A 71856-nucleotide genomic window follows, 5' to 3' on the forward strand; every position below is an offset into this window, starting at 1 on the left:
TGATTAATCAACAGAAGAATTGATAGAGTACTCGACTGCAAAAAGTATCGATTACTGCAGCCCTACATGTTAAACTTGAAAGGTAAAAAACCCTAAAACACTTGCAACTTAATGTACAGTCATAAAGCAGGCCAACTCAAAACAAATTTTTAAAAAACAGAATATTTATTGTAAATGTTAATTATAAAATATTTACTATATGTAATGTAACATATGAAAAGACTGCATAGTTTAATAGCTTCAATGAAAACAAACATATAATCCTAATATCTCACTAAGTTTGCCTCTGCATTTTGCTGACTTTATTGCCCAAAGGCAACGAAATATCTTTATTACTTAAATAATAAACAATCATCTTTGTTGCAGGCATAATGCCTTAGAAATATGAAACTTTCATTTTATATTTTTTAAATAGAAAAAAAACAGTCTAAAGCTTTTGCAAAACCTCTCTGAAATTCTATACTTAACATTCAAGTGCACATTACATAAGGAAAATTATTACCATTAAGTTCAATTTTGTCTTCTCCTAACATGATAAACTTAAACTACCATCTCTCAAGATTTTGAGAACATAGAATTTAATTTACAGCATTCTAAAAAATATATACTCCCCTTTGTGTTTTGGAAACAAAAGGTGCAAAACTTTGAAGTTCTAGCTTAGCTCCCTTAAAATGCTAATTTTGCAGGATAAAGCACATGAAATATTGCACACCATTAACATTTAGTGGTTCGGACTTGTTTCTTCATCATCAATATTTTGATGAGCGTCACCAGTCCGATACAGAAGCTTGGTTTGGGTGGACTTTGTGTAAATCTTGCCCTATTGTTCACACCCATTAAACTGGCCTGCCTGAAAGTATGAAAAGTCCTGAAACTTTGAGCCTGGTTTTCTCAGAACAAACAGAAACTAGAAGTTAACATTCAAATGAGAATGTCTTTGTAAAACATGCTCAGATTAAGTTATATATTAAGTTAATTATTTGAAAGCTTGGAATCTACACTTTTATAATGTGTAAAAAACTCAAAAATGACCTCGGACGACTTGCAGGACTTTTTACCAGCTTTGGTCACAAATACTGACATGTCTGATGGACATTCAGCATCTGCAGGACATGGACAGTTCCGTTTCATGTCTGTTTCCTCGAAGTGCAGAAGGGGGAATTATTCTTTTTAGTCAAACATCTGGTCTGCTAAAACTATGCTTTCTATCAGATGACTGTTCATGTTAACATACAGGTTTAGAGTCTGATCACAGATGACTCTCAGTCTCACTCGTCTTCATGTCTTTTCATTGATAAAGCCGTTCAGAAAGTGCGCTGACTAGTTTTTTTGTTCCATTGTGACTTCATATCCATGGCCCGTCCTATTTGCTGGAGTACTGAGTGACGTTTAAATTCCCTAAGAATGTTATGGGATTGGAATGGCTATTCCAGTTATTAGTCAAGCCTTCAGGCATTGCTAGGGGAAAGGAATTGTTGTTTTAGTAAAACTTTCTATGTTGATCTCAAAACGTATGAAATTATAAATTAGTAGTTTTGTTAATTATTTTTGTTGGCAAGTGACCATGGTATAAGCGGGTTAATGCCCTTCAAGGTGTCCAGTTATCAGGGATTAATGGAAGACGTGGAGGCCTGAACCGTCTGTTCATGTTTATTCCCATGGGACACATTCATATTCGATCATATTATACCGAGGCTTTATTCCTACAAATGGGAACATAAGATATCTGTTAAAACCAGGTAAACGTAGCTCTCTGTCATTCTCCTGCCTTGTTTGGTTGGGAGATGTGCATTACTCAGGATGAAAACAGGCAAAACAGACTTCTATTTTCTGGACTCTAGAGATGTGGGACGTAGGCAGTGTGAAAAAGACTTTGTGGTCATTTCATTTTATCCCAGAACTCTCTACATGTCAATCAGATATGTCATCCTGAATACCTCCTAAAGGTGGAATTCTGACATGGAAACTCTGAGATACTTAAGTACCCTGAGTTACCTACTTGTAACTAGAATGCCAACAGCTTGGGTGTGATGCCAATTCTCTGGAGTTAGCCTTTTTTCAGTCTCCTCAGAAAGTTCCCAGCATTATTTTTTTAAAAGAGTAACACATTCTCAGGATTATACACTCACTCTGGTGCTTCAAAGTGTGAACTTGCATGACAAAAACATGAAGTTGCCATAAGATGAATACACTGTATTATAATTCCAAACTCTTGAACATCCTCATACCTGTCTGTTGTATTGAACTGTCTGTGGTTTGTTTTTAATTATTTATCCTTTTTAGCACCATTTACAGAACTGGTTCAAAACAAGGCAGTTACTTCTCTGTTAAGACTTCCAGTCCATTTAAATGTCATGAAAGTGTTGTGTAGGGACAAAGTCATTGTTTAATGGCATCAGAGGAAGTAACAGAGGCATAATGAGCAAAACAGCATCACTATTAATTATTCTGGTTTACAGGACAGAGCAGCACTGGCATCTAGAAGCAGCATAGATCAGCTGGTATATTCTATAACTGTGATATATTGTTATGTTCAGGTTCAGGTCTGGATGTTTGGTCCTTGTGTCCTGTTTGGTTTTGATTGTCAGCTTTCACACCAGTTAATACAGATTTTACCAAATCAGGAAACTGACTTGAGCTCACCTAACCTGTTTGTGCTGCTATTAAAGCTCTCAGTCAAAGCCTGGTATGGACCAAACAAACATAGAGACTACCTGAAAAAGAGGGTCTCAGTCTGCTTTTATTTGGACTCTGAAACTTTTTTACAGCAGAAATATTGTCCAGTTCTGGTAAAACTGCCGCTATAGCTACATTCATGCTAATCCCTACACCACAGCGAGTTAAAGTACGACCCCCCCACCTGTAGCTACCGCCTCATTCTCTTCAAACGACGCTGATTGGTCTGGCCCTTGCTCAGACAGGACCCAGTAATTTCAGACTGAAGTTTTGCAAAATGCATCTGTTTGTTGACAGACATGGAATCTGGACTGTCCAGTTGCTTTGCAAGGCTATTTATGTGATAGAAAACACAAGTTTTATTACCCACTTCTCTTTATGGGCCACATATCAAACCCAAGTCATGTTTTGTTCAAACTTCATCTTTTAATAACTCACATATTTTGTTTTTCTCTCATTTGAAACAGCTCACAATGGATGGGTGTATTTCAACACTAGTTTGTACTTCGTGTCTTCTCTGATGGGGTCCTGGTATGAAGGCAGAACAGACTGTCGGAACAGAGGTGCTGACCTGATGATCTTCAACAGCAGAGAAGAAGAGGTGTGTGGAGATGTTCAGACATTACATTACCAAGGATACCAAGATACCAAGTAAATACACTTTAATATATGCATCCATTCTCTGAATTTTTAATCCCTCTTCAGTATATCAGAACTCTGTCTCTCCTCTTATAATAACAACAGCCCATACATCATTTCTGTGGCTCTTTTACTATGGCTTGATATGCTTGGCTGCTGCTAATAAGAATGAATGGGGGCCAATTAGCCCCAAGCTAATAGGCTAGCTGTGCCTCTTTAACAGCTTTTCTCCCTACACTACAGTGGAGTCGGAATGTGTCGTTCACAGATGAACTGGTTCATAGAGCTGGTTCCTTTTGTGAACCATATGAGCTAGATCCCTTTCAAGAGATGTTTTCCTCTTCTTTGTTGTTTAAATGTATAAAAAAGGCAACATAGTACCAACTGAAGAGCTATTTGGGAACTGAAAGAGTGGCTACTGTTGCTGAGCTGAGAAAAATAATTCTGAGCTGAGAAAAAAAAATATATATAACCAATCTAATCCAGATGAAGGCATCCCAGACCTGGAATTCCAGATAGACTATTGTATGGATATATTTCACACTCATCTGGGAAACCTCCCATACAAAGTTTTTGGGAAGGGCAGGACTTTTCAAAGAATTCTCAGAAGGTGACTGGATGAAGATTCTGTCACATTTATTTAGGGCCAGTCAAGGTGACAAGACAAAATGACATTAGTAACCTGAGCTCGACAGTAAAACACTGTCACTGTTGCCACTTTTAATGGTGGAGCCTGAGGGTGCATAAAACTCATGCCTAGGTGGATCAGGATAAGTGCAGCAATAAAACGCTATAGTAGTCAAGCAAATGGCAGGAATAGGACCCCCCCCCCCCCCCCATGGAGTCTAGACACTGGTGGTGGTGTTGAGAGATCAGATGAGGAGTAGACTTCTGAGAAGCTGACCAATGAGGTGGCATGGAGGAGGAGACTGAGCTATGCAGGATGAGCAGGAGACCTGTAAGGATCTGGACTAGACACTGATTAACTGAATGGAGGTGGCTGGGGTGGAGGAGGGTTGCAGCATCTGCACAGAATGACTGGCTGACTGTGAAAGAGAGAGTGGCAGATTTAAATTCTTACAGGTGCAGAGCTCTGTGTGCAGTCTGAGAAATCAGATATCAGACTGTTTTCAGTATGCACTGAAGTGTGTCCAAACAAAGCAGTAATGGTTACCGCTTGGTATCTGAAAGGTCAGATAAGATATAAGTCCCTGTTAAAATCAGGTTATAGGGGCGAGGAGTTTTTACATCAGAGGTGAGTTCAAGCAATAAAAATGAAGTACCCTGAAATGGAATTTTCTGATATTTAAAAATGGATGAATGCATCCCCAGCTGCAACTTCCATGTGCTTATTGTTTTTTAATATAGTGTTTTATTTCTGCTGAGTTGTGTTTTTTTATTTCTATGCACAGTCACCATGCAGAACTTTGCTCTAATTTCGGAGCACAATGTAGCTCGATATTTCTTTGATGCAATTTTAACTGTTTGCTCAGTCATAAACAGCACAAAACTGACATTTTGATCAAGCTTCTCTATGCAGATTCACTTCCTGCCATCTGCCTGTAGTTCTCCGCTGTGATGTGACATCATCTGCTAAAAGGTGATAAACACTAAAGTGTACACACAGCTGCAGACACCTGCAGGAGATCAGCGAAGTTTCAATCCTGATCTAACGATCACATATATCCAATGAAAATTGGACAGCAGTGATTGATTTTCAATAAATCAGGATATCTCTGGCATCAACAATACATGGACAACAGTATTTGGCCATCTAGCCTATTGCACCAACAGGGACTGTAATGAGGTAATTGAATCCATGTACTTCAACACAGAGGCAGCCTCATTTTGCTGTTATAATAGCCTCCACAAGATTTTATACCCATTCATGCTATAGAGAAGTGATACTCAACACGTGGCTCTGGAGCCACATGTGGCTCTCTTTTGTTGATTTGTGGCTCTTTAATGTCTTAATTTTGAAACATTATTCCCCAGAAAACCTTTTAAAGGAAAATTTGACCTCAGAAATTATCTGAGAAATTATCTCAGAAATTACCAAAAACAAGCTACTTGTAGCTCATTTTTTGACACTTTTATCCTGCTTTTTGCAAATTTTTGCCCCTTTTTGCCTCTTTTAGCCGCTTTTCACCCTTTTAAGCTTCCTTTGCAATTAAATGCAACTTATTCCCATTTTGCCACTCTTTGATGTTTTTTGCCCATTTTAGTCACTATTCACACACTTTTTGCAATGTTTTTGCCACTTTGGGACCATTTTTGCCACCTGTAACTCATTTTTTGGTCACTCTCCACCTACTTTGGTCACTTCCAACCCATTTTTCTACTTTTCTTCCCATTTTTGCCGCTGTTTGTCCCAGTGTTTGCAGCTATTTGACCATTTTGCTACTTTTATCTTATTTTAATTGCCACTTTTCACCACTTAGATATTGGCTCTTGCAAATGCATTTTTTTTAACACTTTGGCTCTTTGGTTGAGGAATGTTGAGTCACACTGCTATCATTTATGAGATAAGGCACTGATAATGCACCAGGAGGTCTGGCTTCTAGTCTCCATACTAATTCATCCCAAAGGTTCTTCATACAGTTGAGGTCAGAGCTCTGTGTGATCATTTTTTAAATCTTTAAAGAAATTAATTGAAGTGATTCAGTAGTTTCCTCCATGGGTGCAGAGCAGTTTAGCAAGGGTTCTGTTTTTGATGATGTGTGTCATATGGTGTGTGCATTGCAAAGGGATGAGGGACTTGCGGAAGATGATCTGATGGTGATGAACAGTGGTGTTGAAATATATTGTGGTTGTTCATCAGCTGTCATGTTGGTGTTGATAAAGTACTGTTGCACAGGGCCACCCCTGGCCAAAGTGGGACTATGAGCAGACTCTGATATGAGCCCCCCTCCCCCATCTCAGTATTACAATAACAACTAGATCAAAATTGCAATTTCAGCTGAAATTGTGTGGGGATGCTGAGAGCTGAATTGTGGAAGAACAGGTGAAAATAGGCAAAAAGCAAAAAATAGCTGAAAAAAGCATTTAAAAAATAGCATAAAATGCCATAAAAGTAGAAGAAAATGGCATCCAGTTGCTAAAAAAAGGATAAAAGTAGCTGAAAGTAGCCTGAAAAAAAGCTGAAAATAGCCTGAAAATAGCTGAAAATAGCTGACAGTAGCCATAAAATAGCTGAAAACAGCATAAGAATAGCCTAAAGTAGCTAGAAATTGTATTCAGTAGCTCAAAAAGGATAAAAATAGCTGAAAGTAGCGTAAAAAAGCTGAAAATAGCCTGAAAATAGCTGAAAGTAGCCTAAAAATAGCTGAAAGAAGCCTAAAAATAGCTGCCAATAGCATAGATATAGCTGAAATAGCCTTAAAGTAGCTGCAAGTGGCATTCAATGGCTGAAAAAACATAGAAATAGCTTAAAATAGCATGAAAATAGCTCAAAATCGTGTAAAAATAGCTGAAAATAGTACCAGAAGCTGAAGAGTTTGATAGTAGAATAGTGAAAATAGCCCACGAAATGCCAAAGCTATGAGGAGTTGAAGAAAGTGCAATTTTTTTTTAGAAAAGCCCAAATTCATTCGAGTGGGAAACATTTTGTAGAAAACGTTATATATTATTATTATATATTTTTAAAAGTATAAAAGTTAGAAATGAGAGAAGTCATAGCTATCATGTCCTGAAGGGGCTGAATAGAATGATATTAGAATGATGAGTAGAGCTGAAAGAGTGCAAGAGGAGCTAGGGTCCAAAAAACATATGGGAAAAAAGAAAATGGCTGACGCGAATATCAATAGTGTAGATGCTTACTCAGAAACCCCACTAATAAATAGAAAATCCATGCAATGTGCAATTTAGTCTGAGTTAGTTGCATATGAAAGATGCAGTTTTAGTTGTAATTAACTTAGGTGTAACTTTTTTATTTGAAAAAAAAAACCCCACAAAAAATACCATTGCCTTAAATATTCGTATACCTTGTTAAAATAAAAAAGATAATATTTTTAATGCTATCTGTCTCTTTCTACAAGAAAAAAAAATCACTGCTGGTTAATTATTTTCATCATAACATTAATCCCACTTTATTAGCTATCTATTTTACTGGGGTTCTTCTACTCAAAATAAAACTTAGATAAACCAGCAGTCTTGCACTTTACAAATAAAATGTATTACTATGATGTAATGTTTATGTATGAATGTATGTGAGAAATAGAAATGAATCCTGTCAGCATCACAGGAGAGGATTACATCTAGAGTGTTTAAAATGTAATTTTCTTGATGATTGTCCGTCTGTGTTTACAAGTACTTTGCTGGAAGCTTCAACAAAAGACTGTGGGTCGGACTGACGGACAGAGAGACACCGGGGACGTGGAAATGGGTGGATGACACTCTGCTAACCACAAGGTTCATACTCTACTCTGATGGCTTAAGTACACTACAGAAAGTCAACTTTAAACTGCTTTTCTCCCACATTCATCAGTGGCACCAAAATACTGGTTTACTGTTCAGTAAAAACACCTGTAGTGTTTTTTTTTTTTTAATTAACAGAGTCCTTAAATAAGAAAGAAGTAAATAGCAGAGGAGGTTATTGTTTTCAATGAGAGCCCTCTGGTGGCAGCATTTCAGTACTGTGAGTTTAAGGCTGAATCAGATGTGGTAATCATTTTTACTTTTATGTTTTTTGTGTTTCAGCTACTGGGCCCCTGGAGAGCCAAATGGAGGAAATGAACACTGTGCAGGAACGTTGACACCTTATTCGGAAAACAGTTTGTTTGATGTACAGTGCAACAGGCAATTGTACTGGATCTGTGAAAAGAGATTTGATCTGTGAACTCACCAAGTACTGATAACTTCCTCTACTGGTGTTCACCACTGCTACTCTGTACACAGAGCGCCATCTGCTGACCTCTCTCAGCAGAACTATACAGTGTCTATAAAAAAGTGTTGACCCCCCTGTTTTACCCTTTTTTATTGATTTTATAAACCAGTCATAGTCAATATAATTTGGCTTATACGACCAAAAATATCAAAAACACCCTCTTTAATGCCAAAGTGAAAACAGATTTCTACAAGGTAATGCCAATCAGATCCCCCCCCCCCCCCAGTCAGTATTCAGTAGAGTCACCTTTGCCTGCAATCACAGCTCTGAGTCTGAGTGTTTAGGTCTCATTTAGGCTCACACATCTGGACTCTGCAATTTTACTCCATTCTTCTTTACTAAACTGCTCAAGCTCTGTCAGGTTGCACAGGGATCAGGTGTGAACAGCCCTTTTCAAGTCCTGCCACAGATTCTCTATTTGACTGAGGTCTGGGCTTGGGTCGGCCACTCCAGAACATTCCCCTTGTTGTCTTCAAACCTTTTCTGTGTAGCTTTCTCTGTATGCTTAGGCTCATTGTCTTACTGGAAAGTAAATTTAAGATGTAGTTCTCTTGTCCTCCAGGATTTTCCTCTACCTTTACAAGCCTTCCAGGACCAGCTTTGAGAGGCATCCCACAGCATGATGCTGCCACCACTGTGCCTCAAAGTGGGGAGGGTGTTTTTGTGATGTCAGTGTTTGGTGTCCTGTCTGATGGCGACAAAGCTCCATTTGGTAACCTTGCAAAGCAGATGGATACACCCGTTTACCTTCTTTCTCACTGGCGAATCCATCCTGTCCTCTCGTCTGAACCGTTTGGGACTGGTTAGAAAGTGACAGGACCAATCAGCATCGAGGGGCAGTACTTTCAGGAGCTGTGGAGTCGTGATGTAAGAGAGCAGCAACAAGAGGCCGGTGCAATTATGGCGGAAGGGATTAGCGTGGATGCTGCTGAAGCATCAGTTTTATTAGAACTTGACGACATTTCTTTATTATATTATTTAGTCTCCTTCCTGCATGTTCACTCAGTTTGTGAGGACGGCCTGATCTAGGCAGATTTACACATGTGACATATTCTTCCCAAATTTCTGATGACTCCAGGGATGTTAAGTGACTTGGAAATATTTTTTGTACCCATCATCTGAATGATACTTTTTAATAACCTTTTCTCTGAGTTGCTTGGCGGGTTCTTTTGTCTTCAGGGTGTAATGGTAGCTAAGAATTCTGATTAACCAGTGACTGGACCTTTCAGACACAGGTGTCTTAATACTATAGTCACATACACTTGAGATGCCCTGCAGTCAGGTTATCCCAGTTTCACTAACTGTGAGAATATTAGCACCAATTTTCTGGACCTCTGTTGAATTCTGCTGGTTGATTTAAAGGGGTGAATATTTATGGATTTTGCATGGTCATTTATTTTATATCAAAGACTTTTATTGATTTTAAATTTATTTTCTTTAATCTCTTTACACTTTGACATTATGTGTCAGGGATTTTTATGTTTATTTTTTTAGTCAATAAAGTCAATTTATATTTGCTTTGACTGATTTATAAAGTGAATAAATTGTGTTAGTGTGCCAGTGCCACAGATGTACATCTAACGTCTTTATTTTAAGGCTTCTTGGAGCATGAGGCCCCTGTCTTTTGTCCTCCTGTGCCTCCTGGTGAAACTGCCTATGTTCTTGGATCTGATCTAAAGTTTCTGTATTATCTTTGTCCATAAAATAGGATGTACTGTTGTTAGCTCTGCTGTCTCTTTATTTCTGCGCTTAAACCTCAAATAAATATGGTTATGTGTTTATTTTTCTTGCATCCTTTTAGAGACATCAGAATGATGAAAACTACATTTTGAAGCAATTTTTTTAGTAAATATATTTTTTTAAATATTGATTGGACAAGGGGCGGCACGGCGGCGCAGTGGTTAGGGCTGTTGCCTTACAGCAAGAAGGTTCGCTTCCCGGTCAGGGCCTTTCTGTGCGGAGTTTGCATGTTCTCCCCATGCACGGGTTCTCTCCAGGTACTCCGGCTTCCTCCCACCACCAAAAACATGCTCATTAGGTTAATTGATCACTCTAAATGGCCCGTAGGTGTGAATGTGAGTGTGCCTGGTTGTCTGTCCCTATATGTCAGCCCTGCGATTGACTGGTGACCAGTCCAAGGTGTACCCCGCCTCTTGCCCAATGACAGCTGGGATTGGCTGATTTATTAGTTTGATTATTTATTTCAAAATAAAATTCACTTAGCTTTTTAAAAATTCACATGTAATGTAAGTTACCGTACATTTTTACCTCCGCCAAGGAGGTTATGTGATCGGGTCTGTTTGTTAGTTAGTTTGTTAGCAACATAACTCAAAAAGTCATGGATGGATTTTCATAAAATTTCCAGGAAATGTCAGAAATACTATAAGGAAGAACTGATTAGATTTTGGGACTGATCTAGATCACCGTCTGGATCCAGGAATTTTTTAAATGATTCTGTACTATTGGGAGATAGGTCTGCGCTGTTACCACTTTACACCAGGAGATGGCGGACATGAGTAACTTATTTAAAGTTTTAGAGTGTATAGACTTTGTAAGACACACGCCCGGTCCAGGAGACGAGTCGGAGCGTAACAGAGAGAAAGACAGCGAATTGTAGCGAGAATACTCACAATGCTGGAAGGAATAGAGGAATATTCACCATCTGCCATGACTTTCAGTCGTCTGGTGAGACCATGGATGCTTCCACCGTGACAGTCCACACGTAGCAAAGCCAATGCTTTGCCTCACCGTGTCTCCACCCCACCGGGGAGGGAGTAATCAACTAATTGGATTTTGGGAGTAATCCGGATCACCATCTGAATCCAGGAATGTTTTCAAAGGATTCTTCACTATTGGGAGATAGGACTAATGGCGGTAATGGTTTATTAATTCATATATTTTTGCACTTACTTACTTACTTTTAATACAGACATTTTGCCAATGCATATTTATTTCATTGTTTTTATTTCAAAATAAAATTAACTAAGCTTTTTCGATTCACATTTAATTTAATTTAGCTAACATTTCCATTATTTTATATATATATTAATGTTAATCACAGAAGACTGCTTGCACTGTACAGTATGATTAATGTTAACTGTTAAGTTCCTGTTTTCTTTATAAAAAGTTATACTGGGATTGAATGTCTAAAAATTATAGTTTTACATGAAGCATGATGTAAATGATATTATTCTGAGAATTAAAGTATAGTATATATATAAGTTTATATAAGTTATATATAAGTTTATATTATAATTTTTTAATAAATACGTGCAGTCATATAAACCATGGGTCATAAAATGCTGATTTTTTTTCTGATTTATTAAAGCTAAAGTTGTACAGAAAGGAGCTTAAAGAGCCGTCTCTTACTGAACTGAGCCGAATAATCTGGATCTCTGCACAGAGCCAGAATGCAGTTTGGGGGGGGGGTCCTCCTTTATTTTGTTTGGATCAGCATAATCTTTTATGATTCTTTGTTTCATTAAACGTTTGAGTTTAGAGTTATTATCATCATTGCCTTTGGTCAGGTTTATTTGGAGCATGTTGGTACTGACTCATCAGTTCTTGTGCTCCATCTAGTGGTGGTTATGCATCATAACATCAGATAGAAGTCTACAATGTAGCCTGGTCTGAACTGGTCCAACACCATGAGGTCTGTGTGATCTCCAGAAATATTCAGAGTTCAATTAAATGAAGTTTGATGTTTGTGTTATTACAAGACAGAAAATGTGAGTCCATGGACCAGTGCTTGTGTTTTAAATTGTTATTGTGACCCCTATTCCTGCACTTTAAAATGTGATGTAGCTCTAATTCTTAATTATTGTTCATTTTAACTTATTGTTTATCATTATTGTCTCTTGAATATGTATTATTTATTATGACGTGCTGCTGACCTCTTAGCCAGGTCATCCTTGTAAAAGAGATCTTGATATAAATGGGTTTTATCTGGTTAAATAAAGGTTAAATAAAAAAACGAGATGAAAAACAATCCCATCAAAGTGATCAAAGTTCCTCAGAGAGACATTTAAATGTCGGAGATTGTCAGAGTTTTCTTTCTGACATTAGATGGACATCACTGCAGTGATTAACAGTGATTCAACATCTGTTAGGTTAATCGTGGCATTTCAGTCACATGTATTTTATTGGGTGTTGTGAATACTTTAAACCAGAGGTCCAGACTCTAGTCAGACTTCAGTCCACTTTAACCAATGAAGGATGATTCACTTTACCCAGAATGCCTGAGGAAAACCCAACTTGGCTCCACTTATGTTTGAGAAAGAGTCATCCATCCTGTGGTTAACATTTCTCTCTTCTCCTTCTGTATATTACACAAGAGCTCTTTTACAGTTGTATCCAAGGAGAGAGTTTGACATTTTAATCATAATTTACCCGTAGGCAGGGGTAAATCTTCTAAAGGTGTCCCATCATGCCCATATTTACTTTTAGACATTATTATTTTTCATAGAAACTGAACTCACGGCAGATATATTAACATGTTTAGGTCAATCTTTAATCTCTTATAGATTACATTTAGAATGCTATTTAAAAAAATAATGGAAAAAAATGAACTCACTATATTACTGAACTGGTTATACTCTTGATTAAAAAGATTATTTGTAGAGATTTTTGCTTAAAAACTTGTAAATAAAGCACTGACAACAATGAATACATACAACTAGACTCCATATTATTATTATTATTATTATTATTATTATTATTATTACCACATTAGGGTCAAAATAGCACTAGAGTGTAGGCCACAGAACTATTCCCTTTATTATGCGCCTAACTTAAAATCAAGGACAAAAATATTGATTTAACCCTTGTATGGTGTTCGGGTCTATGGACCCATTTTCATTTTTTATAAAAATAAAAATAAAATGAGTAATTATTTTTTCAAACTCAGACTCATTGGCCTTGGCTCATTTTCTGTGAGGAACAAATATCAGAACACATTTTCAGTGACTACACACTTTATACCCCCTCTACACATTTGTATTACATACAGGATGTATGGATCCAGTGGACCCAGGGATAAAAAGTGCGGAAATTGTAGGTCCTGTGTACCTTCTCTGTGTCGACCTCCTTTCTGGGCCTACTGTGTGTGTGGGGTGTGTGTGTGTTTGTGTGTGTGAGGTGGGGATGGGGGGTTTGAGTGTAAGTGTGAATTTTGCTAACCTTGCAAAGTAGATGGATACACCCGTTTCCATGTTTCTCACTGGTGAATCCATCTTGCAAAGCTCCCGTCTGAACCGTTTGGGCCCCGTTAGAAAGTGACAGGACAAATCAGTGACAAGGGGCAGTACTTTTAGACGCAGCAGAGTCATGATGTAAGCAAGCAGCAGCAAGAGGCCGCTGTATTATGGGGGAAGAGCTTAGCGTGGATGCTGCTAGTTTTATCAGAACTTGATGGCATTTCTTCATTTAAAGAAGAACAAAGAACGGCAGTGAGTTGCTTTCTTTTGAAAAACCACAAAAGTCGTGTACTGACATGTCTACAGACGCCATGGTTCATGTTATTCCTCTGTAGCTGCACATGCACACCTTGGTCACAGCTACGTCTCCTGTTTTGTTGCTCTGATTGGCCCGTAAGATCAGAGGTGTCAAGTAACTAAGTACAAATACTTTGTTACCTTACTTAAGTAGAAATTTTGGGTATCTATACTTTACTGGAGTAATTATTTTTCAGTCGACTTCATTACATTTTCGCGCAATTATCTGTACTTTCTACTCCTTACATTTTAAAAATAGCCTAGTTACTCCTATTTCATTTCAGCTGATTTTCATTCCGGCTTGGCATCATTCAAAAAAAAAAAAAAAACCCACAAATAAAAACCCGAAAAAACTATCCAGATAAATTGTGCCATCTGGATAGAGTGAATTTGAATGTGGTTGGATGAGAAGTACAAACATAATACCATTCTGACACCCTATTGGTTTGTATGCGATCCATTGCACCTTCGGACATGAAACAAATCACGTCACACTCCAGCAAGGGAACAGCAGACGTATGTAGACTATGAAGATGTCCATGGAGGAGACTCAAGAGACCTTGAGCAAAATGTCCCAACCAAGCACCAGTGAGGAGGTTGGTAGTACACATATATGGTTCTTGAATGTATTTGCATTGTACTAAAATGAGTTCATTTTCAATGGGCAAGAATGCGGCTGAAACAGGTGCATCCCAAATTTTTCAACAGTAATCGTTTTAATATAACATTATAGTCACTATGGCCTTTAGAAAAATGTTTTATTGGGGAGGAGGGGTAGTGCACTATGGTAGAATGAAATGCAATGGAATGGAATGGAATGGTAGAATAGAATGGAAAGAATAGGGGAATGGATTGATAGAATGGAATGAAAAGTATAATTCAATAGAATGGAATGGTATAATAGAACAGAATGGTAGAATAGAATGGAATCATAGAATGGTAGAATGGAATGGAATTTTAGAATGGAATGGACTGGTAGATTTGACTGGAATGGTAGAATAAAACTGACAGTATAATGGAATTGAATGGTAGAATGGAATTGAATGGTAGAATAGAATGGAATATTACAATGGAATGGGATGGTAGAATGGAACTGACTCCTGTGGAGCAGCCTAAGCTTTTGTCCTAATGGAATTGTTTTGCCTTTACATTACTTTTACTTTTATACTTTAAGTAGTTTTGAAACCAGTACTTTTATACTTTTTACTAGAGTAAAAAGCTTCAGTTGATACTTCAACTTCTGCAGAAGTCTTTTTAAACCCTAGAATCTATACTTCTAACTGAGTAATGAATGTGAATACTTTTGACACCTCTGGTAAAGATGTGATAGACAGAACGTTCCTCCAATCACATTCCAAGTTTTTTTTTCAAAGGCTCTGCCCTTGAAAAAAAAACTTTGCCCCACATGCGTTGTATAGGCTGATATGATAAGGCAATCTGTCCAGTGGGGCCGTGTTGTCTAGACTGGCATGGTCACTGTATATGTTCAGTTTCTGAACTTTTACCCATTCAGTCCTGAATGGGTAAAATTTCTGTTTCTCAAATAAATAAAAATCGATTGCTTTGTAAAATTTGCCTTCATTTGTATATTTGTTGAATTTTTCTTCTCATATCTTGATTATACATTTTATTAAAAAACAAACTAAAAACGAGTAGCACTTTAATTCATAAATGTGATATAACAAAGGCAAAAGGTGAACATTAAACATAAATGCTTTTTTATATTGCTTGTAATTGGGATGAAGCAAACATCTGTTGAGTATTTTAACATAAAATTGTTTGATTATATTAAATTAAAAACCAACAAATGCAGCGGGTCCACCAGACCCATAAACACTGGCTTATAAACAAAAATATCAACACCACACAAGGGTAAAGCTTGATTGACCCTGTGGTGGCTATTATTATTATAAGACTAGATCACTAACTGGATAATCAGTCGACTTTAACGGTGTTTTGGTGTGACTGTCCATGCTGCTGATGTAGAATCAGAGCAGAGAGGACCACAGTAGATGGCGCTACAGCACCGAGAGTGTTACAGTAAGGTCAAACTAAAGAAGAAGAATGTGGCTGTCCTCATCTTCCACCACGTCCTCAGAGTCCCTTTAAATACCTGTGAAAACAAAATGAATTATTATTTCGTTTCATCAACTGAACTGCAACGATGTCTGGAAGAGGCAAGGGTGGAAAAGGACTCGGTAAAGGAGGCGCCAAGCGTCACAGGAAAGTCCTCCGTGATAACATCCAGGGAATCACTAAGCCCGCTATCCGCCGTCTGGCTCGCCGCGGTGGAGTCAAGCGGATCTCCGGTCTCATCTACGAGGAGACCCGCGGGGTGTTGAAGGTTTTCCTGGAGAACGTCATCCGTGATGCCGTCACCTACACCGAGCACGCCAAGAGGAAGACTGTGACCGCCATGGATGTGGTCTACGCTCTCAAGAGACAGGGACGCACTCTCTACGGCTTCGGAGGTTAAACTCATCCATCACACCAACAGAACAACGGTCCTTTTAAGGGCCACCTACTTACTAAAAGAGTAATGTTCTTATAATTTTTCTTCCTATCTTAAAATGCGCTTTATCGAATGCTAGTGAATGGGGTATGTGGCATGTATGAAGTCTACTTTAGCGCTCAGGTTTTTCGTCTTCTATTTAAACTTTCTGGGTATCAGCCTACAGCCTCCATGTCATGGATAAGAAGTGTATGTATTTATTTGACCGCATTACTTTGAAAGTGAAGGAAAATCTAGTGGATGATCCAGTATATGATCAACATCACCTATTTTGAATTTCCATGGAGAGCAGTGACGAGTAACTCCCCAGAAAGGAGGGATTATTCTGGAGAATAGTCCAGTGACCTTAGATTAATGAGGATCTGATTAGTTTTGTTTGAGTGAAAAGTAAGTAATAGTGATGATGTGTTATTTTGTAACAGACTAACAAAGAAACTCATACAGAGGAATACACAGGAGAAAGGGGAACAAAACTTCATGATCTGGTGTTTGTGTCTGGAAAGAAGTAGAAAAAAAAGATTTAAACCTAAACTCATGTAATTCCAGCTCTCCATAAATGAGTCTGAATTAATTATTAGTGCCTTTAATCAAACGCATCAGTAGTTGTTTCTCTTAGACTTATTCTAATATTTTACCTTAAATATCAAAAATCTTTGTCAAACACCAGGATAAATCTATGAGACACATGCTGTCACCAGAAACTCTTAAATAGAGAAAGAATCCAAACTTCATCAGTGAAAAACGTATTTAAACAAAAACTGTTTTTATCCTCATCAGACCCGAGATAAATGTTTTCCTTTGTATAAATATCTCAGCATGTATGATTGTGTACATTTTACAATTTGATGTACAGCACATGTACTGTATATAATAAATCAAATATTTCACAAAAAGAAGCATAAAATATATTTTTATGCATTTATTATTATTCAATCCCCCCAAAAATTCTACTACAATCGAACAACCCTAAAAGAGGAAAAAAGTTAAATCAATACTAACCCGTAAAGACTGTGTAGTCCTTCATTCTTGTGTCTTTAGACCTTTTTTGAGCTGGGTTATGTTTGGGTGTTCCCTTAGCTTCACATTCACTCCACAAAATGAAATAGTGAACATTTTTCTTGTTGTGTGAACACCAAGAGAACACCCTAGACATTATTCCAGTTAGGTGCCCCATCCCCAGCACTACTCATCAACTTATAAAAACAAGCTTAAAAAGTTTACTCACTTACATTAGGCATAGGATTTTTATTTTTTGGTAGAAAACAAACAAAGTATTCCCCTTTGGAGTGATAAACAAACCTGCAATGTGGAAATATATGATGATCTCAGTGGGCCTATTAAAGACACTTTATCTGCCTCTATTTTTATTATTATTATTATTATTATTATTATTATTATTATTATTATTATAAAACTGTGTTCTATATCTCCAGGTACAATCGTAACTTTTTTGTAGTATCACCCCTTTACAATAAAACTAAAACTAATGTCTACTTCATTGTGTTCAGTAATCTTGCGGTAATTTCCTGCTAATTTCATTATCTTGTTTGTTTTGAAGCCATACAATTTATTTTCATCACTCACAGAGTGTCTGTAGGCCTGCTGATTGGTTAAAAGAAACACATTTTATTAATTTAAACAAATGTTTAGATAGCCTGTAGGCCAGGGGTCATCAACTACATCTGCACAAGGGCCACATTAAGTCTCCACAGAAACTCTGGGGGGCCGGACTTTCAAAAATTTAACACAAAAATTTAATATTTTGCTCTGATTGAAATATTTTTGCAGTACTTTTTGGATTTTCTTTCAAAGAGCAGGACATTTTTAGGCATTAGTAGTGAGATCTATCTCTATTATCTACCATGCAGCAGACCAAAAGGAGACAGGCCTGATGACAGAATTAGCAGGGCCCCTGAAAATCCCAGAGCAGGGGTCCTCCACAATTGTGATTTAACACCAGTATTAACTCATTTTAACCCTTTTTGCTTTTCAACCCAATTTTAACCACTCTTTAACCCCATTTAAACCACTTTTCCTGCATGTTTTATCCCCTTTGTGCCACTCTTATCCATTTTTTTGTCACCTTTCACCCATTTTTGCTACTCTTTAACCATCTTTCTAAATTTATTAGACCATCCTAACCCTAACTAAAGTAAGGTTTTTTGTCACAGCTGCCCTAAATGAACAGCATTGGTAATTACCAAATCTTTTTTTTTTGTTTCTGCAATGGTTAATACACCAATATGTAGAAGCTCTTTAACCCAAATGATATTTTTAATGCTAAAATATAATTATTTCGTTATCCATGAATTTTCCCATTTGCTGATTTACAAAAAAAACTGAAAAAATAGTAAAGCACATGATTATTTCTTGATTAATAAGTCAAATCATAGTTATTTACCTGCATTCCTGAACAGAAAAATTAGTTTTAGTGCTTGAATGTTATGCTTGATTAATTTCTGACTTCTCGGAGAAGCCTAGTTAGCTGGCTCAAATTTGGGTGTATTCAGTTTGAAATTCCTCATTCCTGTTCAAAATGGTAAAACGTGGAGAGCTCACTGAAAATGAAAGAGTCTGCATTAAAGCACTTCGTGATGCTGGATGGTCTCTAAGACAAATATGACAGGTGGTCAAATACATTTGTTAAGCGCTGTACTTCTTTTTAATTACTTTTTTGAACTATTTCTGTCATTTTTAACCAATTTATGATACTTTTTGCCCCTTTTTCTCTCTTTAACCCTTTTTTTTTGCCACATTTTAACTGCTTTTCACCACGTTTTCTGGTCACATTTGCAGCACTTCTGCCAACCTTAACCCTATTTTCAAATATCTTCTAATTATGACAGTAAATTATAGTAAAACAGATCAAATGGGAATCATTCTAAAACTATTTCAATATTCATTGTTTGTGGGATGGATTTAACAGCTGCAGACATTTAAAGCCAAAGGATACTCTTAAAACCACAGCATCTTTTTTTCCTCCTTTTCTGAATGTAGTGATCTTTTGGGGGCCGGACAGGAAGCTTTGGGGGGCCTGATTTGGCCCCCGGGCCACCAGTTGATGATCAGTGATCTAAGATATTAAATACTATTAGAACATTTCAAATGTAATTTGTCAGTAAAGGGACAGAGTTCAAAAACATTTACAATTTCTAAAAATGTTAATTTCATTATTTTCATAGTGTTTTATTATTAAGTAATGATTCTTTTGTTTTTAATCTGAAATGTCCTCTTGTGTTCAGCTCTGAGCAAAAAAGTCTTTAAGATAGATTAAAAGAAAAATAACAGATAAAATGTTCAGATATCTTAAACATACTGTGCTTTTAATTTGATACTTCAAGACTTTATGTTTCCTTTTCAACATTTATTAAATTTCTTGTAGAAAAACTAGGGTGCAGTTTCTGATCTGTGAATTTAATGAAAAGCTAAAAGATAACACTGATAATTATATTTTCATGTTTTCTTTCTTCTTTCTGTTTAGAAACTTACAGATAATTTCTCTTTTTCAAATATGCAGATTTTAAATTTAGCTTTATATGAAAACAGAAAGAGGAAACCATCATTTCCATCACAAATATAAGTAAAAATAATTAACAAATGTAGTATTTCCAAAATACCCTCTGACCAGATAAAGTGGTGAAAATCGGTTAAAGGTTAAAGAGGGAAAAAGGGACAAAAAGTGTCATCGATTGGTTAAAAATGACAAAAACAATTCAAAAAAGTAATGAAAAAGAAGTAAATATAATAGAAGTGTCAAAAATTGATAAAACATGTGGGAGAAGTGGTTTAAATGGGTTAAAGAATGGCAAAAATTAGGATAAGGAAGCAAGAATGGGCAAAAAGTATCAAAAATGGGTTGAAAGTGGCAAAAATAGCCTGGTAAATCAGTGAAAAGAGTGGCACAAGGGAATTAATTGGAAAGTTGCAAAAGATGGTTAAAGAGTAGCAAAAATGGGTGAAAGATGGCAAAAACCTGTTAAAAGTTGGAACTATTGTAAAAAAAAAGTAATAAAAAAGGTTATAAAGTGGCAAAAATAGAAGAAGAGTGTCAAAAATGCATAAGAGTGGCACAAAGGGGATAAAACATGCAGGAAAAGTGGTTTGAAGGGTTTAAAGAGTGGTTAAAATTGGGTTGAAAAGCAAAAAGGGTTAAAATGAGTTAATACTGGTGTTAAATCACAATTGTGGAGGACCCCTGCTCTGGGATTTTCAGGAGCCCTGCTAATTCTGTTGTCAGGCCTGTCTCCTTTTGGTCTGCTGCATAAAAGATAATATAGATAGATCTCACTACTAATGCCTAAAAATGTCCTTTGCTTTGAAAGAAAAATACTACTTCAATAATATTACGATCAGAGCAAAATATTAAATTTTTGTGTGTTTGAAAGTCCCCCAGAGTTTCTGTGGAGACTTAATGTGGCCCTTGTGCAGATGTAGAGTCCTGTCTTAGATCATTTATTTTATAGAATCAAACAGACCACGGCAAATTCTGTATTTTGAGTTTTAGACAAGTTTGAAGTTGTTAAAATAAAAAAGTAAAAACCTTATCAAATAATGCATCTTCAGTGATGGTTGTTTACTTATAAACATAATGAAAAAAAGACTCTCAGGATTAAACAACACATTTAAAGTGTTAACTTTTATTTTAAAAGTTTTTTTTTTTTAAATGCCTTTGACTTTCCCCCAGTTCATATAAAACAGATACTAAAACTAATGTGTGAAATATGGGCTGAAAAACTGATGAGATTAAAGCATCAGAATCACTAACAATCACATGAACAGCTCTGCTCTGAAGCCTGGCCTCGGCCATCCTCCCTGTGTTTGCTGCTCTCTAAAAAAGCGGATTTCATCTCAAACTGAACACAAACTCAAGACTGATTCCGTTTGTTTTCCTTCAATAAACGTGTGGCTGAGCAGGAGGGGTCATTTTCACCCACGTTTGAGGCTTTTTGCATCATTTTAGGAGCGAAATGAGGAGGGAAAGCCGCGACGTGAGCATGAAAGTGTGACTTTAGGAGTCATTGTGGAGGAAATGAAGAGAAGCTGAGAGCTCCAAAAGAGTTCATTGTGAAGAGAAAGAAGTCCGATATGTGCTCCATTCACTGACATCACTGAGGGATTCTCCTACAGTTAGTTGGATCAGTTTTAGAAGAGTCCAGAAAACACAAGATGAGCTGATTTCAGAGGCCACGGAGGAGCCGGGAGCATGGTTGAGTCTCTACGGTTCTCATGGTGCTTATAGAAAAGCCTCCTCCTCCGTCAGACTCCAAACTCTCCGAGTCTCGGTGATTTGACGTGTTGTGAACACACTTTAGAGAAACAATGGCAGAAGAAGCTCCAGCAGCTCCAGCTCCGGCCAAAGCGGCCAAGAAGAAGGCAACCAAGCCCAAGAGCGGACCCAGCGTGGGCGAGCTCATCGTCAAAGCCGTGGCCGCGTCTAAGGAGCGGGGCGGAGTGTCCCTGGCCGCCCTCAAGAAGGCTCTGGTCGCCGGAGGATACGATGTGGAGAAGAACAAGGGTCGAGTTAAGGTAGCCATCAAGGCATTGTTGGCTAAGGGGACCCTGGTCCACACCAAGGGGACCGGGGCCTCAGGTTCTTTCAAGATGAGTAAGAAGGCTGCAGAGCCCAAGAAGGCGAAGAAACCAGTGAAGAAAGCCGCTGTTAAAGCCAAGAAGCCCGCAGCAAAGAAACCCGCAGCGGCCAAGAAACCCAAGAAAGCAGCAGCTAAGAAGCCAGCAGCCGCTAAGAAGTCACCGAAGAAGGCCAAAAAACCCAAAGCAGCGCCTAAGAAAGCGGCTAAGAGCCCCAAGAAGGCCGCAAAGAGCCCCAAGAAGGCAGCGCCCAAAAAGGCCCCAGCTGCCAAGAAAGCCCCGGCAAAGAAGGTCGCCAAGCCCAAAGCCAAGAAGGCAGCACCAAAGAAGAAGTGAGCTGCACGACTCCTCAAACAAAGGCTCTTCTAAGAGCCACCCACATCCAACAAGAGCACATTTCCTCTGTAAATATGACATTTAATGATGTGTTTTTATAGCATCTTAATAGATGTCAAGTATGATCTATGTTGTTGTGGAATAAAGCCAAAAATAAAAGAACACATTAGATGGTTCAGGGCTAAATAAAGCTCCCGGGTGAGTTGTAGGATTTGGTTCAAGATTACCGAAAAGAAAAATTATGGTATTATTATCAATAATGCTTTTATTTAAACTCATTTTATTCACATACCTGTAGTGTAGAAATTCCTCACTAATCCTGCTGCCCTCTTTGAGCTATGAATAGAGAAATATTATAGCTCTATCACTTTCAGAATTTACCTGACTATACGGTATAAACCTACTGAAATAGTAAACCTATCATGTATCTTCGCTTGAACATGTTTATTTGTGTTTATTCATTATTAGGGTCCGAGGACCCCTTCTAGTAGGAGCTGGATTAACATTTTAGTTCTAAAATCACGGCTCTGATGTTTAAATTATGTTTTCCGTAATTATTTTATTTTAATTCATCCAGATGAAAGGAGCACTGTTACACATTAATAATAAACTCATGTTTATTAGTGAGAAACTATTGTTAAAGTGGAATATTTATTGGATGTTCTTTATAAATAATCGAAGAACAGATGGGAAATAAATTAGAGTAACGGACACTCCACTTTTGGTTTTGGCGGAAACTTTAAACACAGTTGTGTCCAATGGTCAGCGGAGCTTTGAGCCGGTGGCTTTCCTCCAGGCGGGGCTGAGCTCCAGGCGCAGGCCGCCACCAATCAGAGAGCGGTGGTCCGAAACTGCGTCACCGGGTCACAGCCTCCTCTCTCCGCTTTAAGACCAGCTCGTCTCTGCTCTATTTAAACATATTTTCTCCTGATACAGAGAGAAGGTAAGAGACCATGGCAAGAACCAAGCAGACCGCTCGCAAATCCACCGGAGGCAAAGCCCCCAGGAAGCAGCTGGCCACCAAGGCTGCCCGCAAGAGCGCCCCGGCCACCGGCGGCGTTAAGAAGCCTCACCGTTACAGGCCCGGGACCGTGGCTCTGCGTGAGGTCCGTCGCTACCAGAAATCCACTGAGCTGCTCATCCGCAAGCTGCCCTTCCAGCGCCTGGTCCGTGAGATCGCTCAGGACTTCAAGACCGATCTGCGCTTCCAGAGCTCGGCCGTCATGGCTCTGCAGGAGGCCAGCGAGGCCTACCTGGTGGGACTCTTTGAGGACACCAACCTGTGCGCCATCCACGCCAAGAGAGTCACCATCATGCCCAAAGACATCCAGCTGGCCCGCCGCATCCGTGGAGAGAGAGCTTAAACTAGACCATCAGTACTCCCAAACCACAACGGCTCTTTTAAGAGCCACCACACTGATACTCAAAGAGATGTTTCCTAATATATTCAAAGTCTTGTAGTTAAAAAAAAAAATAAGAATCCTGATTGTTTATTCATTTGTTTCATCTTTGCAGAAAGGCTTTTTTCTACACTGCTTCATTTTACACCTTTTAATTTATGATATCTTGACTAACACACCCTGATCCTCTGACTATAGAACCACTCCACACCAGGCTAACTTTCTGTTATAACTAGCGTTTACCACACTAACGTCATCAGGGACTAATTGTCCTATAAAAATTAACAAAACATCCTTTAGCCTTTGCTTAGTTTGTTTCACAGCGTGCCTTAATATTCTAATCAGCCTCAGGCCTTGTCAAACAACTACAAATTCACATTTTCACAACAACTTTACAGGATTTTAATACTTAACTTTAATCACTTCTGGTTTTGACCAGAGTACAAATAATGGCGAAATGACAAATACATTGCCTTCAGTGTTGTACATTTAGAATCAGACACTGCACTAAAACTATTAATGAATGAAGATACATTTTATTGCTCATCTAGAACACTACAGTCTTGTGTTTTAAAGAAAATCACAGTTCCCCATCACTTACATAAAACACAAAGATGGATCAACCCTGAAAATAATGGCGGTGGAGAAGGATTGTGAGGAAGAGTCACACAATCAACTAAATCTAAATATCACATTTATGTGTGGGATACTCCAGATAGTTCCATCATGATGAGTGTTTTGTTCCTGTGGATGGTTATGAGCACATTTATTAATACCTACAAGCTCCTGGTTAGAGTAGACTTCAAATTAGGTCAAGTATTTCTTTAAACCGTCACATTGGTACACAGACTGTTGATAAATGAGTGAAAACAGCCAGCAAAGAACAGAACCATGTCTAACTGACTTTTATTATCAGGCTGTGTTTTTAGTCTCAGTCTGACAGACATGTAGGGGGGTAAGATGATGATGATGAAGATCCAAGGATATCATAGTGAACTAGAGCTTTAATGGAAAAACTATAAATAATACAAGCCAAACTGTATTTCTTTAAATGACAACTAACTAAAACTTCATTTAATGCTCACAAAACTAAACAAAACACAGTGAGATAAAAGTAGGGATAAAATCTCTTTAGTTTAACTCTTTCAAATGACTAACTAGCATGAACAGATTAAAATGGCCTGATCTGATTGCAGAAAACGTCACACACTGCTAATTTTAGGTCTTCACTTGAATACAAATATCACATTGTATAAACAAAATCAAAAGTGAAGAGCCCTTCTAGCTTCGATACTTTTTGGTCTCTCATGCTGCTGAAAAATTAACACAAGATAAAAGGTCTAAGCGCTTAAAGGTATAAAAACCTAAAGCTATTATGACTTGAAAAGAACCTCGGCTCACTGGTTGAAATATGTGAATATTTTGATTTTCTATGACTTTATTGATCTTTTCCAGGAAAAATAATATAAATGATGAGCCTGATGGTATAGTTGAACATCTGAATTATTAATGTTTATTACCTAACAGTGCACTGATGGATCAATAATCTATCTTTGATCGATTTTCCTTTTTATGTGATTTCTATGTGATTTCATGAGCCTTTTTTCTTCGATGACGTCATTGTAATCAATGCTGGAGCCGCGCTGAGCGTGCTCTTCTCTGATTGGTGTATCACCGTTACAGTTTGAGCGCGAGGACCAGAGCCCTATATATACGGGGGCAGCGCTTAAGCAGCGTTATTTCTGTTTTCACTTGAACTCAGAGCTATCATCAACATGTCTGGAAGAGGAAAGACCGGCGGAAAGGCCAGAGCTAAGGCCAAGACCCGCTCCTCCCGTGCTGGGCTGCAGTTTCCCGTGGGTCGTGTCCACAGGCTGCTCCGTAAAGGAAACTATGCTGAGCGTGTTGGAGCCGGAGCCCCTGTCTACCTGGCGGCTGTGCTCGAGTATCTGACCGCTGAGATTTTGGAGCTGGCTGGAAACGCTGCCCGCGACAACAAGAAGACCAGGATCATCCCCCGTCACCTGCAGCTGGCTGTCCGCAACGATGAGGAGCTCAACAAGCTGCTGGGAGGAGTCACCATCGCTCAGGGAGGTGTGCTGCCAAACATCCAGGCTGTCCTGCTGCCCAAGAAGACCGAGAAAGCCGCAAAGAAGTAAAGTAGTACCCGGTAGTACTCAACACAACGGCCCTTTTAAGGGCCACCCACCTATATAAAGAGAGTTGTTCTGTCTGGTCAAACTGTATATGCCAGCTCAAATTATCACCTACTAATGGTTCTCTCAGGCTGATTGCTGTATTCTCAAAATAAATTGATCAGCCATGTTTAGTTGGGGCAGTGGAAAACATTTACTGATCTTCCAAATTGCTTGTGGTACAACTCAACACCTGGGTCTGTCTCCATCTGTACATGGAAATAACGCTGCCCTCAGGTAAGTCTTGCTCCATTGTTCAGTTAAACTGGAAAAACAATGGCTTGGATTATACATCCTCATATTGAAGCAACTGTATCCTTGCTCTTGTACAGTATAGCCTTAAAATCTAAACCCCTTTCGTACAGCAAAATGACCTTGTTATGCAAATCCTGACAACACGCATGGCCAAACTAACTCAGATATTTGAATATCCTTTACACAAACCAGTGTAAAGGACAGTTCCTGTCAGACTTTTGATTTAATACTGAATTTATCTGAAACTGACAGAGATTAAGGTCAAATAAAAGCCCACTGTAATAAATGATTGTTATGATGAACTGATTGATAGTTAGGGCTAGATTGAGCCCCGTTAATCTGGCTTTAAAATTAGTGCACTATTTTTTTTAGAATTTTGGTTCATCTCCTGTTATTGATCCTTTGTTTAGTTAATCTATGTCAGCATCTCCCTGCAGCCACAGGGATGTAGAAAATCCACTACTGCACCTTAATAATAATAATAATAATAAAAATAATGATAATAATAACAATTTAGTCAGTCCACCACTGCTTCTTAATTATGTCAATATAAATTAATAAAAAGAATAAGACAAAATCATAATAATAAACTCTGCTTAAGGACATATAGTAATAATAATAATAATAATATAAAAATGACAAAAATAAAATTGTTATTTATTAGTTTCTGTCAGTTGACCAATTCAGTTAGAGGCTTTGATTTGACGATAATAATTACTAAGAAAAATACAAAAACAAATGAAAAAAGAACTTTTGATTCCAGGATTCTCAAAAGCCCTCCATTCTTGTGGGTCCAGGTAATCAGTACCCTTTATTCCCTCCTGTGCCATGCTGAACTTTTGTCAGCAGAGAGGATGAAGGAGATAACATGGACTACAGCAGTGGTTCTCAACCTTGGGGTCCGGACCACATGGGGGGTCGTGAGACACCGAGAAGGGGTCACAAAATGCCCTAAAAAAACTAAGAATGTTTCATAGATTATACTGTTGCCACTTTACACCAATTTTATCAAATTTTAACCCTTTTACATCACTTTTTAACATCAGTTTCGCCCATTTTAGCATATTTTTGCCACTTAAAACCCACCTGTGTCCATTTTATACGCTTAACATCACTTTTTTCTGCCTGTTTTTGTCACTTCTAAACCAATTCTTGCCACTTTTTGCCTCATTATTGCTACTAAACCACTTTTTACACCCCTTTTTGCCCATTTTACATTTTATCCCATTTTTGCAAGTTTATATCAATTTTTCATACCAGTCCACCTAATTTCCACCAATTTTTGCACTTTAAAGCCATTTAAGCCACTTTTAATCCACTTTTACCACTTTTTGTGCCCACTTTAGCCAATTTAATCAATTTTTGGTTAGTTTTTGGCCACTTTTATCCAATTTTTGCCACTTTTAACACATTTATGGCCATATAAAATCCATCTTCAGCATCTTTTCCACCATTTTTTTAACCATTATGCACTAATTTAAGCATTTTTCTATTTTTAATATGTATTTAACAAAAGTTATATTCATTTTAAGAACACTATTTACAACACAAATGAATAGAACAAGATATTTGTTTCTTTAATGAGAGTGGTTATTATTTAGAACAAACATAAAATACAGCCTAACTTCACAATGGACCATGATTTTGCTGACCCCCATGGGCCCCAAGTTTGGCTTTGTCCCAGAACCCCCCCCCCCCCATCCCTCCTAATGTACAGTCTTGTCCATGACTATTTTTGAATGTGCATGGCTGTGTTCAACCACTTTCAGGTACAGTGGGGGTCCCCAGTCTCTGGCACCTATATTTTGGAGGTCCTGGGCTGAAAAGGTATACAGAAAAAAAAAAAAAAAAAAAAAAAAAACACTGTGTTTTCTATACTTGACTACAGTATAGAAAACGCAGCCTAGGGAACTTTTAGTCTCATCACACAAGTAAAGGAAGAAGGAAAGGAGGGAAAAGGATCGTCAGCCATGGGCTGTATGGGCTAAAAGAACAGGTCAGCTCACATTTTATTGTTATTCTCAGCTGTGCTGTGACATCTTAACAATTAATTAGAAGATTAATGAGTTTAATGGTGAAAAAGTAAATTAGAGTTATCTGTTTGTAGGAAGATGCCTTGTTGTTTCTAAATATTTGGGCTAAAGTAGTTGATATGGAGCTGTCCTTGGTGCTGAAGACTGAGCCTCACAGCTGTCTGAGAGAGAGGCAGAGATAAGCTCACTGTAAACAGCTGATTCTCCCCCTGTGAGTGATTGTTGCGTTTGATATATATTACTATGGACAGTTCATGAAAGGTTTTTGGTGGATGACACATGATCAAACACAAAAATAATGAAGTTTGTTTTCTATGTGTAATTTTGTTGTGCTGGGGATTATAAAAAAATAAATTCAAATGTAAGAATAATGGTAAAACAAAATAACATTGTGCCTGTGTATTTTTCTTTCTGGGGGCCCAAATTCCCTAGCTGTGCCCATGGCTGGTCCAATCAATTATACTTCCTAATAAAATCTCCTAACTGTAATTTAAAATAGAGAATGTTTGTCCTTGCTCATCCTTTCAGTTTACTCCACTCAGTCTATCCTCCACTTGTCCAATCTGCTCTTCTGTTTAGAGAATTAAACACATTTTTAATAAACATCATTGTAATAAAAATTTTCCACTTCTTGCCCATTTCCTACCTTTTTGTCTTATTTTTGCTACTATTGGACAATTTTTTTTGCCACCTTTAACTTATTTTTTGATTCCACTTCCCCCCCATTTTTGCAATATTCTGCCCTTTTTTACACTCTTCTCCCTTGCCACCTTAAACTTATTTTGATTGCCACTTTTCACCACTTAGATTGTGGCTCTTGCAAATGTATTTTCCAATAATTGGCTCTTTGGTTGAGCAGGGTTGAGTAACACTGCTTTAGACACAATGTGAGTTTTAACTGTTTTTAATCCAAGCAGTTTTTATGTTTCCATTGTTGGACCTCTTCTTTTATTTCAGACTCTCTTTAGACCAGTTTAGTTGGCAGACATCTATGCTGTTAACCCAGATACTTAGGATTTTAATCTCACCTCTTACCTGTATATTATTATTTGTTTGACTTTTTCCTGATCCTATCCAGACTGCTGTTTAATTTAGCTCCAGATGTAAACTGTAATCACCAGGATTAAAACAAAAAACTCTTCAAATATTTCACTTTAATGAAATTAATCTTGATATGGAAATGTAACTTTCTGAATGAACTACATCACAGGAAAACTGACTTTTACTTGGTATTTTAATTTTTGAGATGAACCTGTATTTCTTGGTATCACTGCCATCATGGACAAGGGGAAACTGTGTCTAATACCAGTGATTCTCAAATGGTGTGGCAGGCACACTAGTGTGCCTTGGGAATTTGTACAACCATACGCCATTAGTACAACTTTACAGCAAGTACTGTACCCAGGCCTGGGCACAGATCTGGCTGGGCCCCTGAAAAATAAAATGAAAACAGAAAATGAGACCCTCCCCTGGTGTGATTTATTGATATCAGTGCATGTGCGTTGGATCAGCAGCATTTTATCATCACTTTTAACCTCTTTTTACCAATTGTTAGCAAACTTTTGATCATTTTTACCACTGTTTTGCTACTTTAACCCATTTTGCCACATCATGCCAATTTTTGCTTTTGTCTGGCCACTTTTTTGCCCTATTTTTTGTCACTTTTTGTCCTTTCTTGCCACCAGTCACTCATTATTGCAACCTTTTTGACATTTTCACTAGTTTTTGCCAATTTCACAATAGTTGTGCCATTTTCTGCCAAGTTTTTCATCACTTTTAATCCCTTATAACCAGCTTTTTGCAACTTTGAACCCATAATTTCAACACTGAGCCCATTTTGCCTATTTTCACCTTTGTTCTGACAGTTTTTCCCATTTTTGCCACATTTTTTCATCACTTTCAAGCCATTTTACAACCTTTGCCAAGTCTTTTAACCTTATTGATAATTCAGTCTAAATCTTCATCAATATCATTTTAACTATTTAATCTCTCTGATCAGATTAGTGTTGGATCTTTAGACATATCTTCGTCCTCCTGTTGTGTATGGTGTGACATGTTTTGTGTCTGTTAAAATAATCTGAGACTTTTCACTTGATAGGTTAAAGGGTTTGATCACAGAGATGCAAAGATGTGGGGAACTGGACATTAGTGGTGGTAGATACAGGCTTCTAAAGATTTTAATGGTTTATCTAGAGTAGAAATGGGACAAAGGGGAAGGCTTGGCTGATGCTATGGTGCTATGGCTCTGCAGGATGTCTTTTCATGGGGCCTAGGAAAGGACTTCGCTCCCTTCCCCCCTCTGCAGCTTAACGTCACGCGCTCCAGTAAAAGCCAATCCTATGTGAGCAACGGCTAGTCTTTATTTGCACCAGGACCGCACAAAAGGAGCGATCTGAGCACGCGAACGTCACTCCGTTTTAGGGAAACTACTCGATTTAACCATGCCTGATCAAGTGAAAGCGCCCAAGAAAGGCTCCAAGAAGGCCGTCTCCAAGGCCACGAAGAGCGGAAAGAAGAGGAAGAGGAGCAGGAAAGAGAGCTACGCAATCTACGTCTACAAGGTGCTCAAGCAGGTGCACCCCGACACCGGCATCTCCTCCAAGGCGATGGGCATCATGAACTCTTTTGTTAGCGACATCTTTGAGCGCATCGCCGGGGAGGCCTCCCGTCTGGCTCACTACAACAAGCGCTCCACCATCACCTCCAGGGAGATCCAGACTGCCGTCCGCCTCCTGCTGCCCGGAGAGCTGGCTAAGCACGCCGTGTCTGAGGGAACCAAGGCTGTCACTAAATACACCAGCTCCAAGTAAACCTGCTCGTCTTCAACTAACCCAAAGGTCCTTTTAAGGACCACCCACCTCCACTAAGAAGAGCGTCCTACTCCTGTTTAAAAGAAAAAACTTTTGTACCTGCTTCTATATAACAATGGTAGGAATTTCTAATTTATCTGTACAGACATTAACTGTATCGCAAGTGCGACATCAGCAGTGGTGTTAATACGTAAATACGTCATTTTCTGCCCAAAAGTCGCGATTGAGTCCAAATATTTGCACAACTCTGCCTTCAGTTTTCTTATCAGCACCTGTTTTATTGTGGGGAATTTAGACCCTTTCCCTCATACGTCTCATTTGGCTCAGCTCAGGAAAACCAATCACCTCTCAGCTCCTCAGCAGCTCTTCATTCTGGTAGCAGGCTGGCTTCACTTCACCTGTTTTAGCTACGTTATCGCATACCACTCATATTTAGGTGGCTATTTCACCTCAACTCTGCTCTTTTTTTTTAAATTGACCAAAATATCAAGGAAGTGTTTCAAAAATGGACTGTTTCCCCAAAACACCTTCAGCTCACATGGATTTTGCTCACTGGCTGCCTTGCATAACACACTCACACACCTGACAAAACATTCAACTTACACCATCAAACACAACCCCTTCATGCCTGCTGTACATGTAGTAGACCATAAAATTGCACCCCTACTAATCAATCAAACAGCACACACACAAACTAGAGAAAAATATGAATAATAGTCATAAATAACAGAACATAGCTCTCAACTGGATCCGGCTCTTATCCTTTACCAAAAAGAGTCGGCTCTTTGAACCGGCTCCTTCACCAATGACTCATCACTACCAAACGGCTCTTCATTCACAGTCTGCAATCACATGGCATATCATTCACAGTTATGCTGCTATAGCTATGGGAGATTTATGCACATAGTACAACCATCTGCAATTTCACAATTCATGAAAAATAGTATCAAAACATTTCTCAATCTATACTGTCACCCCCACAGCATGTCACTTCAAATTTGATCACTGGCCACACTGACTCACCTGACATAAAACATTGCTCTAACACCATCAAGCATGAGGCAAATGTATGCTGTGCCTGTGATAGAGGAGTGGAGCAATAATCCATACTAATCAATCAAATAACACGCACAAAATAGGGGAAGATAGATTTGGTCAAAATCAGAGAAAATGCCTCTTGAACAGAATACATTACTTATTATATAAGGTACAAGAGTCGGCTTTTTCAACCCATTCGGTCATCGACAATCCATCACCGTTTTACTCGTGTGTTTCATTTCAGCCTTATTTACCACATTACCTTTACACATCTCTTGTTTAGTAAAAAAAAATAAATAAATAAATCAATTCACGTAACCAAACATGGGGATGTGAATATAAATGATTATGAATGAATACATTTATTGACCGTAAGTAGGTCTAAATAATGATGGAGATAAGCCACATGACATGACTGACCCTTTCCTCTCTCAATCCTCAGGTCTATTTGATCCAAACTGACGAAGCTAAAACTAACTTTGTCTAAATGAAACTTTGTCCTTTATTAGGCTGTTATCCTCAAATAAAGTTATGATTAAAGCAATTGATTAAACACAAAAATACTTGTAGGACCACCACACCAACCAAAAATGTTCAGAGAAAAAAACAATATGTCAATGACAATGTGGTTCAAGATTTAGTGTGATTCACCTTTCACTATAACGAATGATCAAAACATTCACTCCTTTGCACAATCAGAGACTCTAACCTATACGTTTAAATGACCATCAGGTAGCTATTATTATAGCATTAGATCTCTGTCTGGGTAATCAGTCGACTTTACTGTGAATTGTTGTGATTGTCCATGCTGTTGATGTAGAAGCAGAGCAGAGAGGACCACAGTAGATGGCGCTAGAGCACCAAGAGTGTTACAGAAAGGTCAAACTAAAGAAGAAGAATGTGGCTGTCTTCATCTTCCACCACGTCCTCAGAGTCCCTTTAAATATCTGTGAAAACAGAAAAAAATTATCATTACGTTTCGTCCATTGGTCTGCTACGATGTCTGGAAGAGGAAAGGGAGGAAAAGGACTCGGTAAAGGAGGCGCCAAGCGTCACAGGAAAGTCCTCCGTGATAACATCCAGGGAATCACCAAGCCCGCTATCCGCCATCTGGCTCGCCGCAGTGGAGTCAAGCGTATCTCCAGTCTCATCTACGAGGAGACCCGTAGGGTGTTGAAGGTCTTCCTGGAGAACGTCATTCGTGATGCCGTCACCTACACCGAGCACGCTAAGAGAAAGACTGTGACCGCCATAGATGTGGTTTACGCTCTCAAGAGACAGGGACGCACTCTCTACAGCTTCAGAGGTTAAACTCATCCATCACACCAACAAAACAACGGTCCTTTTAAGGGCCACCCACTCTTATAAAGAGTAATGTTCTACTATCAGTATTTCCTACGAACCTCATACAGAGATTGTTACCTAAGCATCCTGGAAACATACATTCATAATCTATGGTAAGGTATTTGTACATGCATAATAGACAACATTACCTACAATTTCAAACTGTCTTTCTGGCCACTTGAATTTTTAAACCCCCATGCTAATGAAGATATCTTGTGATAAAGTTCAACATTCATGAATGTGAACATCAGATGAAAAAACACTGCAGCAGAAAGAAACTGACTTTCTTATACAGTATATAAGAACTATTTCTTCATCCAAAAACAGCAAAGCTACACACTGTAAACATGTGCTCCCGATTTAAAGTTTCCATCTATCAGTAATTGAATTCATTTATTTTTCCCCAAAGTATGCATTGATATGTTGTCACCCTGGTTTTTATTGTATTATTTGTATTCCAATTTATGCATTCATACATTGTTTGTACATTTCAATCCTGAAATGAATTTATGAAAAAATTGCAATGCAATCTGCAAAACTTGTGGCTCAGAAACTAATCAGGTGCATGAAGAAACAAAATGCATTACTTCAAGAAACCAGCTCTAAGATTGGGAAATCCTGCCTTCGCAGATGTAAAAGTCAGAACAAACGGGGCACTTGAGGATTTTTATTTTTTAGGACTGTGATGCTTTTAGTTTAGATTTATCACTTCTTGAAAACTTGAAATCATGAACTGCACAGTTGACCATGTCAACCATGGATATTGATTCAACTACACATTTAGAAAGGACTGGGCTGTGAACATTTCAACAAACCCACAATAAGAAATGATAAAATTCTGACTGAGCTCTATATTATTTTAGTAAAAACACAGCCTTCTCTATAACTGTGCGTGTACTGATATGAATCAATTGAAATAGAAAACTGACAGTGTACCTTACCAGGGGACTTTTTTTCATTGTGTCCCCTTTAGTAGAGGGATTAGGAATAATAGTATTCCATTCCAACAGTAGCAGACGAAACCTCGTGGAGAATCCAGGCTTTCTTTCCAATTATAACAAAAAAGATCCAAAGCTTTGTGGTTTCATTCTGAGGAACAACACTGACATCTGGTGGCAAACTAGAATAACAGCAGCTGTTCATTAGAGACAGAAGTACTGGCTTTTCTCATTGTTTCAATATCAGATGTCAGATGTGTCCCTTCTTTGAATTCATCCTATATGAATGCAGACATTAACAGAGCTATTTATGTTATATTTTTGGTTGAATAAACTAAAGACCTTCTTAAAATGAATATGAATGTTTACTGCAGGAGTCATGATAGAAAAGTCTGCTTTGGCATATTCACAAATCACACACTGGCTTTGTGCCAACAGATTTTTTCTGTGGCTGGCATTTGTGGGATAAGAGTGGGATTAATCAGTCTTTTCTCAATGACTGGGATAAAAAAGCAACATGCTTTAGAACAGGGTAGTTGTTTTTTTTTGTTCTTCTGTTTATGCAACATTCTGTTTCTTTACCTATTTCCATCTAGAAAAGCATTTCAGCTCAGTGATGGGCTCGATTCTTCATGTCTCCAGACAAGGTGTTTTCAAAGTTTGGAAGAGTGAGACTCCCCTGAGAGAACAGATTTTCCATGGACCCCCTCATCCATAATACACAAGATTTTAAAATTAAAACGATATTTTAAAATTTTATGTCTCATCTTTGTTTTTACATGTTTGATATTTGGGTCTTGAACGTCCATCTTTCCCAGGCAATCACTTATTTAGTTTCAGTCTTGAACTTATTGCCAGTACTACCTAATCATTAGGCTCTACGCTTTAGTTTAGTGGGAACTGTAAGATTGCATCTGGAATGCAGGATTGCATGACTGTAGATCATCCTCCACCTTCTGCCTTACCTAGTTTGATCACTGTCAGTGCCCAAAACCTGCAGAGGCTGTCCTGGTGTTTACTTCACTGACTGTAATTTCTTCGACTTCCTGTCAAAAAGTCACCCGAATCAGTGCTAGTGTGTCCCCAGGGTTTACAGAGCCTTATGCTTGACATCTTTGCAAATCAAACACTGTGACTGTTGAGCATCATCAGGACCAGTGCAGGAAAATCCAACCTTTAATAGTCGACACACCACACACAAAAGAAGTAAGCCAAGCAAATCTCACACTTTGAAATCTGCTGCATTAGACTGACAAGAGCGCCAGAACTTTGAAATTATTTGCCCATCACTAAGCTACAGGTGACACATATTTCAATCTCAAAATTGCACTATTAATCAGGATCTGCATCTCTTTACTATGCAGAGTCCTGGTCTGACAGAAGGGACCAGGCATTTCACAGAAAGTATGATGGGGCAAGGAATGAGGTGGATAACAAAATCACAATTTTATAGTGCAAATTCGAGAAAGAAAGCAGCCTTGAAAAGTATGTCAGAGCAAGTAATAAAGATCTTCTTTGGGATGTATTTGACCAAAGTCACTTAACATTTTTATGACCCCACAGGACAGGGGGCGGCCTGCATCCAACAGTAAGGTGACCCCAAAAAGTGGGGGGTAGGAGGCACACGTCATACAAATGAGCATTACAAAGAGCATCAAGTAGAGCCAGAATAACAAGTGAGTAGAAAAGCAGCAGTACAGTTAACATTGTTTCAAACAGGCAGATCTGAATAATCATGACTCAGTGATTTTATTATTGAAAAACATAAGAAATCAAACATAAAATATTTGTTAAAAATATCCAAAATCCTACACTTATCATCTTCAGACAACTGCATCTAAGTAAATTAAAATAAAATAAAATAAAAAACATGAATTATCATTACTGATTCATTAATGAAAGGATAGAATACTAACAGCATGTTATTTTGACAAATTTCCTAGATGGTCAGTATGTTAGGATGTCCTGCACAAATCCTTTTGCTTACATATTTTCACCGCTAAGACAACCTCAACGACCACCAGCACCACCAGTACAGCCATCATACCGACAATAATGATCATGTATGGATCTGCTGAAGAACGTAGTTCATGGACCTCATCGAGCTGTCCGTCATAAACACACTTCATGCTCTCCAGCTTGTAGAGGACTTTACATCCCTGCGTGTTTGTCTTTATGTCTGTGATTTTAAACATCTCGTAGGGGGGAATGAGCGCCTGGTCAAACCCTTCCAGAGCAGAATAATGTGTGATGTTTACACTGAAGCATGTGTTTAATTCAAAACAGTAGGTATTCTTTGTGGACTTCCTCCAATCAGAGCCGACCGTGAAGGTGCTGAAGTGAACCAGTTTGTTAGAAATATCTGGATTCAAGTATTCCTCTGTTCTGTAGCTGGTGTTGAGACATGCTGTCTTCTGACGGTACTTCAGGATCTCAACAGCTTCATTCAGAGAGAAATAAAGAAGGGACTCTATAGTCCCTCTTTGTTGTCCTCTTCTATGTTCTGTGTTCCCACCGTCTTGTTTGTCAGCTTGGAGCACACCACTTGTGTACATGTAGATGGCAGTAGAGAGATTTTTTGTCATGCTGAGGTGTGCAGGCGTTTTGGCTTTTTTCTCTGCGTCACTCCACGCCTGTTGGAAACTCCCACTGTTCCATGTCTGCATGAAGGCGGCTTCACCGGGGATGGCTGCAACTCTAGAGCTGCAGTTAAGGTTGTGGGTTTGGGGCTGAAGTGGACCCTGAAATGAAGAGAAACAGGTGGTAGAGTTCTGATTAAGATCCAGGAGACTTGCTAAAACACTAGTAACCACCACCTCAGTTATTCTGTTAAAGTTCAATCGGAGTTACCTCTTCAGCAACATCTTGCCTGTTGATTTTCACAAAGATGATGATAGCTATGAGTAGTCCCACCATAAGAAGAGAAATGAAGACAAATGCGGTGAGGCATTTCCTCTGATGTGCTGTTTTTGTCTTCCTCGAAGGCATCAGGCACCTAGAAAAGAAGAAATCTGTCACTGAACCAGGAGACACCAGGACCGGGACTGACTGGTGTGGCATTTGTAGCATACCAGCCCTGTGTTTAAACCAGCACATCAATACATACAGCAGGTTCAACGTTTTAGCAGCCTTTCTATGTTTAAGAAAGGCAAATTGCTTGGATTTATTTCCAAAATACGACCAGAAAAGTTGGAGCTCTGTTTGAAAGAAACAAAAACAGAATGCAATGATTTTCCAATCTCATTGATTTTTCTCACTGTTCCCACCACCAAACTTTGTACCTACAGAGACAGAGCATTCAGGACTACAGCCCCCATCCTCTGGAGCACCCTCCCCAAAAACATCCACAATGCCCCATCCTTGGACTTTTTTAAAAAACTCCTCAAGCACCACCTGTTCACCACAGCTTACAGCCTGTCTTAAACCTGCCCCCCTACATACACTCAAATTAATGTTTGTCTTTTGTATTGTTTTTTGTTTTCCACTCTTCTGTGAAGAAACCTTGGCTCTCATGAAAGGTGCTATGTAAGTCCCAGCAAATATTATTATTATTATTATTATTTTAATTGTTATTTTATTATTATCATTTTTATTTTCTAACTCACAGTAGAACATAAACAACATATCAGATAAGTGAGACTTTGGAGGAGCATCTAACACCTAATGAAGCTTAGTTTCAGTTCAAGCAGGAAGACTGTTTCATTTTCATTCATTCATTCATTAGTAATCACTCACTCACCTGTCTCCCTGTTCCTGCTCTAATAATCAGCTGGTATGGGTGTCTACTCAGTGAAACTTTGAGCCAATCCCTTTCAGCCATGACCCCTCAATCCAGTCATCCTGCAGCTGTCATATTTTAAATCTAATCTCTTTCCTCCACAGTCTGTTGTTTCAATGCAACCCTCCTCTTCCCAAGCCACCTCCATTACATCTCATCGGTTTCCAGGTTCAGCTCCTTCATGCATCCATCCTGCATCCATTCATGTCCACCTCCAAGCTATCTCAGCAGTGTCATATCATCGTTGTGTAATATCATCCAAAGATTCAGAGAATCCAGAGAAACCTCTGCGATGACGGGACAAGGCTGAAGGTCAATCTTGTATGTTCATGATCTTTGGCTCCTCAGGGGCCACTGCATTCAAAGTTGGCCATGCCATTCACACAAGTTAAAGCTGAAGCATGCAAAGAAGCCACAGGTGAACACGATCTATAATCGGCGCCATCTTCTCCGAGCCAAAGCTGATCTAAAATGGACTGAGGAAAAATCATTGCATTCTGTTTTATGGGTGCTGTAAAAAAAAAAAAAGTATGTTTTTGATTGAAAAGTTTGATTTAGCAAAATTAAGTCATCCATATTATGCAAATAAGTTTTAGTTGTAGTTAAATCCTCTTTACCCCTTGCTCATCAGACTCTATTTAAAAGATTTTTACTTTGAAAAGAAATGTGCTGCAATTCATTTTGAGCTACTTCCCTGTTTATGACATCATCTGGTCATAAGAGAAAATTAGAGTCAGCTTTTTGGCCAATCAGCTTACGCAACGAGGAATTTCCCTGTGGTTAGCTTTGATCTCAGTGTGCAGGAATTAAACAATACATACAAAAATTAAATACACTCAAAAAGTATGGAAAATAAGATTAGAAACATCTACATGCCTTTGTAGGGGTTATTTCTCATATGTACACGTCAGTGTGCATTGAGGTAGACAGATTTATATGAGGTAGGATCATTTAAGATAGCTGATCAGAGCAAATTTGTATAAGAAGTAAGGCATTTTACCACAGAGATCTTTTTACAGCATTCAGTTACAGTGAATAGATTACTGACAGAAACGTGAATAACACGTCAACAACACCAGGAAGTAAGAATAAGAAACTAGCAACCAAAATATTGATTATTGGTTAAAAAAAAGTATGTGCTGTAACTGGACTTCTGTAGCGTGTTTAGGAGGACTAACAGCTTTAGTTACACTTTTTAACAACTACATGTAAAGACAAGATGGATACACCTGGAGTTCAGTTTGAATTCTGGTTAAAAAATCGATAATCTGTAGACTACTCACCAGTGTTTGACACTCTGCTGTGTCAGTGAGAAGGATCTGATTAAATAGCTTTCTCTTTTTGAATGAAAAACTGAGATTTGTCTCGTCAGCTGTGGAGCCAACACCCTGACAATTTATTAAGTGTTCTGTCTGAGATGTTGAAACTCTCTTCTGTATGTCTGCATGTTAGCTCCTGTTTTATGATTATTACGAAATAGCTGCTCGCTCCTCTTTCAAAATAAAAGTCTGCTTCTGCCCATGTAATAAGTAAAGTAACCCGAGCTCAACAGAGCACAAAATACCAAAATAAGACACACAACCTTTTTCCTGGGGGAATCTTTTAGCTCAACGACTAACCTTACTGGGATCACTTAAAAAAAAAAAATGCTTTATTTCCTTTATAGCCTGGTATTGTGACTGCCTTTAGTTTAAATTTTCTGTCAGCCTTTTCTTAAACTACAGCCTATTAGTGCTGATCAAATGAGTCCCAAATTAACAAAAGAATATTTCCATATTAATTTATTTTAAAAAATTAACTTAGCTTTTTTTCAACTCACATGTAATGTAAGTTAGCGTACATTTTCATTATTTCCACAGCTATAAATATTGTTTATCTACTCATTTTTTTCTTTATTTCAAAATAAAATTAAGTTAGCTTTATTTATTTAAATATTTCAAAATAAAATTAACTTAGCTTCATTTATTTATTCATTTCAAAATAAGATTAACTTAGCGTTATTTATTTATTTATTTCAAAATGAAATTAACTTAGCTTTATTTATTTATTTTAAAATAAAATTAACTTAGCTTTATTTATTTATTTATTTCAAAATAAAATTAACTTAGCTTTATTTATTTATTTTAAAATAAAATTAACTTAGCTTTATTTATTTATTTATTTCAAAATGAAATTAACTTAGCTTTATTTATTTATTTCAAAATAAAATTAACTTAGCTTTATTTATTTAAATATTTCAAAATAAAATTAACTTAGCTTCATTTATTTATTCATTTCAAAATAAGATTAACTTAGCGTTATTTATTTATTTATTTCAAAATGAAATTAACTTAGCTTTATTTATTTATTTATTTTAAAATAAAATTAACTTAGCTTTATTTATTTATTCATTTCAAAATAAAATTTAATTAGCTTTATTTATTAATTTAAAACTAAAATTAACGTAGCTTTTTTACATTCACATGAAATGTAAGTTAGCATACATTTTCATTATTTGCACAGCTGCAGGAAATGAAAATTGGTTTAATTCATTAAATATTATGTAGCATCCCTCCTGAATGAAAGGAGGTTGACTCTCGTACAGATGATTTTCGTGGTTTATTTTAACTTGACAACAAAACTTGTCACAAAAGCACAAAAATTCACCGTAAGAGCTGAATGCCTGCACGGGGGATGCTAGATTTTTACTTTTTACAGTAGCTCTCTTGGCTGTTTTTGAGTTTGCATACTATACTAGCAGTGCGTACTGATTTGCCCAAAATGCAGTATGCAGTATGTGAACAAATGCCAAAGTTGCAGTATACCAAAAATACCTGGATGAAGTACTGATTCGGGAAAATTTCACAGTATGCATCAGACCAGTCTGCTTCGCCTAATGTTACCCACAATGCAAAGCACCAGGTCAGAGTTCGTAATAGCAGAGAGTGGTGAAACTTTCACTGGAGTGGCTGACGGTTACAAAAAGTTCAATTACCTTTTATCTTTACCTTTTTAATATGTACTATAGTGAAATAAGGTGTAATTAGGGTCACTTCTGTTTTTGTTTTGCCGTTACGGCTCGTAACGGCCGGAAAGGTGCTGTCAAGTGTGTCCTTTCACTGCATTGTACATGCTAAGCTAAAAACAACGGCTATAAACATCCAGAAAATCAAATAAAAACACTTTGTACGTACTGCATACTGCGTTTGGCAGGAGTATGCAGTAGGCCAATCTGAAAACAGCTTTTGTTTACCTTGCTCCCTTAACTTTTCTCACTCTAGTCAAGTTGCCTTGTGTTACTTTAGTCACTTCCTTTCTGGCACTTTCAAAGTAAAAGTCCGCTACTGTTAAGCAGGAAGTAAAGTTACCTCAGCTTAGATCAATACATAAAAATAAAACACAAAATAAAACACTACAAAACATTATATCTGTAGAAAAGCTTAAGACTCAACAGTTCCACTTATTTTGGTTACTAACATATTCTATCAGAAGTTTATTTATCTATTTATTTATTTACTTACTTTTAATACAGACATTATGACAATCCAGATTCATTTATTTATTTCAAATTAAAGTGAATCTAGCTTTTTCAATTCACATTAAATGTAATTTAGCTAATATTTATTATTATTTTAGATGTATTTTAATGTTAATTACAGAAGACTGCTTGCACTGTTCTGTATGATTAATGTAAAAAAAAAAAGTTCTTGTATTCTTCATAATAAAAAGTTAAACTTACAAAACTGGGATTGAAAACTGGGTAAAATCCTTTCTGGGGGCCCAAAATCTCTAGCTACTCCCCTGAGTGGTGAATGTGCATCATAACATCAGATAAAAGTCTACAATGTGGCCCGGTGGGAGACTGAACTGGTCTGACACCATGAGGTCTGTGTGATCTCCAGAATATTATAATATCCAAAGTGAAATTAAATGAAGTTTGATGTTTGTGTTATTACAGTCCCAACTGTTGTGGTCAAAGTTCTTCATTGAAATACTGGGAACGATCAGAGTTTTCTGTCTGACATTATGTTGGATACCACTGCAGTGATTCAACATAGATCTGTTAGGTTAATCATGGCCTTACAGTCCTATGTTTTTTTGGTTTTGTTTTTTTTTTGCATGTTGTGAATACTTTGAACCAGAGGTGCAGACTTCAGTCCACTTTAACCAGTGAAGGATGATTCACTTTACCCAGACTGCCTGAGGAAAACCCATCTTGGCTCTGCTTACGTTTGAGAAAGAGTCATCCATCCTGTGGTTAACATTTCTCTCTTCTCCTTCTGTATATTACACAAGAGCTCTTTCACAATTGTATCAAATGAGAAACTTTGACATTTTAATCATACTTTGTATGTTGCCAGGGGTAAATCTTCTAAAGGTGTCCCATCATAACACTGATATTAAAAGGAATTAAATTAAAATTAAAATTTAACTAAATAAACATGAGATAATAAAGAAGGGTTAAAATATATCATAAAGAGTGAGAGCTACAGAGTAAATAAAAGAGAAGAAATGAAATAGATAAATAGTTTAAAGAAACTTTACATAAAAGCAAGCTTGTAAAAGTGAGTTTTAAGGAGTGAATTAAGCCTTAGATCAGTGGTTCCCAACCTGGGGTCCGGGGCACCTAAGATTTCACGCGCAGGACCCTTTCTGCTCAGACATTGTCAAAATTAGGTGTTCATTAAAAAAAAAAAAAAAAAAAAAAAAAAAAGACTAAAAACCTAATGTACAATAGGGGCCAACCTTAAAGATTAAAATATGAGGAGAATCTGTAGATTTCTGATCAAAAAGGTCAAAAATTTGTTTTTGAAAAAAAAATCAAATTTTTGAGATAATAAAGTCTAATATTTACAACATTACAGAGTTTCAAAAGTCTGGAATTTACAAGAAAAATCAAAATTTCAGAGTTTAAAATGTCTTAAATTGACCACAGAAACTCATTTTATTTTTTTTTTTTTTTTAAAGTTTAAAAGATTTTTCAAATCCTAATTTTACAGTAGTGTAAAGTCAAAAATGTACAAGAAACCAAACAGAAAACCGTGGTCAGATTTTAAATTTTGAGCTTTATAATCTTAAAAGTTCTTATCCAGGGTTCAGGGACATTTACCGCTTTTAAAGTCATATAATTGTCTATTTTTTTATGACTTAATTTTCTAAACCTGATCTTTTTCTTCTTGAAATTAGTCCTTCTTTTTTTCCAAGAGTGGTCCTAATGCACTGTAATAATAATGGATAGTTTGGACATAGATCTTTAGTCCAGAACAAGTCTATATAGGTCTGTTAAGTTGGGATTTTGTCAATGAAAACAATTTCAAATGTGTACTTTTTCCGTGGGTCTGAGGGGGGCTTAGCTTTCTTCGATGCCAGTAGCAGGAGCTGAGGAAAAAGGTTGGGAGCCACTGCCTTAGATGCATGAGTGGCTGGACCATACAGTCTTCCATAATTGAGTCAAAAATGACACGGGTTAGAATCCATGTGTTTTTCAGCCACTTTTGTCATTATCGGTTAAGAATAATCAAATGTAATATGTTTTATAGTTTGTTTTGTTTCACATGAGAATGACTTTATGTGTGAAATCTTGTTATTTTTCGCTTTTTTAACATTTTTAACATTTTAAAATATTTTGGAAATTGGAAAAGAAAGTTACATGACAGCAACTGAGCAATGACAACATCCATTTTGTGCACGTGTGTGTGTGGTGTGTGTCTGATAGAGTATAGGCTTTTGCACACTGAGTCGATTTTTTTGTCCATATTATTTTTTCTGGAACAGGTTTGATTTTATACAAAATTTTGTATCAGTCCAAGCCATTTAAACGGGTGATTAATGACTCAGATCAGCTCTGTTGCTTCCTCCTCACTCGCTCTCCATCTCCCTCTTTAATACCGAAACCTCACTTTAAACACCCTCTGGAAAAATCTCTGTGATCAAGGGACAAGGCTTAAGGTCAGTATTGGTTGTCAAGATCTGACGGCCCTCAGGGATCACTGCATTAAAGACAGGCAAGAATTTATATTGGCAATCACTGCATGGACTCAGGAACACGTCCAGAAATCAATGTCTGTCACAGTTGGCCATACCAGTGTTCCCCCTACCATTATATTAGCCCCCCCAAAAACAGCCCCCCCCCCTTGAAAGTCAACTTAATTTTATGTAATTGTATTTTCTACATAACGCCAGATCGCAACAGAAGGCATTTAAGGATACCTTCTCTATAGAGCAGGTCTTTACCTTGTCCCTTTATTAAACATACTAAATAGCCTTACGTCATTTATCTTGTTTACACGAGTGCATGTAATTTCTGAGTCCCTGTTTTTGCTTTTTCCCTCCTGACTTTGAGCAGAGCCTAGCAAACCCACACGCTCACTGTCCAGAAAGCCCCACCTCCTCTACCCCGTGTCAGAGCTGGGGTCACGTGTGCTGGGATGCTTGAGCTGTGGTTCCATCAGGAGGTCCGGTTTGATTCAGTCCGGTTTGGTATGGTTTGGTATGCTAAACCCCAATAGTCTGTGTTTTCACAGACACCCGTGCCCTCACTTGGTGGGCGGGCTGTAAAGGCGATGAATGTGAAGTCACATGCAGCGCGAGTCAGCTGGTCCAGCCTCAGAGTTAAAGAAAGGATGAGTGACAGAAATCAGTAGGGGATAAGCGGTAAACAACTTTATTTCAGCTGACAGTACGTTTTTTTTTTTTTTTTTTAAATGACATTTTAATGATGTTAACCACTGTCAGTACAGCTCCACAGCTGATGGAATACGTGTACAGAGACGGTTTGACTTGTAACGCTATGTTAATATGTGAATACATCCAATCTAGAACAGTTCATAAGACAAAATATGAAAGTTTAGAGCTGTACTGTGAGAATTCGCTGCATTAAAAATAAAGGAAAAGTTCAGCTGGTGTTAACATCAAGCTAGATCAAGTCAGAAAACCGGGGTGCACTGATCTCGTTTTACAATAGTCTGCAGCCTGAAGTTTTACAAACATGTCCAACAACCACAGAGCGATGTTTTCACAGGTTACCTAAAGTAAGAAGTAGATTAATAACTAGTTACAGACTGTTCTAAGGCTCAGTATTCACAAAACTTAAGCATTAATTTAGTTTCTCATCCATCGCGGATGGATCAGGCTGATGTGAGCCTTCAGGCTCTGCTTTGTGTTCTTAAAATCGGATCCAGATAAACGTCAGGAAACTTGATTTGTAGCCAAATATCAATATCATAGACCAGGAAACAGTTTGGATCTCCGTCAGGTCCAAATATTTCCCATTTAGGCAGATATTGGTCCGTTTTTCTCCTGTTTTTCGCCTGCTTCTCACAGCGCAGACTTCCGTGTTTTGAAGCCCAGAGGCGAGCAGTTGAGTCGCACGCTGACGTGACGTCAGTGCAGTCCCTATTGTTGAGTGTGTAGCTCCACCTTTTTGGTATAGATAGGTGAGATTGGCACCCCTATGGAAGGGTGCCAAAAAGTGGGACGGTACGGGTCAGTTTTTTGGGACCCTTTCCAACTTTTGTTCTATGGAAACGCAAAAAAATGGGTGCTGTTCCACACTGAACTGAGCCAGACCGCTTGGTCATCATGAGAAAGAGTTCTCCAATGCAACTGGTTTATCCCATAAAGCTGTGTTTGAACCGATGCCTCGCTTTTTTTACGTCCACAATAGTTAAACGAGCGCTGAATTTAAGCGCGAGATCACAGCACAATTTATTAAATTTTATTTATTCAACCAGATTGGATTAAGGATCAGGAAAAAGTCACCAGATAATAACGAACCCAGTGTGAAAAGACCTTTAATAAAATCACCAAACACTAATTTATTTTAGGGACATTTATCCTCACTTATCCCTTTGGCTTACTGAGTCATTGAGTCTCACCTCTACTTGTCCATCCTGCTCTCTTGTTTGGAGCTATTAAACAGACCTTTATTAGACGATTTGTTTCAAAAAAGATACCATTAAATACAGTGGTGGACAGTAACAGAGTACATTTACTTGAGTACTGTACTTAAGTACATTTTTTCAGTATTTGTACTTTGCTTGAGTATTTGGTATTGAACTCCACTACGTTTCTAGGAAGCTTGTCGTTACTCATTCCTTTTAGGTTCAGCATAGCTTTGTTGTCAGATGTTTTCGGTTTTCTTTTCTAAAATGCAATTGGCCACACACTGTGCTCCTCACAGAAGGGAACCAATCACAGTAACCGCTCACACCTGGGATGGATTTTGGAAACAGGCTACGTCATCCTTGCTCTGTGTAGCAAGCTCTCCTGCCTTCATTCAAACAAATCTGGGCAATGGAGATGGCAGGAGAAACTCAAGCTGAAAAACCAGTGCACCCATGGCCATATCTCAGCTCGATGTTTGAGATTTCAGAAATGAGGAATGATTCATATAATTTCAAATGTCTTCTGTGTACACCGCAAACAAATTACATTTCTGCATTCAAGAAAAAAATTTAAATGACAATAGTTGTCCTTATTGTTTTTACAGGTTTGGTTTTGGTTATGCAGGTGTTTTTATAGACTTTTTGGAGCAGAGTGGTTCTACATGTAAGTCAATACATCATTAGGTGGTTTCAGAGAGTTACAAGGTTCTGTAAAAGCACCAAGAAAACAATACAGCAAATTACTGATATTAGAAAATGTACTTTGTACTTTTGAATACGTAAGTATTTTTTTAAATTATGTACTTTAGGACTTTAACTTGAGTAAAATTTCACCGAGCAACTTTTACTTGTACTTGAGTAAGATTTGACCACAAGTATCAATACTTTGAGTCATGTACTGGAGTTGAATACTTTATCAACCACTGAGTAAATATCAGATGATCATAGAGGAAATGTGCTCTTAATGGTTGTGGGTGGCTTTTGTAGAGGAATCCTCCAGCTCTCTTCTTCTTGGGTGCTGCCTTCTTGGCTTTTGGCTTCTTTGCTGGACCTTTCTTGGCTGCGAGAGCCATCTTAGTTGGGTTTTTAGGACTCTTGGCGACCTTCTTGGGGGTATTGGCCGCTTTCTTGGGCACTGCTGCAGGGTTCTTTACCTTCTGCTATCGTTTCTCTAATGTATAATCCTGAAACGACAAATCACCGAGACTCAGAGAGTTTGGAGTCTGACAGAGGAGGCTGTTTTCCAAGCTCCATGAGAACTGTAAAAAAACGGAATCAGTCTTGAGTTTGTGTTCAGTTTGAGATGAAATCTGCTTTTTTAGAGAGCAGCAAACACAGGGAGGATGGCCGAAGCCAGGCTTCAGAGCAGCTGTTCATGTGATTGTTAGTGATTCTGATGCTTTAATCACATCAGTTTGATCATGGAATAAACCCACTGTGCCATGACAATGATGATTAAAGGACCAGTGACGAATTTATAACAAAACTGAGAAAATCTTCCTGATGAAAATAAAGTAATGAGAGAAAATCTGATTTAAAGCTGTCAGTGTCAGCTGATCATCATCATCATCACAAAGAGCTCCAGAACCTTCAGATTAAGGATGACAGAAAACCCTGTGTTTTATCCTACAATTTATACAATAATGTTAGAATAAACATTTTATTTGAGCCTCTCTGGTGTACAGATGTTTTCCAGTCCATATGTCGCACATTAGTTTATGTTCATCTGTTGTGTATGATCAGAGGGAAAAGCAAAGGCATTAAAAAACTTTCAAAGTAAAAGAAGGGCACTTTAAATGTTTTTTTAACCCTGAGAGTCTTTTTATTTTCATGATGTTTGTAAGTAAACAACCATCACTGAAGATGTATTATCTGATGAAGTTTTTACTTTTGTACTTAAACAACTTGTCTCAAACCCATAATACAGAATTTCCTGTAGTCTGTTTGATTCTAGAAAATAAATGATCTAAAATATTAAATACTATTAGAACATACTATTTGGATTATTGAGTTCAGTGGAGGATCATGGACACACATGGACTACAGTAAATACAGCAGACTGAGCAGGGATAACAAGTTGTACGTAAACCATAATTACCCCTTATTATCCCTGTGCTGTTGTAGACTGAGGCTATATTTCCTACAGACCACTGTGTCTATTTTGTTCTTAAGAGACAAGTTTTTGGTCTTCATATGATTTGATGTGAGAAAGCTGTGGTGCTGACTGGACAGCTCCCCTGGCCTGTTCAGCACTATGTGCTGTTCAGCACACTGAGCTGTCCGTGGTGCTGAAATGGAAAATTTCCTTCTGTTGTTTTTTATTACAAACAAACAAACTTTGTGGATTTATTGTATGTCATATTAGAGCCTTATTCCTAAATATCTGAGAATCTGTAGTGCTTCTGAGCCTATGCAATCAACCATATCTGTATGGAAAATAAAAATTCCAGGGCAAACATGTTATCTTGTGATCAACTTTTAAAAAATTACTCCAATTTGTTACAGATAGGGTAAGCGTACCCATTAAGCCCACTTGCAGCTTTGAAGTCAAAAGAGGAGCCTGTCTAACGCTATACATTATTTTGTCCAATCACAAAATTTCTTAATTATATGTCAGTTTTTGTTTGGCACCAATCACATTTGTCGATATTGAATAAGGAGGCTCAGATAAAGTCGCCTCAGAACTTTGGTGTTTTTGGACCCCTTAGAAAGAACCTCTTTTCAATTATTTTCAGCCACTGACTTGTTAAGTGCGTTCATATTATGTAATCTGAGAGATTATTGATTTGTTTTTTGTGTATAAACAAGTAGTTTTTTGTCATTTCTTACTATTTAGTTTTATGTGAAAAGATGTGTCATGCTAGCTAGCATAGTGAGCGAATCACTAGTCAATACATATAGCCCTACTGATAGATACACTGCTTAAGGATTAAAAATGATAAGTACACAAACTAAGTTTATTCTGATTCATTTAACACAAATCTTCAATTTAAGACACAAAAAAGGGTTTGGGTGGGTGAGATATTTTCATTTTTTTTTTTTTTTTTTTTTTTTTTTTCCCAAGGTGGGCTTAAACGGTACAGTGACCCAAAAAGCAGCTGGTGTAAGCTAACTTTGAACAGGAATTCCTTGATAATTCAGAAAGTTTGGCAAAAGAGGGATGACTGTGATGGAAGGTTTTACAGCATATTTAGGCTACATGCATTTCTTTATACATTTGTTTCATTTTGGTGAGAACATATTATCTTGATTTTCCTGTTAGTCACTGTAGAACCATTTAAGCCCATCTTGTGTGTTTCAATAGGAAATCATGACATTTTGAGGTTTGATAGCTTTCACTGTAATCCTGTGTTGGATGCTTTTATACCTCACTAACTTCATTAACATGAGTACATCACAGATCACACACTGCCCAGAAGAATTGTTATGTCAGTTAATTTTGCAAAATAATTTGTTTACAGTGAGAAAAATGCCAACAAAAAGGAAGAATTACAGCAACTGTCCTAAAATCATCATTGTTACAAGCCAACTATTAAATCCAAGTTCAATAAGATATTGTTGATTCACTATAATGCCATTCAATACTTTAAAAAACAAATATATATATTTTTAATTTTGTCAAAATTGAATCAAATTTTGTCAATATTAATAAAATGTTCAATGAAATGTTTAATACTGAAGCCAGTGAAAATTAGTTTTAGGCCTACTTAGTCATGTTTGTGGAGGTCCATTTTTACAAGCCAAACATTAAATCCAAGTTCAAAAAATAAATTGTGTTTAACATGTATAACATGTTACTGGATGAATATGTGTTTACTACCTGAAAAATATATTCAAAAAATTATATTTCTGTCAGTAAATGTGGTTGTGGGCTCATTTGGAACACAGATGGGCTTAAATGGCACTTCAGTACCACTTAAGCCCATGCCAGACTTTTGACTTTTTTCATGAAATTTCTTTAATTTGTTCTTTAAAATATGCATAAGTAAATAAATGTACTTTCAAATGAGAGATTAATCCTATATTTTAACAAATGATCATGTTTATAAACCATCTTAGTATCTATGAAAAACATTTGAACTTAGATTTTGGTGGGCTTAATGGGTACACTTACCCTACAATTTTTAGTTTTGCTTCAATAAAAACAAATGATTTCTTAAAAATTTCCCCTGACACAACGTGAAAGCCTGTGTAATTATAAAGACCATATTTACAATCTTTGAAATCATAGGATTTTTCCACTTTGGTAAAAATGAATATTTCAGACATTGGCGCTAAGTTTCTATTTTGGAATGAACTAATTAAAACAATCCAATTTTGTTAGAGGCAGTTAACTTAGCTCAAGTTAGATTATTTTTTCTCTTGCCATAAGCCAAAATGTTACTTGATGCAAGTAAATAACTATAATTTGACATATTAATCAAGAAATATTAATGTGCTTTACTATTTTTTCAGTTTTTTTTTGTAGATCAGTAAATATGAAAATTCATGGATAACAATAAAAAATACATTTTAGCATTAAAAATATCATTTGGGTTAAAGAGCTTCTACATATTGGTGTATTAACCATTGCAGAAACATAAAAAATGATTTTGGTAATTACCAATGCTGTTAATTTAGGGCAGCTGTGGCATAAACCTTTGGTTAGGGTAAGGGTGGTCTAATAAATTTGTCAAGCACTGTTTAAAGGTGATTTAATAAAAAGACACTGTAAATAAAGTTCCAAATACAAAGGGAGGCAGACAATGGTATCAGCCATGTCTCATCTTAACAACAGATGTTCCATCACAAACAAACAGGAAGTTGGTCTTCTTTAAGCACGTTCATCCGCCCTTCCCCAGTTCTAAAGTTACACTGCAACAAATTGATGCAATTTCTACAGTAAAACTTTACAATAATTTTTTGTTCTGTTATTTTACAGAGTTTAACTGTAACCTGCAGTGCATTGTGGGTAAAAATGATTACAGTAGCTTACAGTAGTAACACAGTGCATGATTACAGCCTTGTTGTTTTCTGACTGTAAATGCTCACACCACAGTACTGTACTGTAATGCTGCTTTGAACCGAGCAATTTGAATGAGAATCTTCAAGAGAAAAATCTGCAGTTCTAACAGTCAGAGCTGGAGCGGCATCAGTCTGCTGTTATAGTGAGTAAAGTTTGATTTAATAGACTTATTCTTAAGCTGATCATGTTAACGGTTGTTGACGTTGTTTACACTAGTTGTGTGTTTGTTAAAATTTCATGCCCGAAAATAAAGTTAGCAAGAAACATTTTTGACATACATGGTAATAGTAAATACAAAGTGGCAGCCTGACGTCCAAAAGAAAGTCACTCCACTAGATTTAGGCCCCGTCCACACGGAGACGAATTCAGGAGTATACGCTAAAGTTTTTTTGTTTTTTTTTTTGTATTGGCGTTTCATCCACGTGGAAACAGTGTTTTGGGGGGCCATAAGCGCTGCTTGTTGAAACCAGGTCCCAGAGTGAACAAATCTGTAAACACTTAGAGTTTCGTGTCTGAATTGGACAAACCTTGTGTGACGTCAGCTGTCTGCCTACAATAGGCGGATTCAAATGGCTCTTGAAGCCAATATGCGGCGGCCTCCATATTGAAATCACGGTCTCAACCTAATGTTGGATCAACCCGATGCCCCCCCCCCCCCCCCCCATTCAGTGAGAGCTAATGAGACACGTTTGGTTTTTGTGAACCAGGCGGTAAACCAGTTTATTTCTAGTGTACAAACTGGCTGTTTAACAGGTGTCCAGACGGGACTTCCGGTGCTCCTGCAGCCAGCCTCAAGTGGACACTCGTTGTATTGCATTTTTTTGCACTTCCACATTGCCTTCATTTTTCAGGACCGGAGGTTGCTGCTTGGTGGCCCGCATCTTTCTTGAAACGATTACATCACACATAACGTAACTCACCTTTGCCGCATGCGCTGTAGAACAAAAATAACAATGGTGGATTACAGGACTGTGTTCGTGCTGCAGAAGCTACTGAGCTCATTATGGCTTTTACAGCAAATTCTGACGCTCCTTTACCACCACTGAGAACAGCAGACACCATATGTTCTGAAATCCACCATGGAGAACAATTAAAGAGCAACTAGGAGAAAGTTTGTGGCAGTTTTTTGTAATCTTCTCTCTTTTGGTGCATTTTTGTGGTAGGATTACAGCGCTCTTACGGGCTTGGCATATATACCACAGCGTTTACAGTCGTTTTCAGTGGTTCCGTGCTTATGCGGACATTTCCTGAAATAATTCCCATATTTATGGAAAACTTTTTCAAAACAAAATGGCAATTTATCGTTTTCGTCACCGTCTGGACAAGGCTTTAGAAAACTTTGTGACTGATGGCAAGCACACAGAATTACAGCCTCTCAGACGGTAGCTAGGACCGTTAAAAGCCAATCAAATAGCCAGACTGGGTTCAAGAGGCGGGACTCGTATGCTGCATTCAGGAGCTCCTTGTATTTCCTGCTTTTTAACCGTTTGTGTACCAAAATAGCTCAAGTACACACCCAATAATAACTGATAATAACTACGCCATTGAAACTATAACAAACACTCTGACTGACTGAGGCAATAAGGCACCGTGAATCAGATATCACAGTTTGGCCAAAAAATGTTAATGGCAATGATGCTATGAGGCTAACAGTATGTCAGATTCTTCAGATATGTGCCTCCTTTAAAGTCTTTTAAAGTGACTTTACATTTATTTTGAACTAAAACTTTACTTTGAGTGTCAGACAGTCGTATTCTTCAGAGACATAAAACCTCCAGGCTGCAGTTCTATTTTATCTTTTAGTTTCAATCCTAGAAAAGCATTCATGTTTATTTATTGTCTATTCACCACTGTATTTGAGTTTGATACGTTGGAGAGTGACTGAAATTAAGTCAGCTATGTTTAAAAAAGACTATTTTTCTTTGACAGACACTGAGTTATGTTAGCGGCTCATTTCATGTTTGTCCTTGTTGAGCAGGAAGCTGCTCATTGTAAAAAAAAAAAACACTGCATCTTTATTTCAGTGGTGACACGAGAAGGTTTCACACTCCTGAGAGAGTTTTAGTAGTCTGACATCAGAAACTACCATGGACTTACAGCTGAGGATTCTCTTCTTCTTTACAGGTAACTGTCTTTATATAAAGAGAAGTGATGCACCTTTACCTGCTCATGTCTGATAAGGTGATGTTCATGTTGGTTTGATTCTAGAAGCCTGTTTGAATGAGCTGATCCATGTTTGTGGACTAAACAGCAGAGACCTTTGAGCTTCACTTTGAACCCTGACTAACCGTCTTTTCTTGGTTCTGTTGTTTTCTAATTCTCACAAACACTGAATTATTATTTTAGTAAATTACAATCATCTACTTTACAATAGAAACAGATACTGTGAGGGTAATATTGGCACAAACCAAAACAAGTTCCAAAACTTTGGTTTTGGTTTTTTGGTTTTTAAGGAATTTTCAGGCTTGTCATTTTTCAAATAGTTCAGCTCTGTCTTTTAACCATTTTTTTAAAATCATTTTTATAACACAACACACTTTTTCACTGTAGGATTGTAGTATGTGGTGTATATGTGCTTCTGTAGGTGCGTATGTATGGATGTATGTGTGGGTGTGTGTGTGTGTGTGTGTGTGTAGGCTATATTTATTTATGAATATATTCAATTATGTGTGTTTATGTGTGTGCATGTGATGATGGGCTGCCTAAATGTTTTGCTGCTGTAACAAAAGCAACTTCCTGCAAAGGATTAATAAAGTTTCTATCTATCTAGTTGGGGCGTTGCATAAAATGTGACAAACAGAATGCAGAGATTATACTAAATACAGCACAGACTATATATATAGTCATGGACGAAAGTATTAGCACCCCTGGAATTTTTCCAGAAAATACACCATTTCTCCCACATGTGTACAAAAACATTTGTAATTGCAACAATTTCTGGGAGAAATGGTGTATTTTCTGGAAATATTCCAGGGGTGCCAATGCATTCATCCATTAATATATACATATATATATATAATGTTAAAACTGCTGATTTTTATTCATTATCTTAATACACACATTTTGATACTTGTTTGCACAGTTCATGTTGTGTCATGTGTTGATCGTCTTGCTCTGCTGGCTAACCTGTCTCATCTCCACCACCATGTTTAAGTCCAGCTGTAAGCTCATGATAACATTAATACAGATATTAGGCTGTGGAAGCTTCTAAAGCTTTCTGTTTTTTAGTCCATCTTTGTCACCAACTTCGCTCTAGTTTTTATGCAAGTTTCTCTCTTGACTCTCAGAGAGGTTAACCATTGACAAGGTATGAGGGAACAAATGTAGCAGTAGGTCAGTCAGACGGATAAAGAGAGAGAGAGAGAGAAAGAGAGACAGAGAGAGAGGGTTCTTTGAGTGGAAATGCAACTCCAACAATAAGTGCTATTGGCCGTGTCTGTCCCTCATCAGTGCAGCCTGTTTAATGTCACTGTACACCGGCCCACACAGCCCTGAAAACAGCCTAACCCACCCAGAATTCTCCCAGTTCTCCAGGTTAGCCCCTCCGGGCCTGACAGAAACATTAGTTTGAGCTGAAATAGGCTGATATTTAATGAGTTTTATTCCTGATTTTGTGATGTGTCACATCCAAGCAACATCAGATGTAGCTGTGGATCTTTACAGAGAACATTTCTCTTATAAGATTATGTTGCAGCCATTAGCTCAGGAGTTCCTAAAATTTTCAGCCTGGGACTCCCAAAGCAACAGTGCCAGAGACTGGGGGCCCCCACTGTCCAGGCCTGTCCACTGACATGGCTGAGACCATAAGAGAAGAAGGAAATAGACTGTCCCTGTATGACATTTAGTAATATGAAGGTGTGCACACTGGATTTATTGAAATAATGGTAGACGGTCTCCACCTGTCCTCGGTGGTTATGCACCGGTGCATCAACCTACAGTTGAAAAACACTGAAGGTTGTTAGTAAGCTTAATAAGCTGACTGACTGACTGTTTGCTTGTTGGTTGGTTGTGTCTCTGTAAATTTTCCAGTGATCATGTTTTCTGCTGAGGAGGTGAAGAGTGAAATGAATGGTGTTGAAGGACGATCCATCACTTTTCCTGATCCTGTGCTGGAGTTTGGATTTCTGACATTTAAAGGAAAGAGTATCGCCACGGTGACGGATGGGGAATTTGAAATGTTGGAGGAAACTTACAAGGACAGACTCTCCTGGAACAACCAGACTGGACTCTTTACAATCAGAGTTCTGCAGAGGGCCGACTCTGGTGTTTATGTGACTGACTCCAAAAAAGGAACTGTCTCCTCTACATCTCATCAACTCACAGTTTACGGTAAATTTTTTTTTCCTCTCTCCCAGTTAACCGACCAGTTTATCTCACTGTCTTCCTCTGTCTGACCAGTGCACTTTTGTTCATGTTAACCTCATTCATGTCAGACAGAGATGTTGTGAGGAGTCATGGATTAGTGACAGTGAGTTAAACTGTGAGGGAAAAGAGTGAAGACCACTGCGTTTTAGAAAAACACCATCAGTGTTTGATAACTGTAGCACGAGTCAGGATGAGGAGACATGGCTGTATGACTTCCTCTGTCCTCTACAGGAAGTTCAGAGATGTTCTGATTAGTGTCTTGATAACAGATCTTTTCACCTGAATTTTAACACCCTGTTGGTTTCCTGAGTCAAAGTGTGAAAACCCTCCACACTTCCTCCTCTATCTGGTAGATCATCCTGATAAAGTGGTGTTGGTGGTGTTAGCAGCTGTGAGAGATCTGACTGATGTAGAAAAACATGTTTAACTGACCCTGACAGAGGGCTGCTCCTATAATAAACTAGTGAATGAAATGTTTGACAGAGGAGGATTCTTGACAGTTTTCACCTTTGAGACCAAAATGTGTTTGTCTAATAATATTTGTCCAACATTGGAGCCACTTAACATCGTCAGAAAATGTCAGAAATGTAGGAAATATGAAGGCCATGTCTTCTTTAAGCACTCTGCAGTATGAATACATCCTTAAAATGTTTGTTAACTCATACATTTCCTGTCCAGAGCCTGCTGCAGCTCCTGTAGTGAGGACTCTGAAGGTAAAGGCAGACAGCTGTACTCTGCTGTGTTCGGTGAATGGGACTGAAGAGATGACTCTGCTGTGGTACAAAGACGAGGAAATACTGAAGCAGAGCGACCCTGCTGTCTGTCTTACTCTCACCGTACAAAAACAGGACTTCTCATCATCTTATAGATGTGCAGCAGCCAATCCTCTTGAAGAAAAGTCACTGATCATAGACGTTACGGCCTCCTGCAGGGGAGACGGTGGTACGAGCAGCAACAGTAAGACAACTGTTCATCTTCTCCGTGATTCCTGATGTTTGTGTTGCTGATGTTGGTGGTCAGTGTTCCTGAGATAGAAACACACAGTGAGGCCTGTTTCAGAGAGCAGGTTTACTTTAAACTCATATACATGGCATGGGGTTTACTTCACATCCACCTGTAAAAGAAGAGCTCAGGTTTAAAAGCTCTGATATTTTCCTTTAAAATTAAAACACTTTTCAGGTTGTAAAGGAGCTCTCAGAATGCAAACAAGCAAATAAACAAAAATCTTTTCAAAATACCCTACCTATAGAAAGTATTCATCTCCTTGGATGTTTTACATTTGTTATGATTTTAGCAATCAATCATTTTCACCCCCAAAAAAAAATCATTTGACCCCCCAAAAAAACCTTTAAATTTAAAATGAAAACAGATTTATATAGAGTAATGTCAATTTAACAAAAATATGTAACAAAAATAAGTGACTGCATAAATATTCACCCTCTTGAAGTCTGTATTTAGATGCACCTTTGTCTGCAACCACAGCACTAGTGATGGGAATTCCAGCTCTTCTCAGAGATCTGGATCATTCGGTTCAGTTCAGCAAGAAGAGCCGGCTCTTTCAGTTTCTAAACAGCTCTTCACTCAGTACCACTTTGGCTTTTAATGATTCAGACAAATTAAGCATTTGTTGACCAATGATTGATAGAACGGCATGTATTTTTCAGAAAATTGTTGGAATAAATCCTTGCTTGATATAAAACTGTAATTCTTTTAGACAATCAAACACCAGTTTTATAACTTTTCATATGCTGAATGCTGTAAGTTATTTTCTACATTTGACATTAAACAAGTCCAGCCACAAATTCTCTACTGGACTGAGGTCTGGGCCTTGACTCGGCTACTCCAGAACATTCACCATTTCAGTGTAGCTTTCTCTGTATGCTTCAGGTCTTCATCTTCCTAGAAAATAAGTTGTCTCTTAAGCCGTAGTTCTCTTGCAGACTGAATAAGATTGTCCTCCAAGATTTTTATTAAATTTTGCCACATTCATACCTTTAAAAGCCTTCCAGGACCGGCTGCTAAGAAGCATCTCCACAGCATGATGCTGCCACCACCGTGCTCCACAGTGGGGATGGTGTGTTTGTGATGATGTGAGTGTTTGGCGTTTTGTCTGATGGCCAAAAAGCTCCATTTTGGTCTCATCAGATCAAACAACTTTCTTCCACTTGACCATGGAGTCTCCTACATGACCTTTGGTGAACTCTAGCCCAGATTTAATCTGAGACTTTCAACAGTGGCTTTCTCTTTGCCACTTTCCTATAAAGCTTTGACTGGTGGAGATCCCATGCAGAGTCTCTCCCATATCTTTTGTCTTCATGGTGTAATGGTAGCCAGGAATACTAATTAACCAGTGACTTGACCTTCCAGACACAGGTGTCTTTATACTACAATCACTGAGACACATTCACTGCACTCAGGTGATTCACATTTCCCTAATTAAAGACTACTAGTACCAGCTGGCTGGACTTCTGTTGAGTTAGGTCAGCCAACTGAGGGGGTGAAAATTCATGCAGTCACTTATTTAACACTGCACATTTTTATCTAATTGGCATTAATTTGTGGAAGTCTGTTTTCACTTCTATATTGTAGTGATTATTTTTCTTAAAAAAAAAAAAAAAAAATTATATATATATATATATGTAACCCACTCCACGATGGCGGTCCTGGAGTCTCCCTAAACACCCTGGGACTCGGCGTTGTGTTTGATGTTATGGTTGGGGAATGTCATGCAGAGAGACGAAGCACCGGAGACAGGAGTTCTGTTTGCAGCTGGGACCAGGAGCTTTATTTCAAACACACACTGGGAATAGAACGGCTCCACATCTGGTTCTGGCACCTTACAAGTGACAGTAAACATTCAAAATAAATCTCTGAGTGCAATATCTCAGTGTACAGCATAAATTGCATATAAAAATAAATAAAATATCTATTAATGAAAATAAAGTTCTGCACATCTTCTTAATAAGGCACTTTCAACATGTTGTGACAAGTTTTAGGTCACAATAGAAAATACCCTGAACTAATGAGATGACCATGGGAAGGAATGAGAAGCTAATGTGTGATCACAAGCTATTCCTAACATGTGCACATACACTGAAGCTAACTGACTAGGTGGTTTATTCTTACCAAAAACACCAGTACAACTGTATAAAACTCACATCAGTTGATACATAAACATCCTACATGAACACATTCATTGAAAATACTGGCTGGGTGGCCGTTTTTAAGTTTATACATTTCAATATGACACAGAGAACAATCTGCCGTGCTTACCTTACAAGTGACAGTAAACATTAAAGAAAAAATGGCGCTTGCACGGCAGGATAGCGCAATCTAAGGTGCCCTGTGAGGGACAAACTACTGCTACAGCTATCCTCCTCAGGGAATACAAAGTGCATAGTTTTTATAGGCACTGTAACTCCAGTTATTCTCTCTATCTTTTTCAGCCGTGGTCTCATCTGTTTCTGTAAAAGAACCGACAGATCTGAAAGGTGTTGAAGGAAGATCCATCACGTTTCCTGATCCTGTGCTGGAGTTTGGATTTCTGACATTTAAAGGAAAGACTATCGCTATGGTGACAGACGGAGAATTTGAGGTGCTGGAGGAAACTTACAAGGACAGACTCTCCTGGAACAACCAGACTGGACTCTTCACAATCAGAGTCCTGCAGAGGGCCGACGCTGATGTTTATGTGACTGACTCCAAAAAAGGAACTGTCTCCTCTACATCTCATCAACTCACAGTTTACAGTAAATAACATTTATTTGCTCTCTACCAGTTAACTGACCAGAGTTCATTTTAACACTGTTAGTCAGCATTTCAGCCTCATTTATGATCTCAGAGGTTCATTTGTTTCTCAGTGATTTAGTGGAATAACTTTAATGTCTAAAAACACAACTGACTGAATATTACTCTGATAGAAACATTCAGCTGTAATCGTTGTTATTTAGAGGATATTTTCACATATCTGCTCTAGCTTTGATTATTATTAATCTTTCCTCAAACTGAGCAGAAACCTTCAGATATTCAGAGCTCACAGGAATCATAAGGAGACATGGCTGTATGACTTCCTCTGTCACGTTTAGAGATGTTCATGTCTGATAACAGATCATTTCACTTGAATTTGAACACCCTGTTATGAAAACTCACCACACTTCCTCCTCTATGTGGTAGATCATCCTGATAAAGTGGTGTTGGTGGTGTTAGCAGCTGTGAGAGATCTGACTGATGTCGAAAAACATGTTTAGCTGACCCTGACCAGGGACATCATTAGGCCGTTTTGGGGGGCTGAAGCCACCCCGAAATGTTCCTCAGCCCCCCTAACAATAATTACAGTGAAAACAGAGACAAAATTAATTTAGGAATGCACCACAGCATTATGTTACTCACTGTTTAAATAGAGGAGAGATACTCAGCCCATGGCTCCCTTGTCGCCTGTGGCCAAATCTAAATGAAAACTTTTATTTTCTTCTAATCCGTGTATTATTGTCGGGTGGGCGCAACGGAGGAACACGCATAAGAGAGAGCAGAGGAAGTCCGCTGGTGCTGCGTCTCTCGGTAAGATCATTCATTCAGGTGTACTGTGTTCAGACTGAAGCTTCGCCTGCCCTCGTTTTAACAAGTTTCTTTAGTCGCTTTCTGCCCATGCTCTCCCACACCAGTATTTAACGATGATCATTGCAATATGCGTCATCTGTGACCCACACACACACACACGGATCACATGTTGAGATAACGTAATATCACGTGAAACTTGTCCAAACGTGGGGGTTTTATTTGATCTTTAATGTATTGCTGATAAGAAATACTGTCAAGAGAGCAGAAACAGGACACCAAAGCTACAGAATGAGGCAGGGCCGGTTTTAGTCATTTTGAGGCCCAGGGCAAAGACCAATATGAGACCCCTCCTGCTTTAGGTAAAAGCATCAAAAACGAGTGGAAAAAAATAGAAAACATGTCTTTTAAGTTAAACGGAGCCACAGAACTACAGTTTATGTCCCAAATGGCCAACCATAATTCACCAGCTCCTTGAAAAACATCTCAGAGTTTAAACTAATATTTTAACAAGTCCTTACACCAGGTGGGACTTGCATGAATAAAAGAATATATGCTCATTATCAGTAACATATCCTTTTCTCTGAAGCTATAAAGATTTTTATGTGGCCTATTGCATCCCATTTAATTACAGAATAATCCAAAAATTTGCTGTTTCATTTTATTTCATCTATAGATCAGATGACCTATGGATCTTCTTGCATCCCCTGTTTTGGAATGTGGCTCTTGCTTGAGAATTTTAAGACATTATGGCTCTTTGGTAGAATAAAGTTGAGTATCACTGCTATAAACTGTCTTCAGACACAGAGAAATATCAGTGGCAGGGAGAAATAAGCTAGTTTTATTTGGAAAGCATGAACAGCCTGAAAGAAGAAAGAGAGGAGTTATGGAATCAAACATTTATAAGTATTATACACCACATTTATATTTTACTAAATGCATTAATGGATATGTTTTCCAACATCTTTTCCATGAACTCACTCCGGCATATAGACCTTTAAATACCAACTCAAAAACTCACTCAGGCTGTTATTAGAAAAAGAAAGACCTCCTCAAGGTTCAGGAAAAGACAGACTTCCAAGGAAAAGAGAGTGAGCCAGATTATAGGTCCTGAAAAATGCTCTACAACTAATCATTAATTCATTAATTAAGCATTTTAAGGTGTGGAGAAAAAAATTGGTGCGCGCCATATGCCAAGCATTACCTAAAACCTTAGGGCACTGATCATCAACTGGCGGCCCGGGGGCGATATCAGGCCCCCCAAAGCTTCCTGTCCGGCCCCCAGAAGATCATTAGATTCAGAAAAGGAGGAAAAGAAGATGTGGTTTTAACAGTATCCCTTGGTGTTAAATGTCTGCAGCTATTAAATCCATCCCACAAACAACTAATATTGAAATAACTTCAGTATGGCTTAACATTTGATCTGTTTTTGCTGAAATTTACTGTCATAATTAGTAGATATTTATAAAAGGGTTAAGGTTGGCAGAAGTGCTGCAAAAATGGCCAGATAAAGTGGTGAAAAGGGGTTAGAGATACGCAATAATGGATGATAAGTGGTATAATGGGTTGTGGAGTGGCAAAAAGGGACAAAAATTGGCAGAAAAACTGGTGAAAAAAGGTTAAAATGTTGCAAAAAATTGGTAAAAGAGAAAAAAGGGGCAAAGAATATCAAAAATTGGTCACAACTGACAAAAAACTGCAAAAAAATGAATGAAAAGGGGTTAAATAGTGGGGAAAAAAACAGAAGAAAAGTGGCAAAATGGATAAAGAGTGGCACAAAGGGGACATAACATGCAGGAAAAGTGGTTTAAATGGGTTAAAGAATGGCAAAAAATGTGTTACAGAGGCAAAAAATAGCAAAAATGTGTTGAAAGTGGCAAAAATTAGTTTAAAAAATGCAAAAAGTGTTGAAAAAAATGTAACAAACAGGGGTTCGACAGTGGCAAAAATAGATAAAATTGGCATAAAGGGGATAAAACAGGCAAGAAAATTGGTTTCAAAAGGGGTTTAAATCTTGCAAAAATTTAGCTAAAGAGACAAAAAGGGGTTAAAAGTGTCAAAAATGAGTAAATACTAGTACTAAATCACAATTGTGGAGGGCCCAGCCAATTCTGTTGTAAGGCTCCTTCATTATAGATAACAGGGATAATTCCACTGGTAATTCCTAAAAATGCCCTGCATTTTGAAAGAAATTACTACTGCAGTAATATTTCAGTTAAACCCAAAATATAAAAATTTTATTTTTGTGTATTTGAAAGTCTGCCCCCCCCCCCGGGATGACCCCTGTCCTAGGAGCTAAGACCCCTGTCTTGAGGAAACATGGTTGAACATAATGCTTATTTCAGCTCTTTTAGCTTTAAGACCTCCTAAAATGTTTCCTCATTGATTTATAAATGTCTCCTCCAGAGCCTTTGGCAGTTCCTGAAATGAGACTGAATTACATGCTGTCAAGTCGCTGCTGGTTGCAGTGTTGGCTGAATAATTATGAAGAGACGACTCTGCTGTGGTACAAAGATGATGAAATATTGAAGCAGGAGACCAGCTGGTACCTGCACATTGATGTACACAGATCGGACTTCAGATCATCTCATAGATGTGTGGCGGTCAATCCTGCTGAAGAAAAGATTCGTCATGTGAACGTTACGACTCTCTGCACTTCAGGTGACACGACCACACAAGCAGCACCAATCAGATCGTCTGTTGTTGTCTTTGTCTTCTCAGTGATGATGATGTTTGTGTTTCTGATGTTGCTGGTCAATGTTCCTGACAGGTGGCCCACAGACCTGGTGGTTCCTGACTCCTTTGCTCGCCTTTACAGCTGTTGTGGCTTTTTGCATCATTTGTTCAACCATCAGGAGAAAGAGGAAGAGAGAGAGAGGGAGAGAGACGGCTGATCAACACTCATGTCAGTTCACAGCCCCCAGAGGAACTCTACTCATTATTTATTAAATAATTAGAAACACTCATCGTAGTTAAATATTGATCAGGTTTAACTCATGATCGATCACCTCTTTTTGTTTCTGTCTCATTTCTACAGATGTAAACTGCAGTGAAATGTGATGCAGCTGTTTGGTCCAGACTGAAGTGTGTGTAGCTGCCATGACATCCTGCATTGTGGCTCTTTCAGCAGAGTAACAACAGACACACCTGGACTAACATTAAGGCTACATTTACACTAGTCCATTTTGAGGATGGTTTTTCGGATGATTTTAAGCTAGCATGCTCTCTTCTTTAGACTTGTGAAAGTATGCTGGCTCCTTGGTGTGCGCGGGACCTTTTTTCCTTTCCTTCATAGTTCTTTTTGGATCAAGCACCCTATTTACTGATGTTCTATTGTCTACTAATATTCTATCTTTGATCTTTTCATTTGAACTGTAGACGGTGGTCATGTGGCCACCGTCAAGTGATCCGGCAGCGCCAGTCTTTGCAGCTCTAGCCGCTGAGTGGAAGAACGTTTGCACTGGCAACAAAAGTCAGCAGGGAGTCAGCAGGAAACAGTGTTAATTCAGCTGAAAAGTTATGTCTATTTAATAGATACATCTTAATGAGGTTCACTGAGGTCAGTGCAGATCCTCAGCTCAGAAATGTTTGAAGCTGTTTGGATGAAGCTGGGCTGGATAGCCACAACAAGCATTTAGTTAGTGATAAATATAACCTTGATCTCTTCATTCTCCTTCCTCTGACCTTAAAGGTCACATATTTTACCCCTTTGAGACAAGTTTATATTGACCTCAGAGGTCCCCAAAACATGCATGTGAAGTTGTTTCTGAAAAAACACTGCAATACTGTATTTTTGCATGTCTAAAAACACCTCCTGCTCAGAACGAGCTGTTTATGTGTCTGTGGCTTTAAATGTTGCTGAGCAATCCGACTCCACCCCTGACTCCGCCCCTCTCGGGGAAATGCATGTGGCTTAATGGAGGATCAGGAGTGGAGGGCAGAATTTTCTTCAAAGTGGGAAGGGCCAACGAACCTGAGGGCTAACTCCCCACACGACATCATGAGGGGAAAATCTGAGAACGGCTCGTTTCAGCACACATTTTCTTGGGGGGTTTCCTGATACTTGAGGGGATTGTTGACAGGCCAGGCTCTATTAGAAAAGCCTGAAAAGGGTTTTCTTTTGCATAGTATGTGACCTTTAAAGGAAAATTAAACCTTAAATTTGAGCAAATGAACCACACAGTAAACAATATCTAAGGTGACGGGCCCCTAATGACAACAGATCACGTTCTATAGCTGTACAGTCCCATGATGTCTGGTATTATATCACCAGAAAGACTGTGAAAAAAAAAAAAGAGAGATTATCTCTGATTTTAGCCTAACCTGAGTTCTGTTTGGTTAAATACTGAAGTTATTTCTGTGAATGCTTCATGAAGGGAATTTATGCGGAACTTTAAACCATAAAAACTGAACTGAAAATAAATGGGATATAGGATACAGGATATAAAATCAAACTAGATTAATTTAAAACAGCGTGGGTTCATCAATCTTATTTGAAAATACACCTGAAAGGTTTTCCAACAGATTTAACAAACAAAACAATCTTTTCACAGAAAGTCAAAAGAAGTAAATGAATCACTGAAATATGGAGAAACAGCTGATCTAAAGCTTTGTATAAACCAAACTTTGGTGTCATTTCAGTTTCACATCCATCACTGATAAACGGACCGATGTGAGCCTTCAGACTCTGCTTCTTGAATGTTAAATCAGGTCCATTTAATACCTGGAAACTTTATTTATGACCACCTCTCAATAGGAAACAGTATGAATCTTTGTCCAGTCTAGATATCCCTAATTTTTGCAGATATGAGTCTGTTTTATTCTGGATTTCACCCTTCCCTCATAGAGCAAACGGCCGTCCCTTTAAATGAAATCAGATGTTTATTTTAGATATAAGTGCAGTGTTTGACACAGTGGATCATACCAGTTTAATAGAACGCCTCAAGACCTGGGTTGGTGTCAAAGACACTGCACTTAGTTTTGTTTTATTCCTATCTTCTGATCACCATAGCTAACATTCATCTTCCACCTCTCGTACCTGTGGTGTACCACAAGGTTCTATTTTAGGTCCACTTTTATTTTCTATTCATATGCTTCATTTATCGTTCAAAATCATAATCTCTTTCCATTGTTATGCTGATGACACACAGATGAACCTCTCCCACTAGCCTGGCTGCTTTTTTTTAACTGTCTCAAAGGTACTGAGTGATATGAAGTCATTTTTATACCCAAATCCTCTCATAAAGCAGATTCAAAGTTGTCTCAGTCCACTGTCATTTTTGATGCAAACCTAAAAAACATCAAAACCGTTGCCCAGTCCTGCTTCAGTTAAATCACATCCATGTCTAAAATCAAACCCACCCTGCCCCCTGCTGGCCTAAAAATGTCAGACATGCTCTGTTTATCTCCTAACTGGATTTTTGGTACTCCTCTTTCCCTGCAATCACCAACAAATCCCTCTCCCACCTCCAACTGGTCCAGAACATAGCAGTGGTTTCTAACTGGTTTTAACAGACAACATTACTCTGATCCTCCTCTAGCTCCCTGTCACTTTAAGAACTGGTTTTAAGATTTACTGAAGACTTGGAGCTTTCATGGGTCTTGCCCAGGATTATATGTTTTCTTTTCTTTTCATCACGCAGCCTTAGATCGTTGGTTCGGGGCTTCCTGGTTCCTCCAGCAAGGAGACTCAAATCTAAAGGAGACCGGGCATTTGCTGTTAGAGTCCTTCAGTTTTGGAACAACCTGCCATATCTATTTTTAATATTCCTATCTTTATTTTCTCTCAATGATGTGATGTTGCCTTTTATGTGGTTTTATGTAAGCATACCATATCCCAGTGGTTTTCAAAGTGTGAGGCGGGCCTCCCCTGGGGGGCACCACAGAGCTTCAGGGGAGGCGCAGAACCATAAACCTGAAAAAACGTTGCTTTTTTGATTACGCGGGTCTATAAGTCTGATATGTGATGACATTAAATGTATGAGATGAAACTGGCTTCAATTCACCACCTCACCATCTGCGCTGCAAGTTTCCCCCGTCTCCAAAATGTTCGAGCGCAAGGATCAAAGTTGACATACCAGTGCGCACATTCCCCGCCAAGTTTATTTTTATAAATCACAACCTTTGCGCAGAAAGTACCGTACGTCACTTTCAAGCCTCGTTTTGTGCGTAAGCAAGCTTTATAAATGAGGCCCCTGATCCTCATCTGAGCTCCAAACTCTTAACTTAAAACAATTTAAAAGAAGAATGTAAAAGGTGATAAAAACAGAACATATAACCCAAAAAAGATAAAAACACACACATAAAAGTTACAGTGCAGAGTTTGAGCAAAAATAGAAAATTTGAAAAGTGATAAAGTTTTTAGTCAAAGGCAGCAGTGAAAAGGTGAGTCTTCAACCTTGATTTAAAAGAACTCAAACTCTCAGCAGACCTGATGTTTTCTGGGAGTTTGTTCCAGATATAAGGAGCATAGTAACTGAACGCTGATTCTCCATGTTTGGTTCTGACTCTAGGGACACAGAGCAGACCTGCACCAGACGACCTGAGCGGTCTGGATGGTTCATACTGGACTAGAAGGTCTCTGATGTATTCTGGGCCAAAACCATTCAGTGCTTTATAAGCTAACAGGAGGATCTTAAAGTCTATTCTCTGAGAGACAGGGAGCCAGTGTAGAGACTTCAGAACAGGAGTGGTATGGTCCACTCTCTTGGTCTTAGTGAGGACTCGAGCAGCAGCGTTCTGGATCAGCTGCAGCTGTCTGATGGACTTTTTAGGCAGACCAGTGAAGATACTGTTACAGTGGTCAACTCGACTAAAGATAAATGCATGGACCAGTTTTTCAAGGTCCTCAATGTTCTGTGACATTACTCCTTTAATCCTAGAAATATTCTTGACGTGATAATAAGCTGACTTTGTAATTGTTTTTGTGTGGTTTTTAAAATTCAGGTCTGAATGCATGACAACACCCAGATTTCTGGCCTGGTCAGAGATTTTTAACTGAAGTGACTGTAGCTTCATGCTGATTTTTAGAGATTCCTCCTTGGGTCCAAAAACAACTACCTCCGTTTTTTCTTTAACTAAAGAAAATTATGGCACATCCACTCAGTAATTTGTTCCATGCATTTACCCAGTGCTTTCATGGGGCCATGGTCACCGGGGGACATTGAAATGTAGAGCTGTGTGTCATCTGCATAGTTATGGTAATTTATTTTGTTGTTTTCTATGATCTGAGCAAGTGGAAGCATGTAGATGTTAAACAGAAGAGGCCCCAGGATGGAGCCTAGGGGACTCCACATGTAATTCTGGTCAGCTCAGATTTAAAGTTACCTATTGACACAAAATAATCCCTGCCCTTTAAGTAGGATGCAAACCAATCAAGAACTGTGCCAGACAGTCCCACCCAGTTTTCCAGTCGTTCAAGTAATATATTATGGTCAACTGTGTCAAAAGCAGCACTGAGGTCCAATAACACTAAGACTGAAGTTTTCCCATGATCTGTGTTTAAGCGAATGTCATTAAACACCTTGACCAGAGCGGTCTCAGTGCTGTGATGAGGTCTAAAACCTGACTGGAAGACATTAAAGCAGCTGTTCACTATTAGAAAATAATTTAGCTGTTGAAACACAGCCTTTTCAGTAATTTTACTTAAAAAAGGAAGGTTTGATATCGGCCTGTAATTGTTCATTAGGTTGTTTTCTAGATTGTTCTTTTTTAAGAGTGGCTTAATAACAGCTGTTTTCAGGGTCTGTGGGAAGACACCTTTGATCAGAGACACGTTTACGATCTGTAACAGATCAGATTAACCTTGCAAAGCAGATGGATACGCCCGTTTCCTTGTTTTTCACTGGCGAATCCATCTTGTTAAGCTCCCATCTGAACTGTTTGGGCCCGGTTAGCCATTGACAGGACCAATCAGCGACGAGGGGCAGCACTTTCAGGCACGGCAGTGTCGTGACGTACACAGGCAGCAGCAAGAGCTGGTGCAGTTATGGAGGAAGAGATTAGGGTGGATGCTGCTAAAGCGCCAGTTTTATCAGAACTTGATGACATGTCTTCATGAAAAGAAGAACAAAGATCAGCAGTGAGTTGTTTTCTTTTCAAAAACGACAAAAGTCGAGTACTAACATGTCAATAGCTGTTGTGGCGATCTGCCTGGAGAAAGCTCTGTGTGCAAGCTGCACGCGACCGCAACCGCGGCTGTGCTGCTGCACGTGCCCAACAGCTACTGTGCTGCTCTGCGGCGCACCTTAACAGGTGAATGAAATCACGACTAATCAGCAGGAGACACTGGGCTCAAACAAAGTAAGCTCAACAAACCAGTCTGTGAAACGGAGCTGAGGGTGGCAGAAGCAGTCACTAAAGACGGACGCCAAGCTAAAAGATAACGCATGGAAAAAGGACGTTGATCTAAAAAGGGCTACTGGTAAGCTCACGTCTCTTCACTGGACTCTCTTTAAAAAATACGATCCCTGGCTAAGTTGCAGGCTATGCTTGAGCAAAGGATTTAAAACTTCCTGTTGTTGTTGACAGCATGACCTTTTGTGTTTGTTTAATTTCTTTGGGTTATTTACCCTGTTTATTTACAATAAGTTTAAATTATAAGATAAAGCAGGGACCAAATTATTTTGCTTAACTTAAAACTTGGTCTGAAGAATTTGAGTTGAATTTGGGTTTGAGTTAAGCTGATAAAATGTATAAATAGTATTGGTTAAAATATAGCGAATTTTGCTTTATTAAAATGTAAATTAAAAATGTTTAATTTATGTTTTAAAAAATAGAGTATTTCTGTTTGAAAATGGTAATGGTAAAATCTACAGTAAAATGAGTTTAAATACTTGATGTCTAGGTTTCTGTTAATTAAATTGCTTACCTTATTTAAATGTACTTACCTTGTTTACCTTGATTGATGAAATGCTGAATTTTATTTACATTAATTCGTATTTTTTGTGTTTGTAGGTTTTTCACCTTCATTCTTTGACCATGTTTGCTGGTTAAATAAACTGAAGTTCGAGTGAAATCCTGTGTCTGGTCGAGTCCTTCCTTTGTCAAGTGTGGGAAGCCATGACGTTGTAGAGACACTTGACAATAGTCGCCGTGTTTCACGTCAATCCTTGGTAGCAGCGCAAGCGCCGCTCGATAGCTGCTACGTCACGCGTTATGTTGCTCTGTTGGGCCCGTGGAGATGTGACAGACAGAACGTTCATCCAATCACACTCCGAGTTTTTTTTTTCAAATCCTCTGCCTTTTCTCAAATGCTTCCTACTGAAGCTTTCCTAGATGGATGTGTGAAACACATCCATCTGACGTGTCAGGTTAAGATCAGATGCCATGACGTGAAACCTTTTTTAAAAAATTCTGTGGGTAAAACATCCAGACAGCAGTAGTAAGACTTCAGTTGGTATAAAATGTCCTCCAGATTTTTGTCATTGACTGGATTAAACTGTGTCGTGGTGTTTAAACTGTTTTTAAATGGGCATAGCACAGATCCTGAACTTGGTGTAGAGGTACTCACTGCCTGTCTAATATTCTGAATTTTCTCTCTAAAGAAAGAAGAAAATTCATTGCAGGCCCTGGCAGAATGAAGTTCAGGTGCTATGGACACAGGGGGGGTTGTTAATCTCTCAACAGTAGAAAACAACACTCGAGCATTATTTTTGTTTCTGGTGATTATGTCAGAGAAGAAAGACTGCCTTGCATTCCTCAGCTGTAGATTATAAGTGTGAAGTTTCTCTTTATAGATGTCAAAATGAATCTGGAGATTTGTTTTTCGTCACCTGCGTTCAGCTTTTCGACATTCTCTTTTTTCATTTTTCACCTCCGTGGCATTTCTCCATGGAGATCTGTTCTTGCTAGAGACAATCTTCAACTTAATGGGAGTAATGGAGTCAATAACATTTAACATTTTAGAATTAAAGTTATCTACCAGCTCACTGACTGAACTACAGGGCAGGGTGGCTGTGGAGGAAAAAAGGTTGTTAAACATTTCACTGGTGTTTTCAGTAATGCATTGTTTCATGATAACTTCTCTCTGATTACTTGTGTGCACAGAGATAGAGCTCTCAAAGAAAACACAGCAGTGATCAGACAGGGCCACATTGCTCACAACAACCTTGTGTATGTTCAGACCCTTGGAGATAAGCAGGTCCAGAGTGTGCCCTCTATTATGTGTGGGCTCCGACACATGCTGACTCAGCCCAAAGCTGTTAAGAGTACAGTACAGTTCTTTAGCCCCTCTGTCCTGGGGGTTGTCAACATGGATGTTAAAATCACCAACAATAATAATACAGTCATATTCAATACAGATTATGGACAGCAGTTCATTGAAATCAACCAAAAAGTCTGCACAGTATTTAGGTGGCCTGTAAACATTTACTAGCACGGCTCGAGGGGAGGACTTCAGGTGAAGAGCCACATATTCAAAAGAAGAAAAATTACTGAAAAATATTTTTTTAAATATATATTGAATAAAACTGCCACTCCACCTCCTCTCCGATTCACTCTGGCCTCACTAATAAAACTAGAGTTGGGAGGGGTTGACTCAATAAGAACAGCTGTGCTGTTATTTTGATCCAACCAAGTCTCAGTTAAAAACATAAAATCTAGGTTGTGCTCAGTGATAAAATCATTGATTTAAAAGGTTTTTCCAGCCAAAGATCTGATGTTCAATAAAGCATGTCTCTGAGCCGTAGGAACATCTTCTATCATTTTTGGGACAGATTGTGATTCACAGGGAATAAGTTTCAAGTTTGACGATCTTGTGCCGTCACTTTTGTGGAGTGGAAAAGTGACTAAAATGGGCAAAAAGCAGTCAAGAGTGGCAAAACTGGTCAAAAAAGAGGAAAAAAGTGGTATGTAATGGCAAAGGGTAGTTTAAATGGACAAAAAGTGGCAAAAAATGAAAAAAGGGCAAAAATTGGGGAAAAAAGGAAACAAGTGGTATTAATTGGCAATGGGCAGCTTAAATGGATGAAAAGTGGCAAAAACTGTAAAAACAAAAAAAGGGCAAAAAAAAAGGGAGAAAAGTGGCAAAAATTGGCAAAAGTGAAAAAAAGATGTAGCAAAAATCAGCAAAAAAAAAAAAAATTGGAAAAAAGGGTTATTTAAGGATGAATGGTAGCTTAAATGGGCAGAAAGGTGAAAAGGGGCAAAATGGGGGGAAAGAGGTAAAAAGAAGTGGTAAAATGGCCAAAAAAAAATGAAAAAAGGGTATTTAATGGCATTATAACTGAATAAGAGGGCAAGGCAGATGTTTCGGACATTTGCAAACCAAAATATCCAAAATATCTTAATGTTAAAATGTTTAAAGATCTGACATAAATGTTTGAAATGTTGTTTAATTTTTTTTTTAAATTTGAATCCTTTTTGTGGGTGGGGGTCCACCGAAATAATAATTTCTTCTTAGGGGAGGCTCACTCTTCCACACTTTGAAAACCACTGCCATATCCTATTGTCTTTCTACATATTTATCATTTACTATTTGACCTGCCTTTAAAGACCATTTCTGTCATTTTCATTCCTTTAAATTCTGTTGATTTATGTTGACCTTTGTGTTTCAGTTTGTTCAGACTTGTTGCCTGACTTTAAAAACCGTATTTGTTTGATATGTTTTTAAGGGTGGTTTATCCATCTTATTGCTATCCCCCATGATTCTTTGCGTGAAATATGGGCGCTACTTCCGGTCTGTTCTATCTAAATGGGACTTTGCATAGAAACGAGACGCTAAACATGATTATTAGAGCAATTTGGATACCAAAATATGCAAACTTCGACTGCTTCACCTCAAACAGGATAACATTATTATTTCCACCCTCTACTAGAAAGTACAAAGTGACAACATTACCTCAGATAACCTGGACAAGCATATTTAGCTAACTTTATTAGCTTCATATCAGTATAGAAAGAGAGCATCACGTTTTGTTAAAGGAGTTTGGACACAACCTTCAGATAACATTTTTAGTTTGTGGGGTTTCTGAAATGTTCATTTCACAAACTAACCCCTCTTAAAATGTGGGAATTATATTCATAAAACCAAAAAAATCCAAATATTTAACTTTGTCAAGTTATTGGTACCACAAACGAAGCAAGAGGTACTGAGCATTACAGAAAAAATTACTTTAGACTTTCAGCTCATCTTGATTTAACAAAAAT

General features: G+C 38.1%; 7 protein-coding genes across 8 annotated transcripts; 6 read left to right on the forward strand and 1 right to left on the reverse strand.

Moving 5' to 3' along the window:
- Positions 1-15838: 15838 nt before the first annotated feature.
- Positions 15839-16189, forward strand: LOC121508942 (histone H4). Its single transcript, XM_041786088.1, has one exon. It carries the CDS (start codon positions 15857-15859, stop codon positions 16166-16168), a length of 312 nt encoding a protein of 103 aa, XP_041642022.1. The 5' UTR covers positions 15839-15856; the 3' UTR covers positions 16169-16189.
- A 5323-nt stretch (positions 16190-21512) lies between these two features.
- Positions 21513-22291, forward strand: LOC121508912 (histone H1-like). The gene has a single exon (XM_041786062.1). The coding sequence runs from the start codon at positions 21524-21526 to the stop codon at positions 22127-22129; it is 606 nt and encodes a 201-aa protein (XP_041641996.1). The 5' UTR covers positions 21513-21523; the 3' UTR covers positions 22130-22291.
- A 791-nt stretch (positions 22292-23082) lies between these two features.
- Positions 23083-23493, forward strand: LOC121508927 (histone H3-like). Its single transcript, XM_041786074.1, has one exon. The coding sequence runs from the start codon at positions 23083-23085 to the stop codon at positions 23491-23493; it is 411 nt and encodes a 136-aa protein (XP_041642008.1).
- Positions 23494-25286: 1793 nt separating this feature from the next.
- Positions 25287-25705, forward strand: LOC121508930 (histone H2A). The gene has a single exon (XM_041786078.1). The coding sequence runs from the start codon at positions 25305-25307 to the stop codon at positions 25686-25688; it is 384 nt and encodes a 127-aa protein (XP_041642012.1). The 5' UTR covers positions 25287-25304; the 3' UTR covers positions 25689-25705.
- A 4734-nt stretch (positions 25706-30439) lies between these two features.
- On the forward strand, positions 30440-30840 carry LOC121508937 (histone H2B type 1-O-like). The gene has a single exon (XM_041786083.1). The coding sequence runs from the start codon at positions 30454-30456 to the stop codon at positions 30820-30822; it is 369 nt and encodes a 122-aa protein (XP_041642017.1). The 5' UTR covers positions 30440-30453; the 3' UTR covers positions 30823-30840.
- A 1998-nt stretch (positions 30841-32838) lies between these two features.
- On the forward strand, positions 32839-33171 carry LOC121508941 (histone H4-like). The gene has a single exon (XM_041786087.1). It carries the CDS (start codon positions 32860-32862, stop codon positions 33169-33171), a length of 312 nt encoding a protein of 103 aa, XP_041642021.1. The 5' UTR covers positions 32839-32859.
- Positions 33172-35317: 2146 nt separating this feature from the next.
- LOC121508905 (ecto-ADP-ribosyltransferase 4-like) lies at positions 35318-39338 on the reverse strand. Of its 2 annotated transcripts, none has more exons than XM_041786045.1 (3): positions 39204-39338; positions 36993-37137; positions 35318-36883 (listed from the first exon to the last, which is right to left on the reverse strand). In XM_041786045.1, exons 2-3 carry the CDS (start codon positions 37128-37130, stop codon positions 36098-36100), a joined length of 924 nt encoding a protein of 307 aa, XP_041641979.1. In that variant the 5' UTR covers positions 37131-37137; positions 39204-39338; the 3' UTR covers positions 35318-36097. The 2 variants fall into 2 exon arrangements, with proteins under 2 accessions (XP_041641979.1, XP_041641980.1); XM_041786046.1 differs by lacking the exon at positions 39204-39338 and adding an exon at positions 37882-38010.
- Between the last annotated feature and the right edge of the window lie 32518 nt (positions 39339-71856).

The sequence above is a fragment of the Cheilinus undulatus genome, linkage group 4 (assembly GCF_018320785.1).
Source record: "Cheilinus undulatus linkage group 4, ASM1832078v1, whole genome shotgun sequence".
In the NCBI taxonomy this organism is placed as follows: domain Eukaryota; kingdom Metazoa; phylum Chordata; class Actinopteri; order Labriformes; family Labridae; genus Cheilinus; species Cheilinus undulatus.

Coding starts and splice junctions, on each gene's coding strand:
- LOC121508942 (XM_041786088.1), top strand. CDS start 15,857: ATGTCTGGAAGAGGCAAGGGTGGAAAAGGACTCGGTAAAGGAGGCGCC.
- LOC121508912 (XM_041786062.1), top strand. CDS start 21,524: ATGGCAGAAGAAGCTCCAGCAGCTCCAGCTCCGGCCAAAGCGGCCAAG.
- LOC121508927 (XM_041786074.1), top strand. CDS start 23,083: ATGGCAAGAACCAAGCAGACCGCTCGCAAATCCACCGGAGGCAAAGCC.
- LOC121508930 (XM_041786078.1), top strand. CDS start 25,305: ATGTCTGGAAGAGGAAAGACCGGCGGAAAGGCCAGAGCTAAGGCCAAG.
- LOC121508937 (XM_041786083.1), top strand. CDS start 30,454: ATGCCTGATCAAGTGAAAGCGCCCAAGAAAGGCTCCAAGAAGGCCGTC.
- LOC121508941 (XM_041786087.1), top strand. CDS start 32,860: ATGTCTGGAAGAGGAAAGGGAGGAAAAGGACTCGGTAAAGGAGGCGCC.
- LOC121508905 (XM_041786045.1), bottom strand. CDS start 37,130: ATGCCTTCGAGGAAGACAAAAACAGCACATCAGAGGAAATGCCTCACC. Junction 36,884..36,992: donor GGCAAGATGTTGCTGAAGAG/GTAACTCCGATT, acceptor TCTTCATTTCAG/GGTCCACTTCAGCCCCAAAC.